This window comes from Lacerta agilis, chromosome 16, assembly GCF_009819535.1.
Source record: "Lacerta agilis isolate rLacAgi1 chromosome 16, rLacAgi1.pri, whole genome shotgun sequence".
Classification (NCBI taxonomy): domain Eukaryota; kingdom Metazoa; phylum Chordata; class Lepidosauria; order Squamata; family Lacertidae; genus Lacerta; species Lacerta agilis.
The window spans coordinates 23,611,674-23,683,252 of record NC_046327.1 but is presented as its reverse complement, the minus strand read 5'-3'; the positions used below and the strand labels follow the sequence as shown (position 1 = coordinate 23,683,252).

Sequence of the window (71,579 nt, the reverse complement as noted above, 5' to 3'; positions counted from 1 at the left end):
GTGAAACACAGCTGAACAGTTTGCATCTGAAACAGAGCATAAATCTGAAGTTTATCAAACTCCCTGGCATTTGCCGTTTTTGTGCAACTACCATTTCCTTTTCTTTACCTTCCCTCCCACCTGCAAGAGGCAAACACGCCTAATCCGTACTTGACTGGCTTCTCACAAAGCAAACACTGTGGTGCTTTGTTTAAGGAAAGTTATGATCCAGCACAAGGAAAAGATGGGTGGGGGGTCAAGGATGCAAATCCGGAATTATGGTTCCTCTGGACTTCTCTGCCCTACTGTAGTGATGTAATAAAACACACCCAAGCCTCAACAGGGAGGAAAATGTCAAGCTGCCTTAAACCTTAATGCAGCAAATATTGTAAGCCAGTGCTGTGCAGCACACCATTTAAAGCCCCCTAAAGACTATTGGGAACTGCAGTTTGTTAAAGGTGCTAGGAATTGTCCTGATGTGGGGGGCAAACTACAGTTCCCAGGATAATTTGGGGGGAGCTCTTCTTTTTCTGCCACTGTTTCCGCTTGGTAACAATTTGTTCCTCTCTCTTCAGCAGCTTCAACACCGTATTCTCTCCCCACCCCCACCCCCCACTCCAAGTAATTCCAGCCACTCGGGTATCAAATAATGAATGCAATGGTACCACTAGGTCAGGTCGTCTTCTGTCCTCATTCTGAAACCTGGCCATGTGGCCAGTCAGCATAGCTGTCAACCTTCCCTTTTTTGCAGTGGGAAACAGCGCTGGAATAAGGGAATTTCCCACAAAAAAAAGGGAAAGTTGACAGCTATGCCAGTCAGGTTTTGCTGCATGATGACATCACAAAGGCATTTCAGAGTGAGGGTTATGTTGCCTGCTCTTGGTCTGAATTTATGAATGACACTTTCAACCTTGCTCACCGCCCCACCCTATGAGAAGCTACCAAATTAGATATATTTTGAGGATAGGTTAGGTTGTAGAACTGAAATTAGTCGATGTAGTTTTAAGATAATAAAGGTTAGGATAAGAGATTGATATATGTAATTTGATAATGTTATAAGATAAGCTAAGGTATAGAAGATATTAATGGATTAGTTTTGTAAAAATTAGAATAGAATTTTAAGATTTAGGGAAGTTACAAAAAAGGTATTCACAAGGGACGCAGGAGGAGGAGACAGGAGGAAGTCCTAATAAGATGTGAGAAAGTATCATTATTTTTAAGAAGATTATAAAGTTGTTTTTTGTTGTTTTTTATGTTTGTTATTGTTGTTATGTAGTTTTTGTCTTTTGTTATGTGAAAATTTTTAATAAATATATTTAAAAAAGAGAGAGAGAGAGAAGTTACCAAATGGAGGAGGTGCCATTTTTGCAGGGAATTAAAGTGTTTCTGAAGAGCTCTCCCTGCATTTTGACTCATCCCTAACCAGTGCTATTTTTCTAGAAAAAGAGTTACCAGAACTCACCGAGAGCCAGTGTGGTGTAGTGGTTAAGAGCGGTAGACTCGTGATCAGGTGAACCGGGTTTGTGTCTCCGCTCCTCCACATGCAGCTGCTGGGTGACCTTGGGCTAGTCACACTTTTCTGAAGTCTCTCAGCCTCACTCACCTCACAGAGTGTTTGTTGTGGGGGAGGAAGGGAAAGGAGAATGTTAGCCGCTTTGAGACTCCCTAGGGTAGTCATAAAGCGGGATATCAAATCCAAACTCTTCTTCTTCTTCTTCTTCTTCTTCTACCGTGTACGCCCACCTGAGAGGTTCCAGAACTGAGTTCTTGTGAGTTCCAGCTGGGGGGGGGGGGAAGCCCTTGCCCAAACTACTGCTCTGTCTTTTTTGAGCTCCCGCTACATGGGAATTTGTGGAAGAAAAGAGAGGAGGATGCAGGAGTAGGGTCCCCCTCCCCATTTCTTAAACTACTTGTGAGGTCGTACTCTAACTTAATCTTGTCCACATGTTAAGTTCTCGTCTATTCAGCACAGAATCTTCAAAGTCCCAGAACTTTCATCAAGGCTTATTATATTTCGACATTTAAAAAGCTGGTAACAGGGTGGGACTTGGCAATTGGAGCCTATGACTCAAGGGCAAAGCTGAGTGGTTTTTGACATGTCCAGAGACAGACACCAGTCCCAAAGCAATCAATCCACCCAGAGCTTACATCCTTAAACAAATTGGCTGGGGGGAAATCAGAACACACTTGCTCCTTTGCTGTCCTGGTAACCAGATGAAAATATTATTTTCTAAAAAGATTGGGCTGGTTGGGTTGGGTAATTTCCATTTTTGTTGTTTTGTTTTCCTGGCCAATTAAGCACTTTCTTCTGCATTTTATTTGCTGAGTAGTACTGAGATTTCCTGAGGCTGCTGTTCTGTCCCATAAAAGAAAAACAGCCTGCACTTGTGTCCTGATTAGGGTTGTTATGGAAACAATAACTCTATATTTAATTAAACAATGGATGGGAGAGAAGAGAAGGCACAAAAGAGAAGCAAGGAAAGAACAAAGGAGCACACTTTCATTTGTCTGTCCCTTGGATCCTTTTGTCCTGCATTTATCTCCCATTCCGGAACTATTCAGAACAAAGATGGATACACAGTAAGGTTTCTAGCTGTCAGCTCTCTCTGCTAACATCCACTGCTCTAACTTTGCGAACACTCTTCATATTCCAAAAAGGTGGGGAAGGAGTCTGCGATATGGCCGCGCCAGAGGTTGCAGGGGCTCTTGAAGGGACCTAAAGGCTGGAACACAGCGCTATCATCTTGGCAACACTCTGGGCCACAAACCAGGAGGGAGCTCAGATAGCTCACCAACTGGCGTGCAAACTTGGAATTTTGAGAAAGTGCCCTGGGCGCCAGTCAAAAAATGGCTGTCATGGGGGTGTGGCATAAAACAAAATGGCTGCCATATCTAAGAGACCAGGGAAAGGGGTGCACTTAGTGGTGACCTTGCCCGGGTATCAAACATGTGCATAGCCATGTTTTGGGGGAAATTGCCCCCCAAATCAAGTAAATAAATAAAAATACTTAACTAACTGACCAATTGTGTCACAGATAAAGCCAACATAAAGCCTGCCACCCTGCCCCCCAGATAAATCCTAGCTTTGCCCATGTTATCAAATAAGGTATTGGGAGGTATATTGGTGACTATGATGCTAGCTGGATAGCACCTTAAGTGCAGTAGCGGGTATAAAAATAGTGCTAGGAGTTTGGGGTGTTAAGATGTATGCCAGACCCCTCCATTCCCGGGATCCAGCAAGTATTAAAAGCTAACCAAGCCTTCTAACTCCTGGAATAGCCAAGTTAGCTTTCTGGTGGTGTGATGGGGGATTAAGGAGCTCTGTGGGAGACGGAAAATGGCGTGTCCTTCAACAGACAAAGCCAGAGTTGAGGGCAGAGAGTTTGCTAGATGGAGCAAGACAGCTTGAACATATTACACCGATGCTGGTCTGACTGCACTGGCTACCAATTAGTTTCCGGGCGCAATTCAAAGTGCTGCTTTTGACCTATAAAGCCTTAAAATGGCTCAGGACCACAATACTCCAAGGACTGTCTCTTCCCATATGAACCTACCCGAACCCTGAGATCATCTTCTGAAGCCCTCCTTCATGTGCCTCCTCCTAGAGAGGTTCAGAGGGTGGCAACACGAGAAGGGGCACTAGGCAAAAATGTTCCTTTTTAACCAGGCATTTGGTTGATCTGATTTACATCCTATGCCATTTAAAAATGTGTTGGGGTTTTTTGTGTGTGTGTGGCGGGGGTATTGGGTTGTTGTTTTTATTTTTATTAGGTATTTTGTGGTTGTATAGCTTGATTTTATTCTGTGAACCGCTCTGAGACCCCCGGGTATAGGGTGGTATATAAATTAAACAAACAAACAAACAAACAAATAAATGTAAAGCAGCAAGCTGGGACAGTGAGACAGGGCAATGCTTGAGGGATTGGCATCAATTTGAACAAAACATTGGGGAGCTTATGGTTTGATGTCTGTTTGAATCCAGGGCTGCAGGTATGGGAGAAGCAAGACCTTTTGAGGGTGTTAATGCTGTGAACTCCTCCGTCATAGGCTCAGGTTGTATATATGTGTAAATAAACCATATACAGTTGTACCTTGGAAGTCAAACAGCTTAGTTCCCAAATGTTTTGTTTTCCGAACGTTGCAAACCCGGAAGTGACTGTTCCAGTTTGTGAGCTATTTTTGGAAGCCGAATGTCCGACGGGGCTTCCGCGGCTTCCGATTGGCTGCAGATCAGAAGCTGCGCTTTGGTTTCCAAACGTTTTGGAAGTCGAACGGACTTCCGGAACGGATTCTGTTCGACCTCCAGGGTACGACTGTATCCTAAAGGCACCACGGTCTCCAATGTGCTTCATTCCTACAGTTGCTTCTTTTATTGGAAAAGCAAAGAGGTTGTATTCAGGACTGGAAAAACTTAACCTTTTGCCATCCTGCCTTTGCCCACTGAAAAGCACCCTCCCCAGACTGCTTTTCACCTTTGTGCAGAAAACAAACACACAGGAGAAAAGCTGCTTAAGGGAATGGCTTTGATGAGCCACAGGAGAGGGTAGGGTTAAACACTTTCTCCCAACTTTCAAGGCTGTGTCTCTTTTAAAAAGAAAGAAAGGCAGGAAAATGAAACAGAGAATTCTGTCATGCCCGGTTTGGCCGTGATGGCAAGACCTTGTGATTCTTTTTGCAAGCTGATCACATGCTGCTTGGCCACAGGAGTTGCTTTCTTCTTTGGTCTCAGCTGCTAAGGACTCAGTCGAAACCTCCCTCACTCCTACTTCTTCTTATCAGAGCTTCACCTGTTTTCCCCAGAGAGGCTTGTCTGCTCAAAGACGTCCTTTTGAAAACACTTTTACAGAAACAAAATGAAGTATGATTCTCCATCAGCATAATCACGAGCCTTTGGAGTGAGTGATTGACTGATGCATTAAATTTAAATTAATGTGCATACCGTGCAGAATTGGTATGAATGTATTTGAAGGCTTTTGCTCACAGATCTGACTATCCTGCATGTCTTGGTCACTTTGGGACCGGATATATTGTCATATGCTCAGTGCAGGACTGTCCGCTGATGGAAGCTTTGAAAGTTTTGTCTGGTGCAGAACACTGGAATCCATCCTCCACGATGGGGAATAATAGTGCCTTATCTTACAGGGCTGTTGTGAGAATTGTGAGGATAATGTATATGAAGCACCTTAACCCCCCCCCCCCCCGCCAACATATAGAGAAATTATTATTATTATTCATTTATCGTATTTCCAAAAATCTTAAGAGAGGTACTTTTTGAGGGTTACTCAAGTGTGAAATTACCACTAACCAAAAACACATGCATGCAAACTACCGCTCATTATAAATAGGAAAGACTGCAGTGAACATTTTCTTTCTCGATTCCTATTGCAGTGACACACCAGAACCAAAATAGGCTTCGCAATAAAGTGTGCCCGTTGCTCTCAGTCTCACCGATCTAAATTTGCCCTCCCTGATTAATTGACTGACACCCCATCCATCAAAGTGGGCCTATGTGCCAAAGCAAGCTTCCTCACCTATAGCCTATGATGAGTACTGGAGTGACACTTTAAACATTGGATGGTTGATCTACCATTTGAAGTTGGAGTCAGAAGCCACAAGGTGACACAGAACTTATTTTTCCTCCCAGCCACTCCACAAGGCTCTTGCCTTTATCGTGACATCTGAGCATACCCGCATTTACTTTCTCCATTACTGCGCTCGCCTGCGAGCCAGGAATTCCAACCAAAGGTAACTATAGTCATCATAAAAATCATTAGGGTTGTGAACCTTTCCCGAACTCCATTGTGTTAGGCAATTCCAAGCATACAACACGTTCAGATGTTGCCTAAATGGGTTTCAAATGATTTTATCAGTCTTCTCCTTGGCTCTGGGTGGTTTGTGTGCAGGATTAGTGCCTCTCGCTTAAATAAACGATTGCACAAGGGGGAATACACGTATGCACGAATCGCCTGCTACAAAACAAGCCTTATGCAAAGTTCCCCCGAGATGAAAGAACATTTCTGTATCAATGAATTTGAAGTTTTGCTTGTCGCAAATGACTGCAGGTTATAATAATAATTTAAGCTTTTCCTCAGCCCACATAAGGGAACACATAGGGATTTTCAAACTTGTTCACACTGAGAGAGAGAAATGGAGCTGGCAGGGTGGAAAACTACAGCCTTTCCAGCCCACGTGAATGGAAGCTAAATGCCAGTCAATCCTAAAGAAAATTGTTGACTAGAAGGAGGCAGCAGTGAATCAGTAAATCACATAGGGGTGTAAAGGGCAGCCTCGACTATTTGTGGATGCTTGGGATGCACAGAAGCCTTTCATTATTTAATTTATTTCCCATAGTACATCAGCTGTTCTTTTTCAAAACATACAAATCAAATTAGGAGTTACCAGCCGACAGGGCCGGCCCTAGGATGAGGCAAACTGAGGCAGCTGCCTCAGATGGCAGGTGCAGAGGTGCAGGGAGGGGACAGATCTGTAAGTGCCATGTGGCCTGTTCTGTACCTACTGCCCTCAATTGCAAATAAGATTCAACTACCTGTCAAATTGGCTTCTGTATGTGCTGTGGGAGAGGGTGCCAACTTGTCCTTCGCACCAGGCAGCAAAATCTATTGAGCTTGCCCTGCCAGCTGAAATTCTACATAATTGGAGCTTGCTAGGTCAGGCCAACGGCCCATCTAGTCTCTAGCATCCTGCTCTTATACTGGCCAACCAGATGCTGATGGGGAGCCCCCAAGTGGGACTGAGCACAACAGAGCTCTCCCCTCCTGCAGTTTCTAGCAACCGGTATCCTGAAGTCCACTGACTCCATCTGCATCCCTCAAAAAGCACCCCCGCAGAGGGAATAACTTCTTGACAAATGAAGCCTTCCCAAGTTGAAATTGATTCTGAAGTGCTCCTTTGGGCTTGGCTGGGGGTCGGAGAGAGATGAGACAGGAAGGTGCTGTTGGCACCTGTCTATCTCGAGAGACAATGGTGAATTCAAACACTGAAGAGTCTTGAGGTCCTGAGCTGCCCAGATGACAAGACCCCACTCTCGGCCTCGCTGATGTGGTCCAAAGGACAGCAGAGCAATACGTTCGGCAGCAACTTGGCTGCAGAAGAAGGCGTACAAGGCAACTTCCAACCAGACAGCCAGTGTGGTGTAGTGGTTAAGAGTGGTAGATTCGTAATCTGGGGAACCGGGTTCGCGTCTCTGCTCCTCCACATGCAGCTGCTGGGTGACTTTGGGCTAGTCACACTTCTTTGAAGTCTCTCAGCCCCACTCACCTCACAGAGTGTTTGTTGTGAGGGAGGAAGGGAAAGGAGAATGTTAGCCGCTTTGAGACTCCTTTGGGTAGTGATAAAGCGGGATATCAAATCCAAACTCTTCTTCTTAGGGACTCCACTCTGGATTTTGGTAGCCTTTGCTCCTTAGCTTTTTCTTCTCCTGAAGATATCCTGCAAGGCAGTGGAGGTTTGGATCAGAGTTTTCCTTCTCCTAGGTGGGTGGGCTACCTTCCCAAGTTGATGAGCCCCATCTGCTCCTCACTTCCCTCTACAGCACATGCAGGAACCACCTTCTTGACTGTTGGTCCCACTTTTGACCTCATCCATTCAGTACTCCAGAGCCTGTCTTCCATGCAAGGGAAGCCCCTAACTCACCGAGGGTTTGAGACCCATTGGCTATCCTCACCTGGTTTAGCTGGCCAGTCGAAGCCGTTTCCTGTGAGTGTGGTTGCTGTGGGATGCTGACAGCTTCTATGAGTCACAGGTAAGAGCTGAGTACAGGGTGGGGACTTAAAGGGGACATACTACCACAGAAGGAGCACAGATGTCCCCCACCAGAGGTACTACCACTCATCTAACACCCCATATGCCCCAAGGAAGGTAGAAAACACAGATCAAGTGGCCTGGGTTCAGTTTGTGGACAGGTCTCCTTATTTATTCCATAAAGACAGAGGAGATGCACATAAGTCAAACAAAGCGGTACATCTCAAAATTCCACCATCTCACATTGCCTGATAATAATAATAATAATAATAATAATAATAATAATAATAATAATAATAATAATAATAATTTGTACCCCGCCCATCTGGCTGGATTTCCCCAGCTTCCAACAAAAATCAGATACAAAAATATCACACATTAAAAACTTCCCTGATGTGTCGAGCATCTCTCCAAGCAACAGAGAGCCAACCAGGCAGGATGAATGTCCCGCAGCGACACTCCCTTCCACGGAGTCCTGTATGCTCCCCTTAGCAGATTTCAGGCTTTGAGGAGTTAAAATGGGTGGACACAGTCAAGGGGAGAGGACTGGCAGCTGGCAACGCAGGCTAAACGAGGAGGAAGGAATGCAAGTAGAACTGCAAACAAGAAAAACGAGTGGTCCAAGTTCCGTTCAAGGAAATGCTCCCATATGACGTGCTTTCTGACCCTGTTGTAAAAACACTTGCTTTGTCCATCTTGCCCCTGAGCAAATAGATCTATATCACAGGAAGTTCACATTCCATTTTCTGCCTTACCCAGAGTCTTAACAGCCTTTCCCAGTCATAGGAGTGTCACGTTAGAGCAGAGTGTTACTACTATGAACAGGCAAGGATACATGGAAATTTAAAAGTTCAACTTTTTTGAAGCAGAGCCATTTTCTTTGACATCTCTTGTGTGGGTCTGATCTACCTTCACATATGAACTAAAGGCCTTAACTCATGCTGAAAGACTCCCCCCCCCCCTCTGTGTGTGTGAGAGAGAGATGGGGGGGGGAGAGAATGAATACACTTAGCCTTCTATTTTCTTCACGAGTGTTGTAGCATAACTGTGATTCAGTGACAGTACCATAAAACAATTTCTGGGGGGTACAGAAGGGGCAAAGTATATTTCCAGGTGGGTGATAAAGAAAAATAGCAGCATATGTTAATGATGGGAGTTCAGCAGGTGGGGGGGGGCAAGTGGCAGGGCTGTCACATAGAAGAGAGCAAAGACTTGTTCTGCACTGCCCCAAAATGCAGTGAGAAGAAAAAAACTGGCTTCTAGGACTCTGGCAAAATCAACTGTAAGGAATACTATGCCTGAGTATTATGTGCCAATTTATGATCAGCCAAAGTTAGCAAGATCCCCACAGTCAGCTGGATGAGCTGCAGTAATTTCCCTTAATGTGCTGGTTGTATGATCAAAGGATTTCCTCCCAATGAATTTTCTGTACAAGATGGAAGACTCTCAAAGCAGCTGATTTAAAACTTCGATGGAATGGACGAGCCATTATGAAAAGTAGAAGGTAATCACGTAAGTTCATTTCCATTTGACAAAATATCTCCTGAAAGAAGTGATTTTCCCAAAGAAGAGGAAAGTTGATACCAATTTATTGGGATTGTTGCTAAGCAGAACATATCAACAAAATACAAAATAAAGACTGGTGTGTGTAAGGGATAACACACCAGCACAGATGATAACCTGAAGCCAGTTTGGATTGAGCAATAACCTGTGTATCAAGACATATAGGAATGACATATCTTTTCCACTGCATCAGGCCTGTAGACTCTCTAGGAATGAACCAATAAATGCAAATTTAGAATGGTTCATTTGCCTCCAGACACATATACAAAATTTGTTCAGGTTGTTTAAAACCTATCAAAAGGGCATGTACTTATGAATGCATATTTCTGCACAAATACTACAAGACTGGTATATTTCCTAGCATGCTTCTCTTCTATGGGCACCACCATTGCCGTGAATACTCTGTATGCAAAGGTACCAAGATAAGTGGGGATCTGCTACTAAGAGACAGTCATTATTACAAGTGAAATTTGCATAATGTCACTCATGTTTCATTACCTGCGATTTAAAAAAAAAAATGAGCATGATGTATTGTGCTTTTACTAATAATGGGGGTGGAGTAAACTCTGCCCTCTCATTCACCAACTCACCTGGCTTCTGAAATTCCAGGAGGCTTTGCCCCTACATATAAGCATTGTCTTCACAGTCATAGGGTCTAGGAACTTGAATTTGCTTGTTCTTTAAATGAAATATTCTTGGGGAGCTGGATTCTGTGGCCAGCAAATTCTGCAGCTTTTCTGCCTTGTGACGAAACTACAGCTCTGATCATAGCACAGATTCATTGTTTTAGGTGGATAGCTCATGGCAGTTTTATGCCAGCCCGCCTTCCCAGCATAATGAGTAACCAAGGTAATAACTAGGTTGTGCTAAAACTGCCTTTGTAGCACCAAGCACACAGAAGTTCATAGAAATGTGAGCAAGGTCTCAGTTCACCAAAGTCTTCAGCTCTTTGTATGTTCTCAAAAGAAGGAGGCACCAACCACAGATGATGGCATCCAGAGCATGTACAGATGAAGGAGTGGAAAGTAAGCAATAATGGCAGATGAATGAATTTTCATCTAGGTCATTCTGGAATTATTGCCCGAAGCTATTAGAGGAGGCAACTCATTATAGCAGTGGAAGAGCAGCTCTCAGGTGAACTCCCTATGACCTCCAAATAATAAATGACTGCAAGACAGTTTGGGAAAATATTAGTCCCCCACCCCACCCTTCGCAACATTGCGCTAGAGACATGCAGCTTCAGAAACCCTTCATCATCACAATTATTGCAGCCTGGAGGAAGATCTAGAGGCAATTTGAACCAATGCGCTAATACATCTTTGGTGATAAGCCTGAATTTGCATAGCGCAACTAAATAATAATGACATAAAAACAGTGTGATTGAATGTATAGGAGAGAAGCCTTGTAAATCAGTCATCTGATCTTGGAGCACTGAGCTGGCATGACTCAATGCAAGCTCTGGTACATTGTCCAGATGGGAAACATAATCACAAACAAGCATGGCAAGGTGTGGGGGGGGGAGCTATTTTATCCAGGAGCCAGTCTCTTCTAGGATCCAACTCCATCACTTTCCAGGTTCCCCCAGGATTCCACCACCAAGAAGTGGCAAACAGGACCTCTTTGGCAACTGTGCACACACCTTCTGCAACTGCTTCATGAGAAATCCTGACAGATCAAGGCTACCTTGTCCCAGGTCAGAGGGTGTGTGTATGTTTAAGTGACACACTTTCAGGAGTGATTGTCTTTCCCCTTTGACTCAGTGTCTCTCTGTAGCATATCACAGTGACCGTGAGAACAGGATGAGATGAAATGACATGAGAAATTCCAGTCCTTGAGCCCCAAGGGAGAGGATGGGAGATAGGTCCCAAACTAGGAAACCAGTCCTGTGAGGTGGGGTACTTATCCTGGAGGGAGCGGAGTGTTAGAAATGGGCACTTCTCCATCCCTTCCTCTATGGCTCTTACCTAGCACAGGTTGGCAGTGGTACCCACACACTGCTCTCCCTGCCGCTTCCTGCCAGTGTTTTGCTGCACCTTCCACTGTGGCCAAATCCAACACATGGGGGTTGTGTTAACCGCAGTTTACCTTGCAAAAAGGCACCTTGCAGATGGCTGCATTTGCACATGAAGAGCACATATGCATCATTCTTCCCCAATATGTGCCGGCTGGGGCTAAGTTGAAGTCCAAAACACCTGAGGAGCATCAAAGTGGGAAATGTTGACCTAGAGTGAAACCTTTATCTAGAGATGAACTCTGGAGCAAGGGTCGCAAATGTGGTGTATGTGGGTAAAATGTCACTCCTCATGAGTGTGTGTGTGTGTAAAAGAGAGAGAAACTGGGCACACAAAAAAGAGAGACAATGCACACAAACATATGGGTTGGAGCCAGTAAGACAGATCCTCTTGAAACTAAGTATTTTTTCATGAGTTTCTCTCTCCTTGCCTGACCACCATCAAATCACAGATTACATCTATCTGCTTGTACTGTATTAACCAAACAGTAAAAACCACGCATCTTGGTGCTTTCCAGCACTGCTATGGTACAAAGACATTGATCCCAAGCACGGGTCTTTATTTGTTGTTGCTGTTCAGTCGTTCAGTCGTGTCCGACTCTTCATGACCCCATGGACCAGAGCACGCCAGGCACGCCTATCCTTCACTGCCTCTCGCAGTTTGGCCAAACTCATGTTAGTAGCTTCGAGAACACTGTCCAACCATCTCATCCTCTGTCGTCCCCTTCTCCTTGTGCCCTCCATCTTTCCCAACATCAGGGTCTTTTCTAGGGAGTCTTCTCTTCTCATGAGGTGGTCAAAGTACTGGAGCCTCAACTTCAGGATCTGTCCTTCTAGTGAGTACTCAGGGCTGATTTCTTTGAGAATGGATAGGTTTGATCTTCTTGCAGTCCATGGGACTCTCAAGAGTCTCCTCCAGCACCATAATTCAAAAGCATCAATTCTTCGGAATTGAAGAATTGATTAGGTCAGGTATCGTTATGTAAAGCTCCTTTGCGCTTAAAAGGGGACCTCTGTGCTTCAAGATGGAGACTGACAAAGGTAATAGAAAGACTCGGAAACAATTCCATTGGCTGCTTTTAGGGGAATAGAAAAACTCTTGTGTTTTCATCTGGAAAAGAGGCTCAGCTGACATCCTGGTTGCTACGAAGGAAGGAGCAAGCATATGAATGAGTCAGATCTCCCTCTCCCTCTCTCTCTCTCTCTCTCTCTGACTTTCGAAGGGGGCAGGGCTTCAAGTGGAGAATGGAATTCAGGTGCCCATCAGAGCATCTCCCGGGGAAAGCCAAGAGTTGCTTCGCCCGCTAGAGCAGGAGGAGAACGCCCAGAAGCTGAGATTCTCTACAGGATGGGGAGCAACGTGCGCCTTCGCCGGGAGCAGCAGATCCCCCTCGGTCCCCATGTAAGCGAGCTCTCGACAGAGAGCCTTTTGTTTCGGGAACTGCGGGCGGGAGGAGGGGGGGGGGAGACAGACAGACAGATACAGAGAGAGCGCCTTTGGAAGTCAACGGAGCGAGAGCGCTTGTTGCGACGGATGGGGGACGCGGGGGAGACGTTTTTCGTAGCGGGGGTCGCTTCCATCCTCGCCTTTTGTGCCTTAAGCCCCCTCCCCCACACCTTTGTAGGATAGGGACCACGCACAGCTCAGAACAGAATTGGACCGATGCATGCATGCAAAACACACACCACACACATAGTGTAGGGTCTCTCCCACCTATAATTGATGCACCGAGCCCGCTTCTGCTCTGCGTTTGCTCCGGGCAAGGGGGAAGATCCGTTCTCAGGCGACGGAGAAATGTTATGACTGGCCAGCGATTACCAGGGGAAGAGACTGTCTGGAAAAGTCTGAGGGACAAGCCCTACTCCTTTTCCACTCCCATTCTGGTCAGATAATCAATAGTAGTAAGTTGTTGTTTGGGGGGGGGAGGTTTCCCCAGAGTGTAATGGAAATGCACTCTTCACGTGCTCAGGCGTACTCTCATTCTCCTAATTTATACACCAGTCTTCGCTTAGGAAGTCCGAGGTCGCTTTTAAGAGGGGCTCTCTGAGGAGGGTCCCACATGCAGGGTTAGTTTCAGCAACAAGAGCCTTCCTGTTCCTGGGCCACCCCAGTCGCAACTTGTCGTCCTCCTCCTCTCTCACATCTTGTCAAAACTCCCCACCAAGAGCTGTAGATGCAAGTCTTGATACACTAAAACACTTTCTAATTTGAGTTGTGCCACGATTGCTACCCTTACTCTAAGGAAGCTATGCTGCTATTCCTGCAGTGTTCTAGTTTGTGGCTGTGTGTATTAAGGCTGCAACTCTGAGACTGAGCCCCACAGAACTTAACAGGACTTCCTTCTGAACAGATACATATAGGATTGCACAGCAAGAGTTTGAAATCCCTGCAGCAGTTATTTTAAAAAGCAATTATCTGAAACGTAAAGCTAGTAGTGCTTTGTGTCTTCAGAAATGGGCAGCAGGAAGTTTTGGGAGAGTGCCTGTTGTTTTATTGCAAGATGTTTCCTCTGGAAGTCTTTGAGTGGAAATGAGGTACATGTTTCATGTCATCAAGCCCAGTATTCCTTCATAGAAATACTCAGAAATAATAAGTCCCACTGAGTTTACTTGGAAGAAAGCCCTGATGAAAATTGCATAGAATTAGAGCACTTTGCAGACTTTTTTTAAATGTGTGCATTACAGGTTCACACACTCATTGAAAGGCTGGAATAGCATCTATATGTGTACCTGTGAGATTGCGTTCAAAGAATGACAAATGTTTGTGTACAATGAGCAAAATGCCTGCTGTGTGTTTGAGGAGAGGGCTTGTGTACTGCAAAGAGATGTGTGTACATCCTTCGCATTGCACCCCTCTGATCTTGGGGGTATAGCTCTTCCATCAGGTATTAAGCAACCATGTAATGCCCAGCATGAATAGTACAGGAGCTTGATTTAAATTGTACAAGTTAAACTGAAGTAACTGTTGCTGTGGACACAGGGTGGTATTCAGCCATGTGGCACCTCCACCCCTGTGATCTCTAAATCTGCTCTGGAGAGCTGGAGGAATCCCCAGAGCAGATTTAGGAGGCACACAGGGAAAGGAAAGCACAGAAAAGTCCCATTGCACAAGTGGAACTTGTCCCGTCTGGGCAAAGTGCTTAGGGCTGCATCAAATACGACCCATAAGACCCAGGTGTCTTGCTTTGGAAATCAAACTGTTAAGAAAAATCTTAGCCAACATAGCTGAGATTATGAATTTATAGAGGATTGATATGGGAAGTGATTAAACGTGCTCATGATGGGGCAAAGTGACCTATTGACCTCTTCCACCCACTATGCATATATAGTAATTGCTACATGGAATCTTGCATCTTAATAGTACACACAACATAAAAACAAGCCTCACTTATGTTTTGGATCAGGGTTGCTAAGCTGGACAGAAAGAAAGCTTCTTTTGTGATGGGAACCCACAATTCGCAACCAAGAAAACTGGATTTTTTAATGTATTTGCTGATAAACTTTACCAGGTTGCCATGAGATGTGTAAAGGGAACAAATGCAGCATTGATGCAAGTGGAAGATAAGTGATGTCTTAGGGTTTACTTTGCAAAAATGGGAAGTGACTCAGTTTTACAGGTTTTGCACTTCTTACAATGCAATCCTAAACTCAGCTGAACTCAGGGAGAAGTTTCTGAGTGAGATTGAACAGCATGATTCTTAGAGCCATAGGGAAGGTAGGGGGCAGGGAGGCAGCAGGTGCGTCTGCCAAAAAATAAATTAGTTCTGCTCATTCTTCTTCACTGCCCTCACAGCATTTATTTGTATTTTTTGCATACAAAACATAGTTCCTCCCCCTTTAGAATCAATTGCACCCTTTTGCTTAGCTCTACAAATATTACAAGTCTTGTGCACCCTCACTGGGCAGATTCAGGCTTTTCTGTACTTCCTCTTCTACAGGTTTGCCAAAGCCACTGATTCTGTTATAGGTGACATTTACTGAGAACACACCAAATAAAAAAATGTTTCTTCTTAAGTGGTTTGGGAGACCACTTGCTAGGGATGAGACTGTATGCCAGGGGTGTCCTTAAGACGAAAACCATACACACAAAAGTAAGTTCAGGCAGTGAGTTCAATGGAACACACTTCTGAACAAGCATGCTTCAGATCACACTGCATAATTTTTTCAAGAACATGACATGAAATACTTTGGAGATCAAGTCTACCTGGAAGTTATGCTGTCTAATCTAGAAGCCCTACACCCAAATCTTGGAAGCACAGCTTTCTGTGGCTCGGTTATTTGTGGAAGAAATGTACACTGCACAGATTTCTAGAAGCACTGTTACACAGCAGGTCCAGCACTCGTCTGTATTTAACTTTCAGCTCTGAAAGGGTTTGAACCTTTTGCACAGGATCAGTATGTGCGTTCATTAAAAAATGTGTGTATACCTTTAACTCTCATGCCCAATAAAGAACTTATCACACAAGGAAGTAGAAAAAATGTTGGTTTATTACACAGAAATATAAGCAGAGTATGTGGGTGCTGCTTCAAACAGGAAATTTATAATTATGCAGGCAGAAAATAACCATACAGTGCATACACAGCTTGATTCTAAAGGGTAAAGAAGAATCCTTAACTACCGGTAACTCGAAAGTCAGCAGAGAGAGCACAGCAATGTGCTACAGACAATGTGCACTAAAAAGAAAGAAAATAAGAGAAGGGGTGGTTATACTGTCCTTGAAGCCTAAAGGAACACAAAGTCTGGGATCAGAGATCTGTGCCTTCTATGAGATGTAAGCTCCCTGCTTGGGAGTGAGAGTTGCTCAGTGGGTAGCGCACGAGACGCTTAATCTCAGGGTTGTGGGTTTGAGTCCATGTTGGGCAAAAGATTCCTAAGTTGCAAGGAGTTGGGTTGATGCTTAAAATCACTGAGGAGCAAAGAGGGGGTCTTATTGGAGCTGTCAGTTGACTAAGCATTGAAAATCAAGGGTTTGAGTATACTTCAAAGCTAACTAAACTTTATGAAAAGGAGAGAGTGCTTCCTAAGCAAAGAGTGTTAACACCTAAGTCCCTTGAACCATTGTTTATTCCTGCTGCTTTACTGAGAATGAAGTAAAAAGGCCTAGTTGAAGAGGAACGTTTTTTGCCTGGCACTTAAAGATATGAAAGACACCAGGCAAGCATCCCTGGGGGAAGCATTCCACAAATGGGGAGCCACCACAGAAAAGGCCCGTTCTCATGTTGCTACCTTCCAAACCCCTCATGGTTAGGATTTATCTCTCAAGCAGCTTCATCAGGAAGAATCCAGGTTCCCCGGCAACATGTCTGGCCATCAGTAGCCAAAGTCAGAGGTAGTGAACATGGTACCCTGCAGAAATTGTTGACTAAAACTTTCATCAGCCCCAGTCAGCATGGCTAATGGTCAAGGATGATACTTGTTGTACTCCAAAACATCTAGAGGCACCACACTGGCTACCCCGGCCTAGGGTATCAAAATGTTGAAAGCTAACCCTGTGCTTGCTTAATCATATAAAGACCTAGGCAAATTTGATTTATTGGTGTGGTGGTTTGATTTTTAGAGATTTTATTATGTATTATATACGTTTATGCTGTGTTCTGCTCTGGGATTGATTTTAATGGATGGCAGCTTCTAAATTACCTAAGCAAATAAATAAGCAGACAATAAGTAGAAACATGAGCACAACCAAACCACAGCAAAGATGACTGCAGAATCACTTTAACAAGTACACTGAGGCCTAAAATAAGTGGATGAGCAGAAAATGAAACATAACCAAAACCACAGCAATCATACGCTGAACAGATTTGCATTAATCGATCAGTAAGACTGCATTAGCGGGACTAATACATAACTGAAAAGCAAAGCATGTAGAGTTGTCTTTGATCTAAAAGTTATATTCAATAACATAAAATCAATTCCAGTTACAAATATCTGCAGGAATATAGATAACGTGTAACAAAAGTACTTGGAATCCTCTCCTCGAGTCCCCTACATCCTAGATTAAAGATCACCACCTCACATACTGTTATATTCATTTTATTGACTTAGGGAAGAAATAAACTACCAGTACTTGCTGACTCGGTGTGAGGAATTGAGCAGATTTAATGGCTGATGTAATCAACTGCTGGGGTTTTGTAACATCACAATTTTAAAGTAATGCTCTAATTGCTGGGAAAATGTCTTTCTGACTCTATATAAAAATGTTCACCTGAACTGGCTCTGGTGGAATTACACTGGACAGTAGCAAAGCCTCATCTCCAAGCATTAACTACTGCCAAACCCATGCAGAGAGTATGTGTGGTAACTTCAAATTGGAAAATGATCAGAAGACATCCTGCCCCAGCTTCTGTTGCTCCCAGCTACATGATTACTATTGTATCTCATGGGCTACATAAGCCATTGTTTAGTGTTAGGGGGGAAAACAATAACATTCACAGGTCTGCAATACTCCCTCCGTCCCTCGTCCACACCCCCATGCCAATATTAAATACTTGTGATTCCAGTTTGTGGCACACCAGTGTTGCCATTTCACCCAAATCTTGCAAACTAGGGTTACAAATTATGTTGAAATTATATTTTGCAATTCTTGTTAGAATAAAGGGACAGAACTGTGGCTGGTTGCTAACCTGGAACAGAAATTACTACTCTTGGTGAGTGTGGCAGGAGGAGAGATTATGAGCCTGAGCTCATTCATGCTTGTTTGTTTCTACTTACCGGTAACTATAGTTTGGTAAAGTCATACCTTGGAAGTCAAACGGAATCCGTTCTGGAAGTCCGTTCGACTTCCAAAACGTTCAGAAACCAAAGTGCGGCTTCTGATTGGCTACAGGAAGCTCGTGCAGCCAATCGGCAGCTGTGGAAGACCCACTGGACGTTCGGCTTCCAAAAATAGTTCACAAACTGGAACAGTCACATCCAGGTTTGTGGCGTTCAGGAGCCAAAACATCCAAGTACCAAGGTGTTCGGGATCCAAGGTACAACTGCTTTAACATCTGAAAAGCATTGTAGTAACAATAACATTCTCTATGGTTAGCCTTAAGCCAGAGTTTGATGCTGGCTTTGTAATATACTTCAGGGACATATATTCTATCCTTCAACAAAGAAAAGGGAACAAAACGAAAAACATTTTAAAAGCTGTGTTTTTAAAAGAGCAGCATAAAAGTATTCAGCAGAAATTAGATTGAAAAGCCTGATTATTATTATTATTTTAAATAGATGCTGAAACTGCATCAGAGTATGAATTGGATGAGTCTCCCTGGTAAGAGCATGCATGCCACAGTCAGAGTGCCACCACAGAGAAGGCCCTTCCCATGGTAGCCACTCACTGGCTAGCAGGAGCACCCCAAAAAGGTATTCTGAGGAATATCTTGATGTACAGGCAAGCACACTGCAAGCTGACCTTCAAAGCTTGGTTAAAGGTAATTGTGGTTGTACAAGACCACTCCTGCCTTAAAGCAAAGCATGCTGTGTGCTAGGGAATAGTTTGCCATTCTGTCACTGAAGTCAGGCTGTTGTTATCTTAATCTGCAGTTCCTTTAGTGAAGTATATTCTAAGAAGCAAGTGTTTCAGTCTGGCAGGGATACTTCTTTCTATAGTTAGCTCTAGTTTGCAGAACTCTCAGGATGCAGGCCTATACATATTTATCGGAGAGATAAGGCTCTTTGAGCTTCTGTAATCATGCATAGGATTGGCGCAATAAGCACATATGATGATTCATTCATTTTGTAAAAGCGCCGTGGTGTATTCAATGCTTCTAGAGCATCCCCAAATCTTGCATATGAATAATGCTGAAAGGGGAACATTAACCATATCTGCCTTAAAAAAAATACATTTGCAAATTCCCTATATTACAGAATGTTTACCCACCTAATCTGAGTCTGAAGCAACATGGACAATGTATCAGAACTTTTACTGGCTGGTGTTGAGCCTGAGGGAAAATATATTTGTCAGGAAAGTTCTGCATTTATACATACAATCAGTATTTTGGACTTTAGTCATAATTTGAAAGGAAGTAAAATTCACACAGTGCATATTACATAATACCTCCTCCCTGTGGATCACAAATACCCCCCCCCCCGGTGGATTTAAAGCAGGGACAATAGCATGGAGGAAAGGGTTAATAACACCCCACCACCACCACCCACCTCAGCTTCCCCACTCAAATTATCAAACAACCTCCTCTTTCTCTTGGCTGCATCTACAGCATAAAAAGCAAACGGGCCAGATCAATAGCAGATCTTCTGGCACAATGCATAGCTTAACTGTCATTTGTGCAAATTACTCAAGTACTGTATGGTCCTTGTAGGCAAACGTGCACCTCTGGGCACCACACTGCTAATGCCTTGCATAAATGCATAACACTTTTGTGAATACAAAATAAAAAAATAAAAAAATCCTTCCAGTAGCACCTCAGAGACCAACTAAGTTTGTTCTTGGTATGAGCTTTCGTGTGCATGCACACTTCTATGGCAACTCCCTGTTTTATAGAGAAATTAGCAAGAAAAATATACATATCTCAACAGTTGTCATGTCCTGCACTCACAGAAAGGATTCATATGAGTCTCTTGCTCAAAATGTAGCATGCAAGGAGAGTATAACATTATTCACATGGGAAATGCTCCTCTGCAAGCTACAACAGTGTGTTTAGCTGCAGTTTAGGTACCTGGAATTTAAATTCACTGGCTGACCTTTTGACCATGTATAAACTGCACCATTTATCCATTTGCCCTTGTGCACTGAGTTAATATTTAACAAGAACTGTTCCTTTCTAAAACCTAAAGAGATAACCAAGGTATATTAAGCAACTTATCGTAGGATCTCTCTTTCTCTTGAAATTTACCTATTACATAAACACAATAAGGAAATAAACACCCTAATTTTATTATCAATATCTACAGGGCAGGGCAGCTCCAAAGTGTATTCTGAAATAAGGCTATCACCACAAAGCATTATGCTTCCTGTCCCATATGGCACCAGTCCTTTTCTCTGTCCCATCTTGTCAGTTCATACTTTCTCTTATTGACCTTTAAGTAAACCCCGGGAGGAATTTTATTTATTTGCTCTGGAAAATGAATTCCCTACATACAGGTAGACAAATTATGATCACTAGGAACATCTATAGTCACTGACTGCCCAACCTTATGCAACTCAGCCAGATGGGCTGGGTACAAATAAATTAATAATAATAATAATAATAATAATAATAATAATAATATTTCTACAGTAACTCTAACCAAGGAGCAACCCTTTGCATCCTTATTAGCAGAGCTGCCTGAAGACTTTTTTATTTATTTCGAGCCTCTCTGACTTTCCAGCTAATTGCCTCATTTCTCTGTCACATTACTCTCCCTCATATCTATTCGCTAAACAGTGTTAGAAACTGAGATATGAAAGCTAGGAGCTAAATGGCACCTTAAACCTAGGTTGTGGGAGCAACAATGGAATGTCTAGGCACGCTTTTTTATAACAAGAATACAAAGCTGACAATGAATGAACATCAGCTAAAATATTATGTTCATTTCTCACATGGTCTATATCCCCTGCCTACCCACCCCTAATATTCTTAAGAGGGTCTCTTCTCCAGTCTTCAGAGAGTAGCTGGAAGTGGGGAGGCAGAAAAAGGTCCCTTCCTTCCACTCTGTAGTTTTAATCTGAAATCTTAGGCCCAGAGCTCAGAAATTGCTCACACTAATTAAATTACCTGTCACAAAATGCACAAAGAACAATGGGAGTTTCAAGCACTGACACTAAACTCTGGCTTTATATGTTTGATGAGGGAGGCACCCCCCCCCCCCATTTCTCATCTTGCACCAAACCCCTTGATCCTTTGTTCTCTTAATGGCCTGTCACCCAGGCAATCACTGGAAGCTAGCCTGGCTTAATTAGCTTTTAACACTTGCTGGATCCAGGGATTATGGGGGTCTGGCACCCAGAAACTCATAACAATATGTGGAGTTTTTCTAAGTGGTATTGAGTTGCCCTGGCAAGGAAAAGTGACTAATAAATAATAATAATCAGGGGGTTTTTTTGAGCAGGAACTTGGAGGAATGGAGTTCCCTCAGCCTTTTTTTTTTTTTAAATGGTTGTCTGGTGGGGTGGGGGGCTGGAAGGAATATATACCCAATGCCCGAGACAAAAATCCACCTATAACTGTAATCAATAAAGTTGTGGCCATTTCTAATCCAGACCATTGTCTGCTTGAGTTTATTAACCACAGCTTACATTTCAGGGGTGCCAACTTGTCCCCAAAAGGGGGGGGGCGAGCAGAAGGTAAGCCCCACCCTGCATAATCGATCACATGATGCATACACACTACAGTATTTGAATGGCAAATGCCCATTAACTTTGTGGGGGCCAGGGCCCTCAACTATTTTATGAGGGGCGCAAAGACCCCATGGCCCCTAGGAGTTTGCTCCTAGCCACTGCCGGGGTGTGTGTGAGAGAGAGAGACTGGGCCCATAATAAACAGACAAACAAGCAAACTTCCTGGTGAATTCCCGCCACATTTCTTTCCAGAAAAGCAACACCACTGATAATAATTAACATCAACAATACTAATAATACCCCTTCGTTCCCCACCCCCACCCCGTGCCTCAGGCAAGTCTTTCCTGGGGGCGACCCAGAACCAAGGCAGGGGAAGAGGAGAAGCGACCGAGGAACCTCTTCCTGCCAATTCCACCCTCTCTCTGTGCAAGAAGGCGGCTGCCATGGGTGAGCAGAAGCCGCCTCCAAGGTTGAGGGGGAAAGCGCCTCCTTCCTGGACTGCGGAGGCGGCGGCCCGCCGTCGTGCAAGGTGCTACGCCGGAGCCCGTGCGCTTAACGGTGAGCCGGGCCGCAGCGACGCAGGCGCCTGGCTCCGAGCGACGCGGCAGCCCATCCATCCCCACAGCAACAACGCGCCCATTTTCTTTCGAAAATCACCTCGCCGGCCCCAGGCGTCTCCGCGGCAGAAGCTGCCCCGTTAGGCCGCGTGAGGCGGAGCCGAGCCCTCCCAGGCCCGGGGCCGGGGGCGGTGGCGCGAAGCGGAAAAACTGAGGTAAATATTTCCTTCACAGATTTTCTTTTCAAGCGGGGAGGCGGCGGCGGCGACGAAAGGGTTGGGAGGCCACAGAGGCGCGAAGAGCCGGGGCCATTGCCCTCCTTCGCCGTCAAGGAACAGAGAGACACGTCCTCGGCAAAACGGCATTTGCTTTTGGGTGGCGGAGGGACGCTGCGTTTGTGGAGGACTGCTCTTCTATTTGGGGAGAAGGTACCATGCCTGCCTTTCAAAAAAGAAAAAAAGACTTTGCTGCAGCCCCCTCCTCATGATGCGCTCGTAACAAGCACCCAGATGAGGGGGTAGGGGGGGGAAACCCCATTTGTTTTCGTTTTCCTATTTCCGACTAATACTGTAATTTGGTTTCCATTCTGAAGGGGAGCGTGGAGAGTAGCAGGTAAATGGTGGCAGCAGGGGTCGCTGCCCTTACATGCTACATGGCAGGGGAGGAGGCTCTCCATCTCCTCCCCTTCTTCCTACTGCTTGGTGGTTATAAAATTGAGTCTGCAAAAGCCTGGCGGAAGCAGGATGTTAGTTAACAAATGGCAGCCTTTAAAAAAAAGAGAGAGATGATGGTGATGATAATAATCATCTCGCAATGGGTGCAGTGGTGTCTGCTAGAAAGCAGATGCTCTGTGGTTTAGATTAGCAGTTGGGAGGAAATGGAGGGAAGTGGGTGCGTTGGCATTCGGGGCCCATCGTGTGCCAGAGGCAAGATGTTATCGCTCAGAGAGGCAGCTTCGAAGACCCAGGAAAGAAGGCTGAGGAGTCCCTATGTTGCTTAAACTGTTTCAAATCTTAGTAAATGCTCTGAAAGGTGTTCCCCCAAATGGCAAGACAGGGACAGTAGGTTTTAAAAAAATAAAATATCAGGGATATATACCAGAAAAGTGGATCTGTTCCTGTGTAAAATAGGGACAATTCAAGCATAAGTACATGTGTGTGTGTGTGTGTGTAGGTCTCAGGGTGGTTCACAAGATAAATATATTTTGATAATGGCTATCAATCACTAGAGACAGATCGGTCCCATTTTGAGGGCATTTGCCTTGAAAGCCACAGGATAAATATTTTAATAGCGCCAGTTCAGCTTCAGAATATTGCCATGGTCCCAACATTGTTTAATATTAAATTACTGCATTATTTTTAAGTGTTACAGCAGAGGTATGGAACCTTTGGCCTGTGGGCCAGTCTTGATCTGCCAAAGCCATTGTTCAAAATCATGCCGAACTGTCAGTCAGCTGACATCACTCCAATAGGTGGGTGACATCAACTGATGGGCAGGGTTTGAGGTTCAATTTTGAATTGGCTGCATATGCCAGTTCCCAAAGATTTAACACCTATGGATTTAACTAGCAGGATTTAATGCCTGCTCATCAGCTGATGGTTTAAAGTGGAATGTGTAGCCTGATTGGGCATGCTGCTGAAATCATGGGCACTTTGCTTCTTCCCTACAGTGACCTAAGCTATGGGCTAGCTAGCGGAACATTACATTCAAGCCCAAATTCATGGTTTGTTTTTCCAAAATGAACTACCTTTAAACCATAGTTTAGTTTAATTATGGTTTAAAGAGATGTGTGAACCAGGCCGTTATCTTACTCCCTGCAAATGTTCTGTTTGTGTGTTTATTGGTTACTAGTGATATTGTTGTATTCTATTGAATTAGGCTAACATTATAATGTATATCACATAGAGGCTGCAGCATAAGGTTAGGTTAACATGCAAAAAATCTCCAGTGGGTAGAATAGCCGTATATAAATATAAATGAGGTTTGCATTCTGCAAGCATAGGCCTATTTTTCTGGCTGCTATTGCAAGTGTTCCTTTCTCCAAATCCAATTCCCCCCTAGTCCTAATTAATGAACCTACCTGCATTGAACTACTTTCTTCAGCTGCAAGGGTGCTATAACCTTGAAATGTTATAGCATCTTAGATTGTGTGTGTTGAAATAAAAGTTGAGGGATGTGCATTTTGCCAGGTGTATTTCCTAACTCCATCCCCTTAGGATGTTGTAGCTATTAGGTCCTTTATCAAACCAGTCCCCCACACTTTAAAAAGTAATGATTAACTTGGAGAAGAATGGATTTGTTTGTTTGCTTTAATCACAACTAATTTGTTTATGCATATCTGGGTTTGTAATCTTCTTTGTATGTGGGTGACCATATTTTGCTACATGGTATCACCCACTATTGGAATGGAATATATTCTGCAGAAAACAAATAAACTACCACGTTAAACAAGGCTGTGGATCCTTACTAGAAAGCATTCACAAAAACCCTCCATAAATATGTGAATGAGAGATCCAAGATGAGCATAACATTGGTTGGATAAATGTTTCAGCTTCTGCCTTCATTGGTAACACAATACTGTTTAATTTCAAAAGGAACACTTGGAGTCAAGGTTCATCAAATGCTCTGGACAGAGGGAATTCTCATGAAAGCTTACATAAAAGGAGATATACTTGTGCTAGAAATAGGATTAAAAACACAGAGAACCCTTTATGTATTGTCCTTCAGGTTGAAGCCTTCAGGCATTTCAGTTTTCAGTCTGTGTATCTGGGTGTTTGTTGTCTCTTGCTTCAGGTCTGTTAGAAATTACTCTCTTTGGTTGGAAGGGAAGGGAGTGGATGCTCTGACAGCCATAAGGGCAGCACATTTCTCCCCTTGTGCCCTCAACAAACTCTGAGGAGGACTTTGACACAGTAGAGAGGGCTTAGGGGCAAGGTGACCTTGCCACCCAGTTGCCCCTTTGCTTTTAGAAGCATCTCGGACAAAAAGGGGGGCAGGGAAGGAGGGCAGAGGTGCTGCCTTCTCACTCAGGGCAACAGTAAATAGTTGCTGCAGGGGTGCCCACCAAGTTTGCTGAGTGCCAAGGAAAAGGAGACGCATGCTAAAGTGGAGAGCTGTTCTCAAGGAGCAAGCAGCGCTAAGAAGACCAAGGCTGGCCGCAGCTCTTGGTGGCAGCTCAGGGGTGTCAAGCAGTGGCACAAATTTTGCGCCCCCTCAAGCCTATGCCCTTGGCAGGGACCAACGTAGCCAACCCCTAGGTATGCCCCTATGTGAAGAATAACTGACTGGAATGGGAGGTGGTAATAAATAAAAGTAGATTTCTGCTGCTGATCCTGAAAACAGTTCATGAACTGGATAACTTATTATCATGGTTTAAAAGCATGTAATTTGTTTCTAGTTCCCACATTGCCACAATAATGACAATGATTTCAGCTCAGAAAAGTATACCTATTTAATTTTCACATTCTGCTTGGTTAATAGGTAACTGTTCAGTTTTGTAGATCCTTTGCTACTGCAGTTCACATTCATTTGCTGTTTTGGCATTTAAATTGGCCAAACCCTTTGACTGAACAGGTTCCCTTGCTCCTCCTATACCGTATGTTGCATGCTGTTTGTTTCAGCTGAAAAAGTATCAAGCTTCAAAAGAGGAGTAATTTATGAGTTAATCATGACTCACTGGCCAGTGTTGAGGAAGGAGAGGCGGAGTAATTCTGATGCAAATATTAGTAAAAGCTAATATTTACCGGTAATCCTTCACTGGGTGATGTGCAAAGAGATAGAAGGTAACATTTCCTTGTTCTAAAGCTAAAAATGTAAATAAAAAATTATTAAGAGAGCTGTCCAAACTAATACTTTCTACAGTAGCCTTTTGTGTTTATAGAGGGTAATTTACTAGGTATTAAACAAAGAGGAACTTTTTTTTCTCTTTTATGACTCTGAGAGAAAGCAGTACTTTGGCCACCAATATAAAGTTGTATTGTAGCCCATGACTAATGATAAATTTGTTTGAACAAACCTGCCAGCAGCTAATTTCCTGAGTTTAAACATATTTTATATGAGAAAAATCATGAATACTTAGATGTGTAACTAGACTGAGCATCTTTGACTTGTTTAAACTTTAAGGAAATGTCTGTTCTAGATTTTTGTAGCATGTCATGTAGTTCTTCTCAGCTTTTGAGAGGAAAAAATAACTGAATGACATGATGTCTAGCATGGCCACTTAATGCTATAAAAGTTGGTCAGTTAATGGCTCTCTGCCTACTAAAGCATGCAAATGTGGAGGGGGATAATTGTTTTCTATTTATGCTTGCAATTGGGCAGTAAGAAATCAGAGTTCAGTCCTGTTCTGTTCTTCTGCTTAGGTCTAGGAAGTCCTTGTGGGAGAGTAAGCTAGAGAGGTTATCCAATTTAGCCTGCAGCCTTATATACACATTTACTTTGGAGTAAGTCTCAATAGCGCTTACTTCCAAGGCAAGCTAGATAAAGTTCCTGGGTAAGTCACAATAGCCTCAAAAAATTGCTTCATTTTGCAATATGTACAAGCAAGGCATGTTATGAGGTGTGTAATAAAAAAAAGTACAAAACAGAGTTTTGTACTGTACTATTATCAAGCAAGGAAGGGCAGAGCACAATTCATTTTCTGCTTCTTGGAGTACTTTGTATTTATGGGTGTGTTCAGTGAGACTACAGAAGGAAGTTGGTTGTGTACTGTATGGTTAGCTTTCTACATAACAAAACAAATGCTAAACACGTATTTTGAAATACTGTTAAGTTGGAACAGAAACTGTCAACTCTACTTATAGCAGGAGGCCCCAGATTTAAATAACCCTTTACAAAACAGATTATATTGAAAATGCTTAATGAGACTTTCCTACTTAGGTCATCTCTCTTCCAACTTTGGATTTCTCTCTATATAAGACATGAAAATGAAAACTTTTGTTCTGTTTTGCAAAAATTTCCATCCTTAGAATCCTGTTGGCAGCATATAGACATGTGTAAAGCAGAGCAGGGCAGTTCAGAACCTACTGGTTGGTCTCTGGGTGGTTTGCAGTAGACCAGCAAAGGTTTCCTGCTACTTATGGTTTAACAAATATGACCCCTCCCCTCCACTCCTCAAATTAGGCTGTTGAATCACTGGAACTCCCTACTCCTAGAGGTGTGTCTAGTACCTTCATTATATAGCTTTCATATAATGCTAAAGGTGTACAGTACCTCTTTACCCTGGCTTTTGACACTTGGGGTGTATGTTTTCAGGACCCACCTTATTTCTATAATTTTAAGTTGTTATAAACTGATTTTAATATTTTAATTGTTGTGACCTGCCATGGGACCTTTGGATGGGGTGTGTGTGATTAGTGACAACAACAATAGAGGAAGAAGAAGATGTTTATATGAAAGGATCTATGTAAGTTCCCATTCTGGTACTGAAAACAAATTTCTGGGCTGAGCATATTCTCAGAGACAACATTTTCCTCAGTTCTGTGTCCTTTCTAAGACATTATTTTGTATGTGGCTCCAGATGGTGGACCTCAGGATTCTCATGACAAAGTAAACCCACATGCTTAAGTTTTCCCACTTCTGCTATAAAGGAATGGTACAGAGTCTATTATGTAACAATGACCAATTGCTAAAAAATCTGCCTCACATATGGAACAGCTGCTTCGTTTACAGAATGAAGACATTTGTGCACCCAGGAATATGTTGTGGATAAATAGACACTTCCACATAGTTATTTTTTCCTGTATATGCACTATGCTATTGCTATGCCATTGCTTATGCATGCATGCATGATTAGTTATTACAGCAGTGTTTTTCAACCTTTTTTGGGCAAAAGCACACTTGTTTCATGAAAAAAATCACGAGGCACACCACCATTAGAAAATGTTAAAAAAATTAACTCTGTGCCTATATTGACTATATATAAAGTAATTTTTCAATTTTTCCCACGGCACACCAGGCAACATCTCGCGGCACACTAGTGTGCCGCGGAACAGTGGTTGAAAAACACTGTATTACAGTATCTTGGGCGTGTGGCCTTGTAGCTTACAACCTTTGCATAGTGCCTGTCTGGCAATCACAATTGTTTCCGACCCTTGCTCCAAAGAGCTCTTAGCATGCATCACCACTCTATCCCGCCCCCACTGTCACCCTAACAACTATTTGACATAGGTTAGGTTGAGAATGGGTGACTATCCCAAAATCATCTAGTGGGTTTCATGACCGAATAGTATCTGTCACCTTGTCCAGTACTCTGTTTAATACTCGACTCTTGACTCCCAGTGTAATAATGCTTGTGCAATTGTATCTTGCTTCCTACATTTCAGGAACTATATTTCACGAACCTTTCTAAACAGAAACAAAAGCGAGTAATGGAGAAGAATGGGAACAACCGGAAACTTCGGGTTTGTGTTGCTACCTGCAACAGGGCTGATTATTCCAAATTGGCCCCAATCATGTTTGGCATTAAAGCAGAGCCACAGTTCTTTGAGCTGGATGTTGTGGTTTTGGGCTCCCACCTGATTGATGACTATGGGTAAGGTGTATAATTTTGTTTGTTCTGCTATCTTGGCAGCCCTGAATATACTTGCTATCATTACTGCATGCAGTGCTGATAAATACATCAAATAGGACAATCTCTATGAACTGATTATGTAGCAATTGATTTATTGCAAACAATACCAGACACATAGTAGTAAAGCTGAGGAAAACTAATACCAACTTTCATTCTTCTATGTCACCCATAACTGCAGTGCCTTTGTTCTGTAATAAAACGTTACCTTCTTGGAATATGGCACACAATATTTAATCAAGTTTAAAAAGAATGGTAGGCTAGGTCTTAGGGTTGAGAATGCATTGAAAGCCTTTAGGTGTGTTTTAGGGAATAAAAGCATAGCAGTGACATGGCTGGGAAGCAGTTTCTGCCTTTTCCTGGGGTACTTTTTGGCACTGAAAAATCTCAGAAATAGTCATTTATTTTGGTTTTTAGAAATCACTGCCCTGAACACCATTTGCAGGAGGTCTAGGCCAGTTTGATTATCATAGTCCTGAGGCTTTGGATTGCGTTTGAATGTAGTGTTCACAAAACACAACACAGTAATAGGTGTCTTCAAATGATGTTGCAGATATGACCCTGAAAGGAGAGGTTTTGTTTTGCTGTACAGCAGAAGATTGGGGGGGGGGGGTTTGGCAATCTTAATAAAATGATTTTTTTTTATTGCAAAAGAGTTATTCCAGTTTTCCTGATCCCTATCCTGAACAACTTACTTTGCTAATATTGTAATTAACACCATGCTAAATCAGAGTTGCAGCTCCATCCATTTTTTAAAGCATCGTTTTTCAATAGAAGGCTAATTAAAGTGAGTAGCTTGCAATATTTTTTTTACATAGGTGTTCAGTCCAGACCATGAGCAATATATAAACTGAGAAATGTTTGAGGGCTATGTAGGAAATGCACCATAATTCTAAGGAATAATGCCAGCTATTAAGAAATCACAAGGTCTAACCTTCAAGTCCTTTCTCAGTGATAGCTTTCCATTTTGGCAGGATGCCAACGGCCACGAAGAAGGTAGTAGTTTTGCTAACCATCCAATTCAAATTGATGTGTTTGCTTTTTTTAAGATAAAAAATAAAGAGTGCTTTGCTGGCTTTCAAACTTTTTGGCTGGAATTAGGGATTAAATTATGGACTGAAACAATTAAGAATTCCAACATAATTGAGGCAGGAAAGTAAATCACTTTTGCAGATGGAAGGAAAATATTTTTCCTCATTCTTATGACTCCTGACTTTTGGCCGGTTCTCATTTTGCAGATAGGTTTGTGATTAACACTGATAACGATGCTGGAACATCACAAGTGTTTTGTCTTTCCCCTTTCATTATGTCTTAGCAGTGTTCATTTCCTCTTACTCACAGCAAAATATTGTTTTATTTTGGCACAGTGCAGTTTCATTTTTATATTACTATTTTTAAATCCTATGATTATATCAGAAGTTATGTTAAACACTAGAATGCTGTTCATAAAGTGGGATTGGAGCAACATTCACTTTCACAAGTGTCTAAAGTTGATCATTTGACTCCATTATCACTTGGGATATACTTTTGGAACCTAGAGTATTCAAACCTCTCAGCCATAGATAAACATAGAAATTTTAATAGTTTGTAACTAGTTGCATGGGTTAAAAAATGTTATTTTTTCCTAATGTTAGTCATACATTGTCAAAGAAACACAATTTTTATGAAGGTATGTAGCATTGCAGTTTTAACACTTTCCCCTCTTCCTCTTCCCAGTAACACTTACCGTATGATTGAACAGGACGACTTTGACATCCACACTAGGTTACACACAATAGTGAGAGGAGAAGATGAGGCAGCCATGGTGGAATCTGTAGGCCTTGCCTTGGTCAAGCTGCCAGATGTCCTCAATCGTCTGAAGCCTGACATAATGATAGTCCATGGAGACAGGTTTGATGCTTTAGCATTAGCAACATCTGCAGCCTTAATGAACATTCGAATTCTTCATATTGAAGGCGGAGAAGTCAGCGGTACTATAGATGACTCCATCAGACATGCCATAACCAAGCTGGCTCATTACCATGTGTGTTGCACAAGAAGTGCAGAGCAGCATTTGATATCTATGTGTGAAGACCACGACCGTATCCTCTTGGCAGGCTGCCCTTCATATGATAAGTTGCTATCTGCCAAAAACAAGGACTACATGAGCATTATCCTCATGTGGTTAGGTAGGTGTGCTGTAAATATAGGCTATCCGATCTCTGACCGTCCAAGTTGAATGCAGGCAACCAGCTTTATATGGCAGCCTAATAATAGTGGTTGCAGGTAGAGCAAAGAGGGGATGTTTTGTACCCCCTAATGGGGCTGCCTTCGTGATTAATGGGCTACATTTGGCTTGGTGTGTCACACATTGTGCAGTCTTTCTTTAGGTTATGTGTTGGGAGATTGGTGCTGTTCTCTTACCTCTGATTAGATCAAGTACGAAAGGCTTATTCAGGAACACACAAGTATCATGTGAGGCTGGTTTGTGTACAGTTGGTCTGTGAACATCTGCCCTTTGTGCACCTTTGTTCCAGCCTTTCCCCAGTGTTATCCATTAGCTTGGGGTTACAGCTCACAAGGACATCCTTCATACATTTGGTAGGCTGTCCTGCTGCTGACAAACTGACAATGTGGGGTAGTGTTAGGTAGGCAGAGGTAGGGTTATGAGCTCAGTTGCACTCTCCTGTCTCACAGGATTATCCTTGCATGTTCCTAAATGCCCAGAGTCAGAGTCCTGTTCATATCTTCATAAGTAGACATTTTGGAGTGAAAATTGGGGTCTGTTAATCTTGGGGTGTATGGAGAATATTGTAGAACACTGAGAGAATTTTGCATTAGGAACAATGAATGTAAGGCATGTACAATAAACAGTGTAGCAGCATATATTTCATAGACTTCTGATTTGTTGTAACCATCCAGATAAGCCAGTTCAATTCTTTGGAGTTTGACAAGAGAAGTTTTAAAATGTAAATCTTCTCCTGTATTGGGGGTACAAACCGCTTATTAAGTTTTGGGTGGAGTTCAAAATAAATTGAACCAAGTATTGTATAATATACAGAGACTAGAATCCAATATCTCTGTCTGTCTTTAAAATAAATGAAGACACCTTCCTTTTAAGGCCAAGGATTGTCACAAAGCTGAACAGATAAATGATAATCTGGCACCATACACAATTCAGTCTTGATCAGATCTTCCTAAACCACTGGTAGATAATGCATGAAATACTCCAGGTAACTAATGACTTCAGAACAATTTATTTTTAATTTACAGTGGAATAAATCTTGAATAATTTCCCAGAATGAAGTATGGGTTTTTTTGGTCCTTGTCCAACCCAATTAATTATATTACTTTTTTAAAGCTGGGTTTTTGTTTTGTTTTTTGCTTTGCTTTTACAGGTGAAGATGTAAAACCAAAGGATTATATAATTGCTTTACAGCACCCAGTGACCACAGACATTAAACATTCCATAAAGATGTTTGAATTGACTTTGGATGCCTTAATCTCTTTTAACAAGAGAACGTTGGTTTTATTTCCAAATATTGATGCAGGTGAGGGAAGAGTTCTTATTCAAGGAATCTAAAGTTAATATTAAAGCCTGTAAAGAGAATGAAAAATACTTGCTTTTGAATGCTACCAAATGCAGCCCCTCGGGCCCATCAGCTCCCAAATGGTTGCCCAGAAGGGAATATGGCTCTCAGAATGAAAAGGTGTCCCCATTCCTGGTGTACATAGTGATGCTTCCAAAATTCAGTTACTTACCATTAAGTGATCTACTGTTCTTTTCATTACAGGGAGCAAAGAAATGGTTCGGGTAATGAGGAAGAAGGGTGTTGAACACCACCCTAATTTTCGAGCAGTAAAGCATGTTCCATTTGACCAGTTCATTCAGCTGGTGGCTCACGCTGGCTGTATGATTGGAAACAGTAGCTGTGGTGTGCGAGAGGTTGGGGCATTTGGTACTCCTGTCATCAATCTTGGGACACGCCAGATAGGAAGAGAAACAGGTATTGTATTCAAATAAGGCTAGCAGTGTTCTTGTAGCATAAGTTTTCATGGACAGGAACCCAGTTCATTGGAAATGAGAAGTGTTATCCTTGGTTAGTAGGCGTATATGTCTGTACTGGATACATGCAGAGCTACCTTCCTGCATTTCTTTTCTTAGGTGTGCCCAGCTTTGTTATTACTTAGAAATGATAACTGGCAAATGGGTTTTGTGCCTGTTTTTAAATAAGAAAGTATCTTTTGCCATAGTTCAAACTCATCAGTAAGACTAAGGGAAAATATATTTTCTGCAACCCGTGTATCAGAAATGTATATATAAAGCAGTGCTTTTATTTTGTCTGTTGACCAACTGAGGAAGCCACCTGATAAAACAGGAAACCAGACATTAATGTTGCTAATGGAGCAAAAATTGCTTAGCATTCTCCTGGCATAAAGAAAAGAGCCTCATACTTAGGGCAGGGGATAACTTTGATAAAGGAAATAAATCCAATTCTCCCTTCCCCCCATGGAATAACTAAAGCTGCAAGGGAGGAAAGAAGGTAAAGAAGCTTGCTGTCAACCCACTTTTGGCCCAGATGCTATGTGAGCACTTTGAACTTGAAAAGAACCTATATTGCCAAAGACAAGCCTTGTTGTGATAGCTTTGTGGCTTCAGATACAAAGGGTCAGAACAAGCTCTCTCACACAAGCTCTCTGGAGCCATCATGGTGGAAGGGAGAGGGCTTGGGTGTTTTTTGAACCTAGCTTAAGCAGAGACACTGCTTGCCTGAATGTGGGGGCTGAAATGTCCATAGAGGACGTAAGGTAAAATAAGGGGGAGACAATCCTCTTCTTCCATGCTCATCTTTTTCTTCTCTGAATTGTTTGGTCATGTGGCCCATTTGTACTATTGCATTATCAAAGCCGATTTCATTATGCAGCAGTGATCAAGGCACACCACATTCTATGGAATTAATGGGCACAAGCAACCAAATCTGTATTTGAGTTCCTGTTTTAGAGTTGGTTGGCCTACAGAGGATCAAACAGCTTGGGGCCAGGCAGCTTGGGGTCTGAGTTCTGTATAATGTAGCCAAGTGCCTTATGTACTTGCTTGGCGATCACACTGCTTTTTGCCATGCTTTCAGAGAACACCATGTACACTTTTACACATTCAGCACCGTAGTTGAACTTTAATTCATATACACAGACTGTCATTGCCAAAAGTGTGAAAACAATAGTATAATTATCTTAAAATTGAATAGATATAGTCCATAGCTGATGGTGGAGTTGGGTAGAGAGGCTCACTTGACTTCCCAACAGTTGAACCACTGTTTATTATTAAAGGGGCAAGGCAGTAGGAAGGTCAGTGCTGTTTGCACTTCACCAACCTCCTCACCCCTTCCCACGTAAGCATGACCACTGCATCATCTAATCTGCTACTGATTATACTAGCATATCTGCCTGAAATGCAGGTGTAACATCTCTCCAACTGCAATCTCATCACTTGTAACTATGCCTGGTGTGGATATGTTGATAGTGTTCAAAAGCAAGTATTTTTCATTTTAAATTCATTTTCTTCCTAAATATCACTGCTATCACTTTTCCAAAAACAAAATCAAGGTGAAAATGTCCTTCACGTTCGTGATGCTGACACCCAGGACAAAATACTGCAAGCTCTGCACCTCCAGTTTGGGAAACAATATCCTTGGTAAGTACAGTCATTAAAATAGTGAAAATACTTTCATTATGTTGCAACTTTGCCCTGCCGGTTAAGCAGCAGCAGCGCTACTAGTCAGGAAGGTGGCAGTGTGGCATCACACTGGGCTCTGCCAATATGCCAAGTGCAGTTGCACCATAGATTTGTTTAAAGCTATTACAATACTGGTAGTTACATTTTTGTTAATCCCCAATACGTATTTTTTGAACTATGCCTAGTACATATTAAAGTTTGCGTCATTAGCAGATAAATGTTAAGCTTTAATACAGGAAGGGCCTGTGGCTGCACGAGCATATAGCTAACAAGTGCTGGTGCCCTGCTGGTTTTGTACAGTTGTTGCATTTATATTGCAGAAATATGTGTTGATATAATTATTTAGGATCAAATTCTCATCTACAACTGGCACTGGTGAAGTTTTTCCCAACGAGGTTGGTGAAATACTGTTCAGCCATGTTTTCTAGAGGATTTCATTATGTAAAATAGAATTGTTTTGTTTGATCTGATGCTGACAACTCTGATTGTGCCCCTTACACCAGAGTCTTAATGGCAACAAAATGTCTTAAAGTTGGGTGTCCTACATTACAGTAGAACCTCAACTTACCACCACCCCTACTCGCGATTGGCGCATGCACGAAAGCGGCTTCTGCTGTCTGCACATGTGCAGAACGGCACTGCTGCCAAAATGCGCACGCGCAGAATGGCACTTCTACCCGTGACCCAGATCGATTCACGAACGGACCTCTGGAATGGATTCCGTACATGAGTAGAGGTTCCACTGTATTCCCCTTTCCTTTTTGTAATAAGTTTGTAGTGTGATTTTATATTAAAATAAATTGCAGTGTTGAAAGTGTGTAGCAGCTAAAAGGCTGAACTCCAAATGAGGAATTCCCTGTTTTCAATCTTTTGTCTGCCACAGACAGCTTTAGGGCAGCCACATTCTCTCAGCCATAGCTCTCACTTGTAATATAGGAATAATAATACTAACTCACTTTACAGGATTCTCAGGATTACTGAGATAATGTATATAAAGCATTTTGAACACTCAAAAGCTCTATATACATACGTTCCTATTCAGACTCACAGTTCACTTAGGTTACTAATCTATCACATGGAACTCTTCAACATAACTGGAGGAATCTTTAACGCTTTTATTCTTCTGTGGGTGTATTTCAGTGCTTGATAAAAATGTGTCTGTACTGCACTCTTTCTCTAGCTGATCTTTATATTTTTACCATTTCCCATCACTTTCCTATGCGTCGTTACAATCTGTCTCATATAGTTTGATTTAATGCAGAGCTACTCAGAAGTACACCCCACAGAGTTAAGTTTGGTTTACTTCCAGTTAAGGATGAATAGAATTATAGCTTCTGGTTTTTATGTACAGTGCCAAGGTCATAAGCACAGTAGAAATAGTAAGAATAATATAAGCGCATAATTTTGCCAACTAGGCAAAAACCCAGCTAGATTTCTTGAATAAGCAGTTATGCAAGTTGATATATAGGTGTATGAAAAATGTCATTTTAGATATCCTTAAATGTAGTTTTCCAGTTGAAACAGATGAGATTTAAATGTACTTTTGACTAAATATATTTAATTTCTCAAATTTATGTTTCCTATAAATTTGCAAATCAGTTATCACTAGTGCAAATTCTTCCTGAGAAAATAGTATTTTTGTCTTCTTCCACCCTACTTGCAATCTAGAAATTGTTGTTTAAGGCATTAAGGTATGTAGTTTTGTAACACGTCACCTACATTAATTGCTGTTATTTGATGTTATAGCTCAAAGATATATGGAGATGGGAATGCTGTTCCAAGAATCCTAAAGTTTCTTAAGTCTATTGATCTTCAAGAACCCCTTCAGAAGAAATTCTGCTTCCCTTCTGTAAAGGAAAACATCTCTCAAGATATTGACCATATCCTTGAGACCCAGAGTGCTTTGGCAGTGGATCTGGGTGGAACAAACCTCCGAGTAGCAATTGTCAGCATGAAGGTAAATATAAACAATAAGGCCAGGTGGGAACTTCCATTGGGGAGGTTGGGGTGGGATGCAGAGTGCAAATTTTAAATAGATTAATGGGGTGCAGAGTGCAAATTTTAAATAGATTAATGGATCACCAGCAGTTAAGCATAGACTGAGCTTGGGCATATTGTTTGTAGGAGTAGGATATGCCAATTGAGTATATCCCATCCCTGAATGAAAGCCCAGGGAGGTTGCATGTTCACACACAAACACTTCTGTCTCCTCACCTTACATTTGTATACCAAGCATATTCTCTTGCTCTTTGACCCCTGTCACATATTTGACAGCCTGTGGAGAAGCCACTTTAAATATAGTTGTGGTCAATTAGAAAAATATGAGAAGCTTAATGGTGTTTTCCTCTCACTTAGGGTGAAATAGTTAAGAAATATACCCAGCTGAATCCAAAAACTTATGAAGACAGAATAGAATTGATCCTTAAGATGTGTGTAGAAGCCGCCTCAGAAGCAGTAAATCTAAACTGCAGAATTCTGGGTGTGGGTAAGTTTTTAACAAACATTTTATCTTTTTTACTTCACTAAAGGTGAACATTAAATCAAAGCGCTATACATTTCAAAAATAATTACTATATTTATTGACAGAACATTTTGTTGAACAGAGTCCCCTGGGTGTGTCACACAATGCTGGATCTGCCGTACAATTTAAACTGACTTACTACAAAAAAACAGTTAAAGGCAGATCTGTTCGTAATTATAAACTGCAAAATGCATTATATGTTATATTAATGCTTATATATATAGTTTTGTAATTCTGCACCTTGTGCTTTTCATAACAAGTTGCTAAATTCTGCAAAAGTAATTTGCATTTGCACATACAGATTTGATCATATTCTTTTCCTTTGAGACAAAAGTAAAAAAAAGGCACTGATTGCAGTACTAATGGTTGGGGTGACATGGAAGACGCGGCCCTAATCAGCCTTTAAGTCATTTGCAGCCTCTCGGATCCCTTTTACAAGTCAAAATCTGAAGCCAGCTAGTGCTGTTGATGCATCTCCTTTAAAGTTTGAAGAAAATGAGTAGCTTGCTTAGGGGGGATTACTGATAACTGCCTATTTTTATTTGAAAATCTGAAAAAAACCTGACTGATTGGAGAGAAGGTGTTTCTGAATGGCAATATTTTTTCTTTTGTATATTAAAAACACCATATTTATATGCTCTCCTTTCTGGTTCTTTGTGGCTCAGGTATTTCTACAGGTGGACGAGTAAATCCCCGAGAAGGCGTTGTTCTTCATTCCACAAAACTTATTCAGGAGTGGAATACTGTTGATCTGCGTACTCCGATATCGGATGTGCTTCACTTGCCAGTGTGGGTAGACAATGACGGTAACTGTGCAGCTCTGGCAGAGAGAAAATTTGGGCAAGGAAAAGGAGTGGAAAACTTCGTAACCCTCATCACTGGTACAGGTATCTATCTATGTGCTTTGGCCAAAATCCAACAAAGAGCTAAACCACTGAAATTCTGCATTTTAAACACACTTAAATATTGTGTTGGATCATAATCACTGACTCAAAGCAGCAGTTATTTTTTTATGAATTATGTGCCAGTTTGAACCTGACTGTTCGCTATGACATTTAATTTCCCATAGGAAACATATGTGGCCATTGTGGGTAGTAGCAGCTCAAATAGTAAGCTTCTCCTTGTTGATTATGGCATTCATAGAAGAGCGTGTATGGTACAAGTCAAACTTGCTAATTCTCAGATACAAATTCAAGAAGGAATTGCTACAAAATGGAGTGGGGGGGCCCTTACACAAGCATCCCCTATGCACCATTTAGTGCTGTTGATTGAGGTCCTCTGCCCCTTTGAATAGACTTTCCTGGAGTACAAGGAGAAGGAGATGGAAATGGAAATGCCCCTTCCATACTTCCTTCTGCTCACAGTTATATCCAAGCCGTAATGTTGTTTAACCACTCTGGGATGTGTTAACCAAGATTGATATACAGTATATAATTGAAAAAATAAATAAACATGTGTGGAAAATATATCAAAATGGAATGGAGATTTACAAATTCTAGTAGCAGAAGATGCCTGGCGTTCATTTTTTAGAATTTTGTTGTTTGCTATGTCATGAATTAGAAAGGAAAAAAAGTTTTAAAGTGTCAACACAAATGTTTTTTCATGTCTTATAGGTATTGGTGGTGGAATCATTCATCAGAATGAATTGATCCATGGAAGTTCTTTTTGTGCTGCTGAGCTTGGACACATTGTAGTCTCTTTAGATGGACCCGAGTGCCTGTGTGGGAGCCATGGATGTATCGAAGCGTATGCTTCTGGAATAGCCTTGCAGAGAGAAGCTAAGAAGTTGCACGATGGTAGGTGGAACCTATTCCTCTTTTTTTTGTTAACCACATTATGTGCATATTGCAAGCAATCTAAAAGAAAAAATGTTCATATACAGAACATTCATTTAAATAATTACAGTGTCAGAATACTAAATATAGTTTTGGTGGCAGCATTTTCAAGGGCAGTTTTACTTTGCTGTCAGTAGCCAAGCCAGTATAACTGGCTTGCAAAGCAAGTCCACATCTGAACTCACATTCACACGTCTCAGGCATTCTTACCAGAGAGCCAAGAGTTTTACAAGACTGCTCAAAGTAGCCCAGTATGACTGAATATAAGGCAATTTCCTCCGGCCATATACATTTGAATACCTTTATTGGGTGAAATGCTGCTTTTTATGTCTTCTCAGCTGCCTCATTCTCATGATGAAACTTTGGCGGTTGCTACTTTAAGACCTCACAGCAACTTTGTTTTATTTTAATGTTGATAAATTACTTAAATCACAACACTTTACATTGATAGAGAATTGTCAGCTCCACTGTTTCTAGTCACCAGAAAGTAGTTCTTCTGTTTATAGGGAGCAGAAAAAGAGAGGGGCTAGAATTAAAAAAACACCCCACTGATAATGAGTAGCGTAGTATTTGAATACTGAGTGGCATAATATCTGTGTGACTCAGGAGCAGCTCTCCTGGTGGGGCAGCCACAGGAGTAGCCTCCAGGCAATGGCAAAACTGCTGCTTGGGAAAAGAGGGTTGAGGCAGAGGTAAGGTTGGGAGTGCACCTGCAAATTCAATCTGGTGTTCCTACTGTTGCACTTGCACATGCCTGACCTCACCGTTTTGCCTCTCCTGGTAAGTGCTACTAATGCCCCTTTATAGCTCCGCTCCACCAAACCCCACCCCACCCCTGGTCTGACTGTAGTTTAAGCAATAATACTATGTTGAATCATGCATGCACTAGCAACCCAATGGGGTATCTCTACAGAGTAGTTTCATATCATCAAAGAGCAACAACAAGGGCCTTGTACTTACTTGCTCACAGCAGAATCTGTATTTTGTTGGCTTCTTATGGCTGGTGAAATGTAACAAACCACAAGCCTGTTTATGGTAGTGCTTGAATTGTAATGCCTTGTTCTCTACCCTTTTCTCCCCCCCCCCTTTTTTTTTGTTCAAGCAGAGGATTTATTGTTAATTGGGGGGATGTCTGTAATGAAGGAAGAGGCAGTAACTGCTGCACATCTCATCCAGGCAGCCAAACTAGGAAATACAAAAGCTGAGCATATTGTCAAAACAGGTAAGAATGCAAACATGGAGCAGAAATCTTTGTTAGAATCATGGCTAGGGATAAAGATGTGATGTGGTGAAACGGGGGAATATTTGCTGTCTGAAAAACTGGTTCTGTTTTCAGGCAACGCATGGACGTTTTGTAGATAGCGGTCTGACCTAACCTGAATTGAATGAAGGCCCTTGTCACTTCAGCTGTGTCCTGTTCTTCTCTTTGCTGGATGTTCTAAGCATCAGTCCAACCCACAATTTAAGAAACTATATATGGTCCTAAACAGAATAATACTTGTCGGGGATTGTTGCTTTCTGGGACACACTGGCATTTCTATTCCTGTGCTAGATTGGAGTGCAATATTATTTTGTGAATCTTGTGTTAGCTGTCTTGAGATCTTCTCTGGGATGTAAGCCTTCAAAATAAACAAGTACACATTAAATAAATGAAATTTGTCACATGATACCAGAACCTTTTTAAAAGTAGTTTTAATGGTTCTTGATATTGAGCAGCCCTAAAATAAAAGCAGGCAGTAGCTTTATTTTTGACATTTGAAAGTGGTGTAAGAGACACATGGTGTTGCACACTCACCCCCACTATTACCTCTAATAAACATGTTACATGGTGTGTTAAGAACCCTGCAAAATTTGTTTGTATATGACAATGAAGCAAAAGAACTGTCGATATAGACCAAGAGCAAGACTACTTCTGTGGAAACATTTTTCAACTTTAAAAAGTTGCCTCTTGACCATTGCCATATTCATACTTCTGTTTCCTCTTTTTACAGCAGGGAGAGCTCTGGGCCTTGGAGTTGTGAACATCCTGCATACTATTAACCCCTCCCTTGTGATACTTTCTGGCATCCTTGCAAGCCATTATATCAACACTGTCAAAGATGTGATTCATCAGCAGGCGTTGTTCTCTGTGCAGAATGTCAAGGTGGTTGTCTCAGAGCTGTCAGATCCTGCCTTGCTTGGAGCTGCTAGTATGGTTCTGGACTATACAACACGCAGGATATACTAGGCAAAACATTGGAAGGAAACACATTACTGCAGTTTATAGCAGTTCTCTGAAAAGAGAGGTTTCTTACTGAAGTCAACTTTCTTTTTTTTAAGTAGGCTAGTAGGGTCTTCAGATCTATATCTTACTTTTTTAATGTGCTGTTTCATTGGGTGCTGGAAGAACACAGGATCCTGGGAAGATTGCTCACAGGGAGACTTTCTCACAGATCTTTATGAAACTAAAAAATTCCTGGGGATGACTGAATGCCAGACATCTAAAAATAAAAATGAGAGACCTGAATTCCCTTACTACTTCCTACTCATAGATTTTCCAGCTACATGAGCCAAGACGTAGTCATCTCAGTAACCAGAAACTGGAATAGTCATTAAACAAAGAAAGAAACCTTCCATATGTGCAACAGTGTGCAACTGTTCCTGCCTCTGCAGAGGCTAAATGAGCAGCTATAATCTTTATGAGATACTACAACAATCGTAATGCTAGGCTATCCAGCAGTATGCAGTGATCATCCATGTATTTATTTGTTAAATTAATATTGAAAAACCTAGTTTGGAAGAAGAGCCCAATGATATATGATGCACTTACAAGTACAGCTTCCAAGAGCCTTGACGACTTGCTAGGATGAAGAAGAAAGTGATATCTTTGTCACATCCACCTGTAGTGGAATTTTATCCTCTAATGCGGAGGTTAAAGACACTTCCTGGTCTTTTGTTGCAGCTTCACGTTTAGAGGACTGTGCAGTTAACCTCAGTAGTCTTTTGTGTTACATGCTTTCTTTACTTATCCATGCTGGTGGCTAGACAACTGGTTGGAGAAAGGAATCTTGTCTGATGTGTGTGTGTTTATCATTCAACACTTGTTTTGTCTTCATTGTCTGGATAAATTCCACACTTAAACTGACCTTCAAAGATGTCACAGCAGCCCAAGCACTAATCTATTTAGGTGCCTATTTTCTATTGGTAGATTTTTGTTAGGCTACTGTATGATGCTCCCAACAATAGCCTCAGCTATATGTTGCCCCTTGAGGCTGCAAGTCTAAGCAGGCTTACTCAGAAGCAAGAACTGGTTCTTTATACAGCACTACAGGCATTCCAATGTTTGACTGATGTTTGTAGTAACCATGCTTGAAGACATTAATTGGAGACTGGCTGCAGACTCATCAATGGTTATGTTCCTTAAGGTGTTTGAAGATACAGTTCTGTCCGTCACATAGTAAATTACTAATGCGTCCCCAACAAAGTATGAACCAGCTGTGTGTGCTGACTTGGTTTGGTCTAAAATGTATTGCAGGGTCAGGATACCGGTCTTTTTCTTAACTGTTTGACAGTCCTTATTTTGAAAATGGTGATCTGTTGCTAAATACAGCCAACTGTGCTGCTTTGCCTGGCCCTTGCAACTCTCCTTGGGCCACACCCGTCACTAGCCCTGCTTTTCATGCCAAGTAGTTTTTACTGGCTGGGATGTACCTTTAAACTCGTATGCCTCTTCCCTGCCTGGAGGGAGAATAGAGAGGGGTGGGTATAGAAATTTGCCTACTGCGCAAAGGTCAATTTTACTTTCACTGCTCTGCCCACTTTGGGTTCTGCCCTCAGCCCGTCCCACCATCCAGGCAACCAGGAGGCATCACTGTTCAAGCCAAGGTCTGGAGTAATGCTGGTGAAGTGTGTGGTGTGGGGCCCAGAAAGCAGTCCTTAGATGTTCCCCTGCATTGGGCTGTGTCCATTTTGTAACTCAAAGAGTATTTAATTAGGATCAAGTGAAGGGCTCTCCTCCTTTTCCTAATTAATCCCCCCCCCCAAAACTGCAGGAACATCAGGTATCTGAAGAAGTGTGCATGCACACAAAAGCTCATACCAAGAACAAACTTAGTTGGTCTCTAAGGTGCTACTGGAAGGAATTTTTTATTTTATTTTGAGGAACATTTTTAGCTTTAAAATGGTCACAATCATTAAAACTGTATAGCTTCCTGGATGGGGGTGGGGAGAGAATTGGGTTGTGGGGCAAGTGCATATGCCTCAGCTCTCAATTCTTTGAGCCTCAAACAGTTTATCCTAAAAGGTAGTGTGTGTATACTTTTATTTATTTAAAGAGTAATAGTTTCCAGGTTCATGTAAGCTGCTAGTAGAGACATGATCACACCCATTTTGTTGTCCTTCAAATGATGCTGTTGCCCTACATTCCATGCCTTCTGGAGGGCAGTAAGCATGCTCATTCCTCTGGCTTTTTTAAATTTCCAAACTGATCATTTTTTCTGCATATCTCGAAACTTGCCAAATATACAAAACTGCTACCTTGTATGTGGTTAGCCACTGTGGGCTACCTCATGTTTTGCTGCATGGGACCACAAAGTCCAGTATTAGATGGAACAAGTAGGAGCTCAAAATGTAGTGTAGCCCTGACTTGCTTCCAAATTATTAAGTACAGGAACACTTAAGTTTGATACTGGGAGGAGTGGTAGTGATGACCATGTAATATGTAAATGGATTGCTGTGTTGTCAGTTTACCTCTGATTTGTCTTCTGTACACATTGGTGTGACTTGCAGAATTTTCTTGACTTGACTGGTAAGCAGATTTGAGAGCCTTTGGTATTCACCAGCAGAAGCAGAGTTGGCTCATGCTGCAATTTTCAGTGCATGGCGGTATGCTTCACTGTCACACTTTAGCCACGGAAGGAAGGAAGGAAGGAAGATACTATGTACCCATCTTCATTGAGGTGTGAATCCTGTAACACTGGCTGCATCAAAGGTATTTAGCTCAGTTTTCTGATTATTATATTTTTAAAGAAAAACCATTGTCACCCCAGTTAATAGAACTGTGGTTGTTGAATGTGGGCTATGTATATGATCACTATTGGGCCTGAAGAAGCACACACATCTCAGATGAAATGTCAGATCATCATCAGGTCACTTTGTGTGTAGGAAGGGAATGCCTATATTGAAAGACCCCAGAGCCAGTAACTGCTTATGCTCTGCTCTTGCTGGATAGGGATAAATTGGAGTCCTCCCTTAGACAATTTTAGAAAAATATCAAATATGTGACACATATAAGGCCTGAATTACAGTGCAGTAGCAATGACAAATGCACTCTCCAACAGAGGGCAATACTGCACTTTTGTATTGTTTTCATTGCTGCTCCTATATAAATGGTACTCCTATTTATATTCAAATACCTTCAGTGGCTTCCTATTTAAGACTGCTCTGAATTGTTATCACCCCCATACCACAATGAAACTTGAGAATCAGTTTCCCTAAATGCTGTCCAGTTTGATGGGGGTTAATATGAACTGGGGGGGTGTCCTTTCTCAAATCAAAATTAGTGTGAGCATGTTAGCAATGGCTTGCTGTCCACTTTTAACTATTTCAGTGTCAGAAATTAGCCAGGCACGTTTTGCAACTGGAACAGGTTCAATTGTGACCACATGGGAGATCTCTGGATGACAGGCTGGTGACTGACATATTTACCTGCCTTGGCCCCTCCAGCTTTCTTAAGCACGCAAGCAGAAGAGCTTATTTACTGCCTTTCTATCCCATCTTTTTCTCTAGTAGTACATGGTTCACCCCATCCTCAGTTAATCCCTACAATGACCCTGTGAGGTAAGTGAAGAGGCTGTTACTTGCCCAAGATCACTTAGTGAGCTTCACGGTTCAAATCCCCACTCAGTTATTATCTCTCAGGTCCAAGTCTGATTCGCTAACCACACTGGCTTCCTAGAATACTTCTGCTATGGGGCAGCTACTTAAGTACGTAAATATGGAGAAAGGAAAATGTCATAGAAGGATCTGAAATCTTGTCCTTGAAGCTTTAATTTGTTTTATAGTGGATTGTTTTATTTGGTGCTTTAATGTTTTTTTCTTTAAAATATAAAGTGTTATAGAAATGAAATTTGGAATAATAATCCCCACTGTTGGGGGTGGGGATGACACCTAGACATACCGTTGTGATGACTGTAACAGCCACATAATTATTTTCTTTCCAGGAAACTAGTGAAGGCATACCCCATTGAGTAGGCTTTTTGATGGGGGGGAACTGATGGAATGAATTTATGAATTGCTTGAAACTGCTGCTTTATATTGAGATAATTATTGTTGAATTTGTGTTTGCGGGCTGTAAATGTCTTTTAGTATGTTATAAACTACCCTAAGGCCTTCTGGCAAAGGGGCAGTAGATCTCTTAATAAGCTGAATACCAACCATGTTGCTTTTAGAGGTGAAATCATGCCCCTTCCTGTTAAAAAAATGCATTTGTTGTTTGACTCCTTATGAAGTAATCACCTTTGTCTGATGCAATGACAAGCATCTTTCTCTGGTATAACAATTTATCCACAAGTGATGAGTGTAGAACATTAAATCAGTAGAGAATTACTGTATCAGATTTCATTGCCATTTTGTATTGCATTTTTTTTTGTAACCACAAAGACAGGATGTGAACATTGTCCTCATTATAAAAGCCTAGTTTGCCTCTTAAAATTAATTTTGTACTCTTTTACTCTTTGGCCTACCAATTACATTGAAAGACAAGGTTTGCATAGGTTATGTGTTACATTGAACACTGAAGGTTTAAATAAAAATGAAAGCTATTAAGTATGTCCCAAGTTTCTGGAGTTATTGCATTTTCAATGAACACATCACTCATGGAGTCTAAAGAATCCATACACATCGACCTATTACCAGATTCTTAAAATTAAAGGAGTGAAGTTGTATAGAACACTGGTATTCAACTTGTGAGTCGGGAGTTACCAACAAGAATGGGCACTGCTGGCAAATCTGGTAAAATGAACTCCTAGCCAGAGAATACTTGGGCTCCTAGTGTTAGCTGAGCAAGATGCCTAACATGGCTGCAGCGCAGGTACTTGTGGTGCCTATTCATTCATAGGCCTAGCTCAGATGCAGGGAACCTCTGGCCTTCCACATTTTGCTGATCTGCAACTCCCATAATCCCTGGTCAGAAGAGACATAAGGGTCATCTAGTCCAACCCCCTGCGATGCAGGAAAATCTCTCATGCTCTACTGACAGTTATGCAACATCTGCTATTCATGCTGGGGATGGTGCAAGTTGGAAGTTCAGCATCTTCTGGGGAGCAATGTTTCCCCACACCTGGCCTACTTCTTAGCCATGTGCAGAACACAACTACTAAACCACACTCAGGAGGTTCTCCCTCTGGTCAGCCGCTAAGGAGATTGGGGACTCCGTAAGTGAGAAATGTGGAGGCTGCCAACACAGCACACTCCTATGCCACTGGGTAGGGCAAGCTAGGAAACATTCCTGAAATTGGAAACACTTCCAGCTCCCATGTGGAGACTGCCTCTCACCCCTCCACCCCCACCAAGCTAGCAGTACAATGAAGAAAGCCTGTTAGTGTTAGTATTAATGTGGAAGTCTGTTCAATGAGAGTTGGGACACACACACACACACACACCCCAGCTTTTCTGGTTAAGGTGGGGCAAGGGGGTGGGTTACATTTTCCCTAGGAGACTGGCTGTTTAATAGGATGCTTGAGTTGGTCCTGCCTCTGGAATCCAACAAAGGAATTAAAACAATCCACGTTGCCCTCAAAACAGCAGATACACCTTTTGAAGGTGGTTTTTAGGCAGAAAGCTAAACTACTGCCACATGCTAAGAACAGCATTGCCAAGTTCCAGCCATTTGTTTCTTTGACAGCCGATATAATTTCACCAGCTACAGGTTTTTCCTGTTGTATCACTTAAGAATGACTTCTGCCACTGAAGGAATTGTCCCTACTGCCATCTGGAAAATTTTTAGGTGCCCTCAGGTTCTGGATTTGGACCTCCTTTTCACACCAGACATCCCCCATCCCCAAACCTACCTACCGGTTCTATTTGTTGGACCCAGTTTCTGTTAACCACTTCCAGTTTTTCTACCATTCCTCTAAACACACACCAGCCAAGAGCAGCAGCAGTTCAGAAAGAAACCACAGCTCTACATTAAGCTAGCAGTTAGAGGAGGGGAAAATGTATGAAACAACCCCCAAACCATCTGCCTTAATACCTGGTGCTAAAGCTTATTCCACTGAAGGCACAGCTGTAGGGGACAAAGCCTCTTGTAAAAAAACAACACAGTGGAAGGGGTTGTGCATTGGATGATACTGTAAAAATAGGACCATTAAGAACGTGATTGCTTCAAAACACATTCTTTAAAATTAGCACCCATACAGGCCCAAGCCTAGCTACTGTGCAAGCTTTAACAAGGAAGTTGCCTTGACTTATTAAATCCCAGACAAGAGTGCCGCTTAAACAGATCTTTAATTTTCAGTACAGCTGAAAGTGAAGTCTCTGCGCCAGAGCCCAAAGACTACAGTTCTTGACGTCTCTTCCCAGTATGTACAACCAGGAGGACACGGATAAGGGGGAGGAGGAGAAAAAAAAACATGCAATCACAAAACAATGATCAAACTCTAAGTACGTCATGAGGTTTGGTCCAAAACAAAACAAAAAACAAAAAACCATTGAAACATAATTAATCCAATTACTGCAAACACAGCTTCTCTGAGTAAAGTTAAAGATATTGCATTTGTAGTGTGGCGTGCGCTTTCCCCTTCAGCGAACCAGCGGAGCCTGCTTGAGTGAAATCAGCACCGAGCGCATGCGGGACACATCCTTTGCCTGCTTACTTGACTTGGGGTTAAAGTCACAGAGCCGAGCCACACGTTCCCACTCAGTGCCTGGGGAAGATTCGTCAACATCGTTCACAAAGGCTTCTTCAGCTGCCCTAGAAGCAATGCAGTGCAATGTTTGATTTCATCCGTGGACATTTCCTGCCCCCAGGAGCCCCTTGCTTCCTGGAATCCATCCCTCGCCCCTACACACAATGGACTTCAAGTCAACCTTGAGGACTTCCCCCACATCCTCCTCCCCAAAAAGTCCTGACAAGGGAGATGGGGCAGTGAGTCAGGCCCACAGGACAGGAGAAGCCAAGTAAAATGTTGGAATACAGGTGTTTAATTTAAGAGAACAGTATAAACCCAGCCTTGAACTACAAGGTACCTTCGTGATGCTGTTAAAGGGTACTGTTGTCCTATGCAGAAACCGGCTATGTATAGCGAGGGGGAGGGGGGCTACCACAAAATCAAGGTGTGCAGTTTATGTAATTGGGGCCCCAAAGGGTGGACTTTACATGCAGAGGTCCCTATGCAAACATAACATCCAATGCACAAAATTCAGATTAACTGGTAGGGTCAGGCAAGATTCCAATCTCCTTATCATACTCAAGTTTTGGATAGGGCACAGATTCTTCTTTGCGGGGAGGGCTAACCATCCCGGTTGAGTGTGCTAGGAATTCATGCTAAAAACTGCCCTTAAAATTTTTCGAATGCCACCATTTCCAAGGCTCACAAAACCATAGTGCAAGAGAGTATATGACAGCATTTCCAATGCTATGGTGAAGCAGCGAAAGAGTCACAGGCCTCATGCTTGTAAGTGCTATGGACTTGATGGTATCGGTTGGAGCAGGAGAGATCAACAAAAGGTCAGCTCAGAGGATAACTTTGCCTATTCCTCCATACACACAGTTGTGCTCAGTGGACATCTCTATAAGAATCTATGTTATCCTTCCAGCAATGGTGCACTGCTACCGTATTGCATGAACAAAATGATTCCCACCCCCAACGGCTAGTTAAAGCAAACAGTGATGCCCTGGATTTCACACATGGGCGGGTGCAGTGAGCACTCTAATTATGGGAGAGGGAAGAGGATGACTTCATCTACTCCAACAAGCAGTATAGAAAAGAAGCAATGATGATGGATCCCATGAGGTTAAGCACAGTTCACAAGGATGATTGTATTTTACAAACACCACTGATGACAAGGGGGGTCACTACAACACTGCTATTTCATGTGACAAAGACACTTAAGGGGCAGTGAAGAATTTACTTAACTGTTCTAGGCTGTAGCAAGGATGGTTTATGTTTGTGCTTAAAGGTGAAGAGAAACAAAAAGGAGAGTTTAAGTCAGATATAGAAAATGAAAATGAGCATAATGCAGATGACAAGTAAAGCTGGCCAGACATGCACTTCTTGCAGCACCGTCTACGGTCAGGAAAACATGCCCCCCATGTTATCCTGCAGCAACGGCACTGCAGAATTTTCTCCCCCACTGGCTACGGGAAACAAGTCCTTCTGCATGAACAGAAAAGGGCAAACACCACCTGTAAGTCCAGCATTTCACAAGTCTGACACTATTCTAGGTAACTGTCAAACCAGATTACCAACAAGGGGGGGGGTGTTAAAATACAAGACACGAAACAAAAACTTGCATGCGAGAACCACCTGCCTCTACAGGTGCTGTCATGAATCTCTCCTGGTGGCCCAGACAGGCTGTGAAACAGGAAGGATCTGATGTATAAGGGGTCCCCAGTCTGATCTGTTTTCCCCGATGGGTCATTTGAGTGGGACCATGTCAATCAAATAAAGCTTGCCCCACGAAGATGGAGGCAGGGCAACTTCTTCTGCCTTCTGATCTCGTCACTCAGGTGACAAGGGCACTGTGTTGCTCTTGCTCTTTTTCATTGCTTAGAGCAGCCTTCCCTAATTTTGGGTCCCGGATGTTGCAGGACAGCAACTCCTGTTATCCCCAGCCATTGGCCATGCTGACTGGGGATGACAGGTTTTGTAATTCATCAACATATCAGGACCCAAGGCTGGGGAAGGCTGGCTTAGAAGCATTGCCTCTATTTGCTCTGCCCCCAATGACGATCCTGCTCCTCAGTCTTGACTAGCACTAACCAGCATAGGGATCATCACCTTCTTAGTATGTGCACTGCAGGGTGGAAGACGTCTTAATTCAGAGTACCAACTAATCAAGAAACATCACATGTGCAAGCACTCCTAGTATGGAAATGGTCATCCTGTAGATTTGAGGTTGAAGTAGATTATCAGCCAAATGAATCTAATATTAGAGTAAAAAAAAAAGGCTAACTTCCAGAAATAGAAAGATACTGGTTATTTCTTCTCTATATGCGGTGCAACAAATTTGACCTATTCATGTAGTATATAGCACTCCTACCATACTTCATGCCAACATAATTGACATTTTAATCAATCAATTAATTTGATAAAACACATCCAAGCCTTCTGCACTCCCTACTGACTCCTATCCTGTGTTTTATATACTACTTACTGCTCATCAAGCACAGCTTTTTAACATTATTACAGTGGTACCTTGGTTTACAACCGTAATCTGTTCCAGAGGTCCGGTTGTAAACTAAAACGGGTTGTAACCCAAGGCGCACTTTCGCCAACGGGGCCTCCAGAAAAAAGGGTTGTAATCCAAAAAAATGGACACGCACTTCCGGGTCTGACGTGGTTGTAATCCAAAACGGTTGCAAACCAAGGTACCACTGTATAGCACACATGCAGCTATGAAGTTGGACATGCTCCTGGCACCCAACTTTATATGGCCAGATTTCTAAACTGCGCAATATGTTGCAGTTTAGCACCTAGCTGGTGGCACACAGAAATAACCGAGCACTGGTTCTTCCAATCTTCCGATTTCCAAATACCTGTCAGCTTAATTTGGTTGGGAAAAATCAATTGCACTTTGTTAGAGGCATTTCCTTTCCAGCATACCTATGACAGGTCCCTTTCAGGCAGACCCGCTTCCTGCAAGACTTACAGAACTCAGCAGTGTGACTTAGAAGCAAGCAATGTTCAAATCCTACCATTTTATTTCAGCCACAGCATGGATGGCCAACTCCCATATAGTATCAGAAACCATGCTGTTCTCTCATTAGCTGTCAGACTAGGCAGGGGGCGACAAGGTTTACCTTGCCTGGGCTGGTTCACTCCCGCAGAGATCGCTCCGTGGGCCAGATCGCGTCTGCACAGACGCGATTTCCGGCGCCGCAGAAGCGAGTCCCCGCTCCGCCGGTTTAGCACAGCGCATGGGGACTCGCTGAGCAGGCGGCTCGGTTCAGGGGTGGCTCGTGGGCTGTTTAAACGACCCCTGTGGGCCGCTTGTGGCTCATGGGCCGCAGGCTGCCGACCCCTGGACTAGGGAGTAAGTCTGTTTTGTGGTAAAATCTACATCCTTTCATGGATCGTCAGGCTCTAATCAAATCTGTGCCACCCAGAAATGAAGGTCTTCAGTATTTTATTCAAAAGCCAAATGAGAAAAAGATTAGCTGTGGAACCCCTCTCCCTCCAGCTTAGGAAGCCTCTCTTCCTTCTTTCAGTTTTACTTGTAAACTTTCATTATACTCTCGATTAAAAGTTGGTAGGACAGCCAAGAGTCACATGAATTGCTTCATGGACCAGATGTGGCTGCAAAGATGCCAGATGGCCATCTCTGAGCTTCAGTATTCCTTCCTACTTTATCACCACCACTAAAGATGCCTTTCCATCTTATGAATGAAAGCTGTACTCGCCCTGCCCCACATCCTTCCCACATCCTGGATCCTTGCTATTTGCTCTATTGCAGAACATGCCTCTCTGCCCCAAGTTGTTTGTTCTCGGGACGGTTTGAGAACAGTAAGCCTCACAGATCAGAAGTGCTAACAGAAACTGATGGAGAATGGTTCAAACAAACGAACAAAACAGTAGTTAGGCAACATACACATAACCAATCATGTCAGCGAACGGTTGTTTGAAGAAAGCTTCGTCTGCCACCCTAGGTGGCAAGGTGGTCCACAGAAGAGGCAAGCAGGCAGGAGAGAAAAAGAGAAGAATAAGCAGAAGGAAAAAAACAGCTGTAGTCGTATTAGGCTTAATATATTAAAACATGCAACAAGACCTTAGAAATATTAAGAAATTCACAGGCAGGAAAAATATTAAGAAAATGGTTTAAGCATCGTAAAGGATGCTCTGGCCCAGAGCAGGCACAAGGCTGGTTCCCGACACACCATAATTTTCATACTGAGAGTCGGAGTCAACCACACCACCACCCCAGCCCAGGCCTTCCCTATGGTTCTGCATTACCAATGCAAACCAGGACACTCTGGTTGCAACTACCGGAATAGATTTGTAAACTATGACTCACTAGGGCCCTGGGCTTGCATTAGGCATTTGTGTTAGTGCTTTGGTTAAGGCCAAGAAAGGAAGAGAACTGCGCCAGAAAGCAAACGAGTGCAGGTTCACGAGGCTGGCTCCCAATCTGTACAACATGGTTGATACAGGCAAGCATTATGTCTGCGCCAGCAAACTACCCTGTGTCATCTGTGCTCTGTCATGTCGGGCCCCTTTTTAAACAGTTTGCATATTTGTAAAAGTTTCAAAACTGCAGCACTGTGAAACTTAGCTAAGTAAGAGGCAAGTGCAGTTTTCTATTTTAAGAGCCTAGCAATGAAAGGAAGAATTAATCCTTCATTTCATGACCAATCCAAGAGGTAACTGAATGCTATAGGACTTTGGGGGGGGGGGTGATAATATTTTATTGATCTGTTAAGAAACAAACAATAAGTGGGGGAGAAGGAAGAAAAAATGCGGCTATAGGAATTCTGAGCTATCCTACGCAGGAATATATTAGTATTAATTTGAATTATTGGTCACCTGAAACAAAAATAGCCTACTGTGGATTTGGTAGATTTTTAACTTGTTGGTTTTATAGACCCAGCTGCCTTACTAGGTTATGAAAAAGGAGCAAAAGCAGGGTTCAAAAACCTGTGCTACCACTGACTCATCTGCCACTAGTAAATAGCACTAGGATGTCCTGGGTTCAAATCCACATTTTGGCCACAAAGCTCCATCCACAGCCTTGGATAAATAGCCGCATTTTAGCCTAAAACACATCAGAGGTTGTAGGCAAAACAGAAAAGGTGACTTCAGGCACCCCACCCTGAACATTTTTGAGGAATGACAGAATTCTGCTTTCCCCCTTTGGCTGCTTGTAGTTTTCAACAAGAAGGAAGCAGGTCTCTTCTAGATTTGAGAGTTGGATCTTAAGATAAAAGACAGCCGTTTATAGAAAATCGGGGGGGGGGGGGGGCGAGAGGGAGGGAAAGGACAGAACAAATTATCAGCTAAGTGTAATAAGCAGACAAAGACCAGGCTACCTCCCTGCTAATTTAAACCACCGCCATCAGATTTTGTACTACAAAATCTTCTCCTCTAAGACACCCCCCCCCCCCACAATATCTTGAGTCAACACAGCGTAACCAGAGAGCAAAGTACACTTAAGCTCAATTAAATGAGTGGCCTCCTTACTACTTCTCAGGGAGTCCTACAATAGAGTATTTATTTGTTAGTTGATTTATAAAGGAGGTCTTCAGCAACGAACATACAAAAAAGGCTCTCAGGGCAAGATACACTGAATACAATTAGGCATTCGTGTTCTACTGAAGTCTCACTGGTTCCACCAATTTCCATCGGCTGAGGACACCGTTGATTTTGTCTGAGTCCTAGTGAATCATTGCTGCCATTATTATGTGTCCAAGCATACGGCTTGAGAAGAAAGCCCAGACAATGCCAAGTATTTTAAATACTGGCATAAAACTGGCAATGCAATCTGGCTCTACACTGGCTTCCCCAGGACTAATAACCATTTCAGAGTTCTAATTCCTTGAATCCTGGCCATTGGCTCGTTTGAGAAATGCTCAAAGATTTGGCTCCACCCTGCCATTTTTTCTTTTACTCATTCTCTTTGAAAAAGACTTTTGCCCTGAAGAGTCACAACTACTACAGAAATAAGCCCCTTTAATAAAAGGAGGATTATTACACAGCATGGGAGACTGTTGAGCAGCTTGTGTGGCCTAGTTTCATGATCGTGTTGAATTGCACGATAAAGCTTGTTCACCTTGCTGGCATGAGAAACCACAAGTATTCTGAATTCAGCGTGTCACCTTTTCCTTTTCCAGACTTCTCATGAGTAGAGTTAGGTTTTTGGTTTTTTAAAGGACACATGGGAAAGAACCATGTAGCCCTTAGAAGAGCTGCTTAGCATCGTAATACAGTGGCATCTTGGTTCTCAAACACCAAAAACCCGGAAGTAAGTATTCCGGTTTTCGAACATTTTTCGGAAGCCAAACATCCGATGCGGCTGTCGGCTATTGTTTCCGGGGTGCCTGCACCCATCAGAAACTGCGCCTTGTTTTTTGAACATTTTGGAAGTCAAACGGACTTCCAGAACGGATTACGTTTGGCACTTATTGTTTTTGCTATTTATTTTGCATGTTTTTGTTTTTGAGGCTTTTTCTGTTAATTTGTTTTTGTGACTGTGTGGATCCCAGTTCAGCTACTGATTGATTGATTGATTGATTGATTGTGTGATTGCAGAAATGGATAAAAGCCCCCCATCCAAACAATGACTATCATCAGTGCAGGTAAGGGGAAAAAATAATTTTAATTTTTATCATCGACGATACTGGCTTATTTTATAGTACAGTACATTGATTACTGCTTTCATTTTATGGATCTATGGTCTCGTTAAGATAATAAAATTCATGTTAAATTGCTGTTTTAGGGGTTGTTTTTCCCAGTACGTTTCCAAGCACAATTCAAAGTGTTGGTGATGACCTTTAAAGCCCTAAATGGCCTCGGACCAGTATATCTGAAGGAGCGTCTCCATCCCCATCGTTCTGCCCGGACACTGAGGTCCAGTGCTGAGGGCCTTCTGGCAGTTCCCTTGCTGCAAGAAGCCAAGTTACAGGGAACCAGGCAGAGGGCCTTCTCGGTAGTGGCACCCGCCCTGTGGAATGCCCTCCCACCAGCTGTCAAAGAGAAAAACAACTACCAGACTTTTAGAAGACATCTGAAGGCAGCCCTGTTTAGGGAAGCTTTTAATGTTTAATAGACTATTGTATTTTAATATTCTGTTGGAAGCCGCCCAGAGTGGCTGGGGAAACCCAGCGAGATGGGCAGGGTATAAATAATAAGTTGTTGTTGTTGTTGTTGTTGTGAGATGGGCGTGCCTTGTTTTTGGAACGTTTTGGTTTTGGAACGGACTTCCGGAAAGGATTAAGTTTGAGAACCCAGGTTCTTCTTTTGCCTTCCCCATTATTGTACAAGGAATATGCCATTCTTAATTTGCTTATTACAGGGTTCTGCCTATACAAATAGCAGCATGCCGTAACCAAGGTCTGATCTTCGGGAGCGGTACTCACAGGATTCTGGCAACAGTCGGGCTTATCATAATGATCTGGTGCAGGCACAATGGCAGCTCCCTCCAAATCACAACCCAACTTAACCTTGGGAATAAGGGCTTCCTTGCCATTTCTGTCCAAGGGAAGGATATTCCCTCCACAGGCCTCATCCATCGTTTAGTGTAATAACTGCACCAAAACTAAACATGGCAAGCAATGGAAGGGAGTGGCAAAGGAATTCAGACAAGAGAGGGGAGGACATAGGGTGGGTATTCTGGAGGCTGGCTTCCCACTTACTATTTACAGTTTGCAGGGGGGCAACACCATGCTGGCTCTGGGCCATACACCAGAGAATGCCAACTGAGCCGCAGCTGATCCACAGCCACCTCTCAGTCCCCTCCAGGATACACAAGAGAGCTGGCAAACCCTCCTTACCTATTGTTCACTTTCGTTTTCTGTAGCTGCTCGTCTTGTCTCGCATACCATTCCTCCAACTCCTTTATCGCCTTCTCTTTCCACTCCGCTTCTTGTTTTCGAGAGTTTGCATCTTTTAAAACAGAGACAGACGAGAATGAATGGACATTTGCTCTCTGAGCTAAATATAGCTAAGATTCTGAACTATAAGTAGGCAAAGGCTTTGGGAGCTGCTGGAGGGCGAAGAGTCACCACACTAGCAGAAACCAGTCAGCTTGATATCCGAAATGCTCCGGGTGTTGACAGTAACAGTGCTGGATTAAAGGTTTGTTGGAGCAGGGACAGAGGGGTTCAATGGTTTGAATCCACAGATAAGCATTAGCTTCAGGTACACAAGCTCAACTAGTAGAACAAGTTTGACTGTTCTGTCTCCATTTCCCAAACTCTCCATGAAATTTTGCAAATGTTCACCAGGCTGACCAACACCCATAGCAGTTCTTAACCATTTAACTCTGCTCTCGTTTGTTCTTTCTTTTTTTTAAATGAGAAGTTCCTAGCCCCTTCGGTTGCAAGAGTTGCTTGAATGTATGGGCAGACAGGATCAGTTGACTAAGATTGCCAGGGGTCATGTAAGGAAGGGGGGAACTGATGCTCCCCCTAGAGCAGGCTTCCTCAACCTCGGCCCTCCAGGTGTTTTTGGCCTACAACTCCCCTGATCCCTAGCTAGCAGGACCAGTGGTCAGGGATGCTGGGAATTGTAGTCTCAAAACAACTGGAGGGCCATGGTTGAGGAAGCCTGCCCTAGAGGTTGGTGGACTCCCAACTTCCATGGTCAACTGTTATGGATGGTGTTAGAGTCTAGCATCATCTAGAGCAGGGATCGACAAGGTTTACCATTTACATTAATTTCCAGGAGTTTGAGTTACTACAGGCAAGAAATTTGATTGTGCTTACCTAATGCTGCCCATAGGAAGATATACATAAGGCAAAAAGGAAGTAGGTCTCTCTCCTGTGTTGATCCAAGGAACCAGGGCATTGGAAGATGGCATTCCCCCATATTGGTGGCAGGTCCTCTCCTGTTGCTGAAGAGGACCTGCTACCAATCTGAGGGAAAGCCATCTTCCAATACCAGCACCATGGCTCCTTGGCCCAACACAACAAACTGAAGAAGCAGGGCACTAATTCTTAAAATGGGCCATTACGGCAAAAGGTGCTACAGAAGGGAAAGGCAACAGAGAGTCTGACGATGACTAACAGTCTCCAAGATCTTTCTCATCTAGTCCCTAGTGCAGGCCCCAGTGCTGAGGCTGTTCAGACAAGATCTCTTATGCAAATCGCAAGCAGAGGGCAACAGAACTGCAAAAGAAGTGCTAATAGATTTCTCCTCTTATGTGCAAAAGCGAGGGAAGTGCATTCAAAGGGATCCCAACCAATTCTGCTATTCACACTGGAATGGGGGTCACTCCGGCCCTTGACTGCATCTCAGAACAAGGGATGGAGGCACCGTCACTTCTCTTTAGGTCTTGTCAGATGCTAGGGGTAAAACTGTGCATGTTCCTTGGCCCTTACCAAGTACTTCTAGACGTTCCAGCTGCTCTTCTCTCCATTTGCGGATACTCTCTGGTTCTGTCTGCAAACGATCGGCTTGTGAAATAGCTGCATAGCAGTCCGTCGGACCATTGCTCTCCTTGAACCACACAAAAAGACCAGTCATTTTATGATAGCCATTGGATAAAAATGCAGTTCTTAAAGTAGTGCTACTTTTGTAGTAAAAAAAACTTCTAAAAATTAGCAGGATCCAAGGGTTAAGAGATTTAGAGGACAGGTCAAGCTTGAGCAAAATGACTAGTGCAGGGAGGCTGCCATAAGATAGCAGCTTCAAATGAAGGGGGGACATTTTAAACAAGGGCAGAAAACAGGGTTTCTGGCTGGCCTTTAAGAAAAAGAGCTACCTGCCTCAATTGCTAGTCGACTACCTACCTACCTATATGAAATAGTAAACCTAAATTGTCTCCACTCCTCATCAACAGGTCAGAAGCAACTCTTGTGTCAGCAACCATCACAATACTAGCCTGTAGGAGGTACCTGGACTGCACCCCTGCAACAATTAATGTGTAGGGAGCAGGAAGAGAAAGAAGTACCCAAGGAACATGTCAAATTGAATGGACATATTGATGAGTCTTTTTTCTCCCACCCATCCCACAACACTGGTTACCTATCACCTGTTTTACAGCAAGCCAGCAGTATTCAGAAGACCGTTGTTTTATAGTAGGGTTTCCCAAACGTGGGTCTTCAGCTGTTTTTTGGACTAAAGTTCCCATCATCCCTGATCACTGATCCTGCTACCTGGGGATGATAGCTGTAGTCCAAAAATAGCTGGAGACCCAAATTTTAGAAATTGTGTTTTATAGAATGCACCAAGACAAAACAAATTATCTAACAATTCCCTCCAAAATACAAATTGATGGAAAAAAATAAGCAGCTGATACAATAAACCCCTAGTTCATGTTGGATTTTCCCTACTATCATTAAGTCTGATGTCACTGATCTTTAACAACCACCCATACTAATTAGGCTGCACAGCTTTCCAAAACCCAAACTTTTAGAGGGTTAACACCTGCTGCTTTAAAAAGACAAATTCAGACAGATAGGTGACACCCTTGCTGCCGAAACACCAAAATACTTTTAATAGTTGGTGTGGCAGACTGGCGGGTGGCAAACTCAGGTTCAAATCTCCATTCAGTCATGGAGCTCACTGGGGCGAGCTTGGGCCTCTCGCAGCCTATCTCAAAGGGTTGGTGTGAGGATATAATAGGGAGGGAGAGAACCATGTATGGCACTCAGTTTCTTGGTGGAAAGGTGGGGTACAAATGTAGCAAAAAATAAAATAAAGTAGAAAGAGAAAAACATACACTTGTAAACACACCAATCATGTGCAAGGCACAGCTTCCCAAAATGGGACAGGCACATTTTAAAATCAATTCTTTTGTGGCAGAAGCAGGCAGCTGGTACCCAATCTAAGGGCTTCCAGATTAATTCCCTGCTCTACCCGTGCTTTAAGGCATCTCTGCTTCTTTTCCTTCAGTGTAGACAGAGGCAAGAGATTACTCTTCCCACGAGGACAGTAATGGAAGCCTTTAGAGCTCTTCCTTTCATCCACCTCAGTTGCTCATTCTTGGATGTGTGGGCTGTGGAGAGGCAGATGAGTCGGACTGACAGTGCTTTTAACCCACAAAACCCTTTGCCTGGCACTTCCACCCCTGTTCAGTTAAAGACCGGACTTGTTGACCTTTGCCAACTCTGGCATGCAGGAGGCAAACACCATTACAGCAATCGAGCGCAAATCTGCTGACAGTCTGGATGGGAGCAACAGCCAGAGGAATAATAAAACTGTTTATCAGGAGAGTCATCCAACAACTAGAGTTGCTTTAGAGCTCATTTCACTTCCATTTACCTGGTAGACATCACCGTTTGTCACCCCGTCAATTGAATCTGTAGAAGAAGAAGAATTTATCTGTGTTAGCTTTTTTCTTTTCTTTTTACAAGAAAGTGTTTTTACAGGCAATAACTGCAGTTCAAAGAGTATGTAAGGAGGAAAAAGAATGGAGGGTTTTACACAGCTGCAAGGACACAGGCTTCAGGCACTCTCTCAATGGGGAATTGGAAGAGGATGATGTAGACTAGAGGAAAACACGAGGCAGAAACACCCTGTTCCGAGGCTCATCACAGTCCAGAACACACTTGGCGATCTTGGGGAATGCTGCAATATGATAATCTCGGACTGTACAAGGTTATTGTAAAAAGCATCCGACAATTGTGGTTAATGAGCACCTGGAATGCTTTAGCACTAGCATTCAGTATGTAGGCAGAAAAGATTCTCTTCCCAGTTCTTATAAAGCTATGCAACAGAGGTAGCCATCCAGGTGCCCTCCAGATCAGGCACAGGTGGGCAATAGATTTTGGGCATAATATTGATTATGATGCATGGACAAAACTATGGAATGAGACTTTGAAATTTACCGCGTGTGTAACATTGAAAGAGAATGTTTACAAGATGATGTATAGATGGTATTTGACTCCAGTAAAATTGTCAAAAGTGTATAGAATGCATGATAAGATGTGTTGGAAATGTAGACAAGAAGAAGGGAACTTCTATCACATGTGGTGGACTTGCAATAAGGTCAAGGTGTTTTGGGAATCTATTTACAATGAACTTAAGAAGATGTTTAAATATACTTTTCCAAAAAAAAACCTGAAGCCTTTTTGTTGGGGTTGATGGGAGATGAAATAGCTAAGAAAGACAAAAGATTGTTCATGTATGCGACAACAGCAGCGAGAATATTGCTTGCCCAAAAGTGGAAATTACAGGAGTTACCAACGACTGATGAGTGGCAGACGAAGATGGTGGAATATGCTGAACTTGCAAAACTGACCGGTAGGGTCAGAAACCAGGAGGACTCGAGGTTTCAAAGAGATTGGAGTAAACTTGTGGAGTACTTAAGATTGAACAGAGGAAGTTTAAAAACACTAGTAGGATTGGAATAAACCTTTGACATAGTTTAACATGGACGCAATATAAACTGCGCGACAAGAACTGGACTAGAAAACCTGCTGACGAGGGGGAGGGGAGTCATAGCTCGGCAGAGCAACGGACAATGTAATGTGTATTTGATGTTGAATTAGTAGTAATTTGGTATATTTGGAAAAATAATAAAAAATTTATTTAAAAAAAAAAACAGATCAGGCACAGGTGCATTTTGCACCTGGCTTTCAACCACTTGCGACGAAGTGAATATGCCCGGGTACCAGGATGGCACCTGATATTTCCACCATCTGGGGATCACTGGATCTGGACTATTTTCACACACCAATACCCCATCCTGTAGAATTCTATCAGTTATATTTTATATGCACAATCAAAATGAATTTCTGGAACCAAAATGCTTTTTTCTGTGCTGCCTGAGCAGCAGCAGCCACAATTAAAAAAAAGTGGTTCGAATAGGCCAATATATATGTGGACTGTGCCTGGATCAAGTGACTTTTCTTCTTTTAAGTTCTCAAAGCTCTCAAGCTGGCTCAAGGTTGTCATCTGAACTAGCCAGATGTTTAACAGAATCAATCGCAGGCAGTCCATTCCCCCAAAATGGCAAGTAGACTTTCCATTTTGACGACTAACTTTGGTTTAAGGGGCCATTTGGCGCCTAGCTTATATATACACGAGTTTCTAACACTGCTCCAGGTGTTGTGTACTTCTGTTCCCATCACCTCGGACCAAAGCAGAATAGGGCCAATGGGAGTTGTAGTCCACAACATCTGGACAGCACCACATTTGCTACCCCTTCTCTACAACGATCTCAATGATTAAGAGCTGGTTATGCAGGCGTTGGAATACAGCATTAATGGGGGGGTGTATTAGATTTGGACTGGATTCAACTAAATACCTGTGCCAGCAGAAGCCAGTGGAATAGTCCCACTAGTGCAACAGGGCTTTCCCCCTCTTCCCGTGTACCCCACACTGGTTCTCCCAGAACAGAGCAGGGGAGAATGAGGGGAGACTGTGCCGTCAGACAAGCAGAAATGCCTGGACTGACAGCGATCTCAGTGTCGCTCTGAATTTCACCTCACAGAACTAGTGAACATCAGAAGAAGTGCACTCCTTTATGAACTCTCAAAAACATATGGTTCAGAAACACAGGAACGGATAAATACTTTGCAACATTATCTTAGCATTTATATAAAGTGGTGAAATGCTACATAAACGGTGTGGCATACATTTAAGGTATTTTGTAATTCTCCCTTCACTCCCAAGATCCCAAGGCAGCACTTAATCAGCATTAAAACCATAATTAGCAAGAAGTTAAACTAAAACAAAGGTAACTCAATATCATCATAAAATTCAGTACCATTTATTTTAGGTATTTGTAAATACAGACAACCCACCATATATGCATGTTCAATATGTGCATGACCACACATACATGCATCACACTGAACCCAGAAGTGACCCAAAACTGTCACAAAAGGGGCAGAGAAGAACGGGGTGTCTGCTGTCTTTTTCAATGGTGTTTCAAATATACATTTTTTCAGTGATGCACATGCTGCCTTGGAACTTAACCCCCGCATAAATGGGGGATTGCCTGAAAATATGTATTTTCACATGCTGTGGCAGCAACCTCATGATGAATTGCCTCCCCAAAGACTTGAAGGCAGTAAGCACATTTCTTTCATCGGGCTTAACAGTATTTAGCAATACTGAAGCTTTAATTTCTTCACTCTTTGCTTTTAAATCTATGGTCTTAGTTGCTTAAATGTTGGTTTATATTTTACACTGAGAAAATGATTTAATTACTTTGTTTTAGTACATCTAAACACTACTGTGCCTCCAGACACATGCAGCTGGAGTCTCAACTCCCCCCAGTTACAAACAACATGACAAACTATAAAGGATGATGAGAGTTGGAGCCAGGCAAATTCTTAGAAGGCCACAGGTTTCCCATTCCCATTTTAAAAATGTATTCTTCGCGACTCCTGTCTCATAAGGCGGTGCAAGTTGTTTAGGAGGCCTGAAAAGCAATCTAGACATATCCTTCTAAGTAAAATTCACCAAGCTCAAGTCACTGCCATTTCTTCATACTGCAAAATACCAGTGCAAAACGGTGCACGGCACTAGGAGCCGGTTCTTGAATTGAATCCATTCTGGGAGTCTGTTTGACTCCCGAAATGTTTCGAGAAGCAAGGTGAGGCTTCCGATTGGGAGCAGGAGCTTCCAGCACCCAATCAGAAGCTGCAGAAGCTATGCCGGACGTTCGGCTTCCAAAAAATGTTCAAAAACTGGATCAATCACTTCTGGTTTTCGATTCTTCAGGAGCCAAAACGTTTGAGTTTAAAGGCATTTGGCTTCAGAGGTATGAATGTACCGTCATACCTCGGGTTACAGACGCTTCGGGTTGCGTATTTTCGGGTTGCGCACTGCGCGAAACCTGGAAGTACCGGAACGGGTTACTTCTGGGTTTCAGCGCTCGCGCACACGCTGAAACATCAAATTGCGACCCATGTTTGCGCAGACGCAGCACTGCAGGTTGTGAAGGTGCCTCCCGCACGGACCACGTTCGCAACCCAAGCGTCCACTGTATACTGCTTTCAATATCTTCCAAGGAAGGGATCAGTAGATTCATTTGCAAGACCTATTTCCACAAACTAAGAACAAAGAGGAGACACAAGCTATCAAGAGCTGCCAGAAAGAACAAACAGTTGCTTCCTATGGTCAGTTTTTGTTTTAACATATCCAAAACCATCTTATCTTTGGGGAAACATTATCTGAACAGGAAGGTTGAAGTCAAGCCTAGGCACCCTGTGACTCAACAAGCCAAATACAGCCCACAAAGCATCCTGAGACAGCAAAGATAGCACACATATTTCTCCTAACCCTGCTCCCTTTTCTCTTTCCTTTTTGTCATTTGGAGCATATGCAGTGCTTGCCTAAACCATCACAGCAAAATTTGTTTTTCTGAGGTGGGTTCAAACTGAGTGATGCTAACAAGACCACAGGTCCATCCTTTGAAGATATAGACTTTGAAGATATTTGCTAATAACAGATTCTGTCCTCAACTGCTAAATATGGTGTTCTTTCAAAGGCACATAAAAGGCAAAAGCAGTCTATGTTGGTCTGGCGTCAATAGACTCTAGTACACCATGCAAAATTTATTTCCAGCTTTGTTAATATAAAGACTCTTTACATATGCTTCTTGCCTAACCATGAACGTGCATAAGGCATAAGACAGATCCGGGTAAAAGTCAGGCTTTATATTTTCAAAAATGGGGGCCAAACATGACTTCTTCACCCCACAGTCCACTCTGGGCTGTCTCCTTTCTTGATAAAAAATACTTTGATAAATAAGTGAAGTACTAGTGTGCCAATAAGTGTATTCTTAGAATAAAAATAAAGTTCCGAAGTGGGAACAAAATGGGGGCCCACACTGGGAAGATGCAGAGCAGAGCTCTGACACTGCATTGCAATCAATTCATGTGAGCATGAACCTCTTCTCCACAATGCAACTAAAGTCCTATAATGTATTATGCAGCGGCTTCATAGAGACTCAATTTCCATTATCCTTTATTGCCCCTTTATTTCAGAGGAATAACTGTACATGTGGATTTCCATGTAAAAGACTACATAATACATTACTTTAGGTCAGGGGTCAGCAAACTTTTTCAGCAGGGGGCCGGTCCACTGTCCCTCAGACCTTGTGGGGGGCTGGACTATTTTGGGGGGGGGGGAGGAATGAACAAATTATTATGCCCCACAAATAACCCAGAGATGCATTTTAAATAGAAGCACACATTCTACTCATGTAAAAACACTGGGCAGGCCCCACAAATAACCCAGAGGTGCATTTTAAAATAAAAGAACACATTCTACTCATGTAAAAATATGCTGATTCCTGGACCGTCGGCAGGCCAGATTTAGAAGGCGATTGGGCCGGATCTGGCCCCCGGGCCTTAGTTTCCCTACCCATGCTTTAGGCATACAGAGGGGAAGGGTACATGTCCACCTTTCCATCTCCCAAGAACTACTGCCCAGGTAAGTATTTCAACCAGGCCTATGTGGTGATGCAGTCATATTGACAGCTACAGTAATCTGTCAATGGATGTTCATAAAACATTTGAATATTTGCTTTTAGAAGTGCTTATCTATATTGAATATCCAGTAGTAATACAAACTGTATTAAGATCGCTGGGAAATTCAGTTTTAGAAAACCTGAAGAAATGTTATTTTCTCTCCATCACCTATCCCCGCAGGATATCCACATTGTTCTTTTTAGATGAGGAATGCTTTTTTTAGATGAGTCATCAGCTCTCTTACAAGATACTCCAGGGCATCTTTTCATAGACGCCCACTCATAAAACAGTCATTCTTACTATGTAATTTTACTCACACTGTAGTTTCAATAAAGCACCTAAGATGCCACAACTACCGCTGGGATACCGTATTTCATTCCAAATCAGAGTAGAGCTTGGCACAAGCCACACATTTCAATAACAACAAATTGAATAAGATGGGTCTGGAAGGTTACGAGTTATAAAAAGTAAATCCACAAAATCCCCAGCTGCTCTCCCTGCTTAACTGCTTAAAATTAACAAGGGTGCAAATAAGCAGTTCGTCCGCATGTAGCTAGTTAATTTCGCTCTGCATTAAGAAAGAAATTGGACAGCCTTTGCCAACACATTTCTATTTACCAGTGTATCACAAATGAAAGTAAAAATTCACTGGTAGGGGTGCACAATTTTAAGGCATCTTGGTAGCCAATCAGGTTACTACTTACCTCTCACCTCAACAGAAATGGGGATGGATCCTGGCAAATGCCATGTATGCAATGGGAGAGGCTACCCACTAGTTTCATTGCTTCTCTCTCCCTATTTATATCAACCTGCAGAAAGGCAATTTCTACACACAAAAATAAGCAAATAAGCAAAGCCTTTCAGAATTCTAAGATAAAAAGCACCTCTTAAGCAAGTCTTTCCACATAACCCTATAAAACTTGAAATTTCTTCAGAAGCATGTTCCAGCAAGCTTAGTGGAATGCAAGTCCCACTGTGCATGCAAAAAATGGCAACTTCATTATTAAAGCATGTCCTATTTCTATCCATCAACTATAGTAAGTTCATGAAAGAGCCTATCCAGATTTAAAGTGAATCCTATTTCTGAAGGTTTGGCCCAGAACACCTGAAACAAGAATTAAGTCCAAGTCAAACTTCCTATCAGCGTATTTGTCATGTACTTGGTCACAAAAAGCAGACATTCCATGAAAATATTTTCCCATTGTAGTGCAAAAGATTGTTTTCTATACTACCATTTCCTGTTTTTTAAAGAGTGTGTGGGTCATTTGGCCAAAGACAATAGTGCTAGTAAGCATCTTTCTCTGAAGTGCTAACAGTAAATAAACTATTGAGATCAGGGCACTTAATTTAGATTCCACTTTTCCAGTTTCAAAAGCAGAAACTAAGTGACCAGCAGTTTAAGAGCAAGTCAAGCCGCTTTTAAACACCACATCCAAATGCCTGAAGAAACCAGAATGTCTTCAGGAGACGTCAGAGAAAACAGTCCTGGTAAATATCCTAGAGCAGGTTTCACAACCCTAGTGAAACAATGGAAAATGCCCTTTTTCATATGCCTGCCAAACCTATCAGGTCATACAAAAGGGCCTCCCTTTCTGATCTTAAGAGACAGGAAGGACCATATAAAAGGTAAGGGGAACTCTGACCATTAGGTCCAGTCGTGTCCGACTCTGGGGTTGCGGCCCTCATCTCGCTTCATTGGCCGAGGGAGCCGGCGTACAGCTTCCGGGTCATGTGGCCAGCATGACTAAGCCGCTTCTGGCGAACCAGAGCAGCGCATGGAAACGCCGTTTACCTTCCCGCTAGAGCGGTACCTATTTATCTACTTGCACTTTGACGTGCTTTCAAACTGCTAGGTTGGCAGGAGCAGGGACCGAGCAATCGCGGATGCAGCAATTGCTTCAATATCCCAGTCATGACCCATTTAGGGCTTTAAAAAACAACGGCCAGCGCTATAACCTCCAATAAAGTAGACCAGTAGCTAGTCAAACATTTACCTTCAGGAAACCATTTCTGGGTTGATGAAACTTGTGTGCATCTGCCAAACTACACCAGCATGCTACAGATGCTTCTGGGGCATGTTCTAGAAATACCCTTGGCTCACATGTGGCACTAACTAGGTCTGTTAAGTGTAAATTGCTGCCCTGCAAAAGACAAGAGCTGGGTCAGACTAAATGCCTATCTAGTCCAGTGGCCATGTTGAGTGGCAAACCACATACCCATGGACAGGGGCGTCGATAGGGGGGGGTGGTAGGGGCGGTACGCCCCGGGTGACAGGGGAGGGTGGGGGTGACAAGCGGCAGCCCCTCCCGCCACATGTCACGACGCCCTGCCCCCCGGTGCGTGTTTTTTCACCGCCCCGGGTAGCGTGGAGCCTTACTCCGCCACTGCCCATGGAAGAGTGATTTAGAACATGGCCAATGCTCTCTCATAGCTGTACCCATTCATCATCTTCTCCAGTGGCACATAGGCAAGTGATCTGCTAAATACTGATCTCACTGATGAGTCTGTCTTTTCCTGATTACAATTTGAAAACCACAGGGGCTGGAGAAGAATCCATCTCTCAAACGTCTTTTCACATTTCCTTCTTACAAGGCAGCTGGCAGCAGATATGAAATTCTCCTATCAACTGTCTCAACCTTAGGATGCAGAGCTTTTTGTTTTTAGAAAAAGTGAAGCAGCAGAGAACTGCCAATTCTTAAAAACCAGATGTTTCGTTTGGCTCCATTTCACCTTACCATTTGCTTTCCCAATTCCTATCACCAAATGTGCTTCAGTCCCAGAGGAAGCCGACACCTTTCTGCACTAATGGAAGATAAATCAACCAATTGATTTAATACTGTAACTCCAAGCATCCAGATTCTAGAAAATGCATGGCATGGCATGCAACATATCCATGTGCTTAAAACTGGAATGCCCTCAATTATATATAAAGGAGAGTAGGAGAAACATTTTAAGACAAGACAAAGGCTGGGGAAGCCTAATTGCCTCCAAACCAATGTCTTACTTCCCCCAAATCTACCTGCAACATCATGTTCCTTCAGCTGCACTAGATATACCAGAGATGAGCTCACTAGGGAGAAATATACGGTAGCTGGGTAAGGCTGCAGAGTCAACGTCACTTATGCCCAATACTTATGTTTGGTACTGGGCTATTGCTGTCAGTTTAATCACACTCCAAGGAACTAGTACTGGGCAGCTTATCTTTATCTTAAGACATTTTAATACTTTCATTTATTGCTGTAATGAACCTGCATCTAGGTATTCTTTTTTTTTTAAAGAGCTGAGAGATGCCTAGTATACAAGAGACCTGTTCCAAGAATATGGATCTAACCAGTTGGCAATGTCAGTAGTGAGCATCAGCTGTTTGCTTCATGTCTCTGAAAGATTTTCTGACAAACTAGTTCATATCCAGCAGTCTCTCTCTCTTTTTTTAAGTTTCAAAGGAAACCCAGTACTTTTAGTTTTAGAAATACAGTACTACACAGTTCACTGGGCTCCACCACGTTACCCAAATTATTCTAGCACTCGACAAGTTCATTTATTGTTGATGATATAAGGACGCTGGGGCCCCTGAAGAACTAGCTCAATCCATACAGTTAAGCCTGCCTCTCAGTGAGAATTATCAGCCAAAACTCTTCTTTAAAAAAACTAAAAAGCAAGCTGCAGCTAGATAGCAGAAGACACACAATGTTGTGGACTTGACAGCTCTCACAGGAAAGGAGAAATTGCTACTGGGCAGATTTAGGCTGAGTTATGCTTCAGAGGGAAGTGATCACGTGTTTTCGTTGCTGCGAGTACAGCGCATCCAATGTTCTGTGCTATTCTAAATTACATTTGACAGCTTTGCAGTTGTGTGTTGTTTGCTGTAATCTTTTGTGTTGCTGCAAATTATTTCACCTCCAGTTTTTTTTTATAAAATCAATTTATACCACCTTTCAGAACTCAGAAGAGCCTCCAAGTCCACAAAACATACAATGATTAAAAAAGAATTTCTCCCTCAAGCACTACTTAACCCACATTTGCTATTCCCTTTTGTTTTTGCTGCTATGATTACTGTTGTTCCTTTTTTTAAATCACTGCTTTGTTATTTAATTGCTTTCTGGAGTTTTAACTATAATTTCTCATTATTACCATCTTATATGCTGCTGATTTGTATGTTTTATAATTATGTCTATAATTTATATTTTAATTCTTTATTATTTGCTTCCCCAGAAGAGTCCACTGTGATGTATATAAAACAGATGAACAAGATTCCATAAAATGGGTGTATTCTCTCTCTCTTTCTCCAGTCTGGCCATTTTAATGCTGTAAAAAAACACCTTGAGGATTTATTGAAAATATGCAGGGTCTAAGTTTTAAAATAAATAAATAAAATATTGGAGCTGTGTTAACACTTATGTCATGTGATCAAAAAAACTCAACAGGAAACCACAGAACAGATCACGTTATTGCTTTAGTATGACTAAGAAAATATCTATCAACAGAGGACAAGACAGGATTGAAGAGATTTACTATAATGAAACCTGCAGAAACTGAGCGACAGAAATAAAAAGTCATGTTTTTAAGAACCTGGGTGGGTGGGGTTAAGCTTTGGGAGGTTACAACTGCAACCCTGAGCAACACTAGCACAGCAGGTGATTGGTAGAGTATGAGACTCTCCATCTCAAGGTTGTGGTTTGAGCCCCACAGTGGGTTGGACTAGATGATATTCAGGGTACCATACAACTCTACAAGTCTATAATTCTACGTGACTAAGAGCTTGAGCTTTTCCAGCTAATGGCCTCATCTCCTCCATTAACTTGCTATACAGCCCTAAGGGAGCCCCTTAACATTGCAATTCACAATCTCCAGAATGTGTCTCAGCAAAAGTAGCCTCTGTTGTAAAAGGTTTACTGAGAGTATTTTGCGTATTTAAGATGCAGTATATAAACCAGCATTTTTGGTGAAATTATTTAAAAAGAGCCACCATGTTCTGAGAGTGTGTGTCTTTTGAGAAGATAAAATGAAAGAAAAACAGGGATGTGCATTTCCATCAAGCCCTACCTATAAGCAACCCTAAGCCTCCTGTTGGGTGTGGATCCAAAAGAAAGGATTTTTTTTACCGGAGGGCTTCATTTCCTAAATAAATGTTGGAAGGGGAAGGTAGCTGCCCACTAATGAAAATGATGGGGGAGGAGAGTGAAAAAGATAAAAGCACAATTCTAACGTCTACTCAGAAGTAAGTCCTACTGGATTCCATGGGGCCTGCTCCCAGCTAAGTGGGATCAGGATGTAAAGAGCAGCGATTAGAGAAGTGAGAACAAGAGGAGACCAGTAGCCCTGCCCCTTTGCATCACCCTCTCACCAACTCCTGGACTCTTGAACAACCACCACTGCCCTCCCCCATTTAACTGCCTCAAGCACCAAATTTGGGGGCTGGGGGTTATTGTTTAAAAGGCTACTCTTCCTCGGTTACTTTTACTAACACCAGAGGCGCAAGTAGAGTGAAGCAGCTTGCATTTTCTGCCTGAAGCACGCGGAAAGCCTTAGGCCCTCTCTGTGTCGGTTCACACGTGCAATCGCCCAAGTGTAATAAGTAGCAGCTTGTATGTACTGTGATTCTCGTGTTCCAGAAGTGGGGCCGAAAGCGGGCTATGCAAACGGATGAGATCTAATCACTTGACTGGTCGCATTTCCCTCCCAAGGACCTCAAGGCGGCGCATATGGTTTCTGCCCGTCCTCCTCTCATCCTCACCGCAACCCTGCGATGTAGGCTAGGCTGAGAGAGGCATTGCCTGGCCTCCCTCACAAGGTCACGCGGTAAGCTTCAAGGCCGAGTGGGGGATCTGCACACTGGTCTCGCCCAGGTCAGACTCTCTAACCACTACACCTCACTACTTCGCTCGCTTAATCTCCACTCCGCACCGTCTTCGAACAAGCGCCACATGAACGCGCTACTCCACAGTTGCCACCCCCCTCCAATACTGCAAGAGTTCTAAGCCGTGGCGGAGGAACTATACTCGCGTCAGCCCGTTCACACGTGCCAGCCATCACGTGACGGCGAGGAAGCGAACGCAGCTTTTCGGGGGGGCCCCCCGGGCTTACCCGCGGACAGACCCTCCTGCATCCCCGCCGGCACCTCGCCGTTCTCCAGGATGCTGTAGCCCTCGTCGTTCTCGATGCCCGCGATCTCGTTCTCCTGCTGGGCCAGGAAGGCGGCGGCCGGGTCCTCATCGCCGCCGCCACCGCCGCCGCCCAGCGCTCCGTTTCCCGCCGCCGGCTGAGGGGAGCCGAAGAGATCGAACTCGGCCATGGTGGGCGCAAGAGGAGGGGAGGCGGGGCAGGCAGCAGGAAGGAAGGAAGGCAAGCAGGAGCCAACGGAAGCAAACGGGCCGCGCGGGAGCGAGAAGCCGAAGAGCGCCCAAGACAAGACCCCCGCCTCGTCGCCGTTTAACGGACTCGGCTACTACTTCCGGCCTCCGCGAACCAGCCAACTCAAGCACTAAGCGCCGCCCGCCCGCCTGCCTCCCCGCTCCTTTTAGACGGAAAGCTCCTGAGAGCGACGGCGCCCCGCCACCAACCAGCTGAGAGGGGGACGGAAACGTGAAGCCAACCAGCGCGCCGAGGAGGCGGGCTTGGCGGAGTGCGCTGCACGTGATCTACCCTTACCCCCTCCCTTCCCTCTTTCTCCGCTGAGGGAGTAGTGTGGCCTAATTGTGCGCACGCGCGGCCCCCTCGGCGCTTCGCTTAGGCTTGAAACGGCTTCCTCCTCCCCCTCCCCACCCCGCCTGCTTCTCGGTTGCTCTGTAAGGAAGACGGTGCCCGAATGGTTTCGTGAGGGGAAACTGCACATCTCTCAGTCATAAGAATCTCTAAACGGTTGGCATAAAAACACAGCAACGGTCAATGGTGTTTCCCGCCCGCCCTGAAAACTAGATAAAAATGAAACGCAATTGTAGCGGGCAGAGCAGTAAATAAGTCACTGTTCAGAAAGCTTGAGGGCAAAATGTATATGTTACCGCTCCCCAAGTGACAATCTGGTGATGGGACGGCGAGCAAATCTTAAAATCGTGGCCTGGTCCTGCCGAATTTACATATAAGCTAAACAAGCTATAGCTTAGGCCTCCAAAAAAATTTAAAGGGGAAAAAAAAGCTTGGCTGTACATTTCCAAAATATAAGATAAAAAACAAATAAAATAAAACCTACATACAACAACAGTGTTTTGTGTTGTGTAGACTCCTATGATGTAAGTAATGGGCCCCGCCTGCTAGCCTGCTCCCTAAAATTTGAAAAATCTTTTTAAAGTTAGAGCTTAATAATTATTTCACTATTAATATACTTCTTAATTGTATTTCACTATTAATCATGAGAAGAGAAGACTCCCTGGAAAAGACCCTGATGTTGGGAAAGATGGAGGGCACAAGGAGAAGGGGACAACAAAGGATGAGATGGTTGGACAGTATTCTCGAAGCTACTAACATGAGTTTGGCCAAACTGCGGGAGGCAGTGAAGGATAGGCGTGCCTGGCGTGCGCTGGTCCATGGGGT

The 71,579-nt window shown here is 42.9% G+C and overlaps 2 protein-coding genes across 6 annotated transcripts; one reads left to right on the top strand and one right to left on the bottom strand.

The window, feature by feature from the left end:
- Positions 1–12,552: 12,552 nt before the first annotated feature.
- Positions 12,553–42,141, top strand: GNE (glucosamine (UDP-N-acetyl)-2-epimerase/N-acetylmannosamine kinase). 2 transcript variants are annotated; one of them, XM_033174049.1, is made up of 12 exons: positions 12,553–12,716; positions 28,457–28,665; positions 30,418–30,869; positions 32,079–32,231; positions 32,475–32,687; positions 34,285–34,372; positions 36,161–36,371; positions 36,770–36,899; positions 37,601–37,822; positions 38,549–38,731; positions 39,876–39,992; positions 40,762–42,141. In XM_033174049.1, exons 1-12 carry the CDS (start codon positions 12,663–12,665, stop codon positions 40,995–40,997), a joined length of 2,268 nt encoding a protein of 755 aa, XP_033029940.1. In that variant the 5' UTR covers positions 12,553–12,662; the 3' UTR covers positions 40,998–42,141. The 2 variants fall into 2 exon arrangements, with proteins under 2 accessions (XP_033029940.1, XP_033029941.1); XM_033174050.1 differs by lacking the exon at positions 12,553–12,716 and adding an exon at positions 22,248–22,348.
- Positions 42,142–47,235: 5,094 nt separating this feature from the next.
- On the bottom strand, positions 47,236–70,522 carry CLTA (clathrin light chain A). 4 transcript variants are annotated; one of them, XM_033172951.1, is made up of 7 exons: positions 70,137–70,522; positions 58,888–58,925; positions 57,003–57,120; positions 55,455–55,566; positions 51,560–51,613; positions 48,886–48,921; positions 47,236–47,720 (listed from the first exon to the last, which is right to left on the bottom strand). In XM_033172951.1, exons 1-7 carry the CDS (start codon positions 70,342–70,344, stop codon positions 47,549–47,551), a joined length of 738 nt encoding a protein of 245 aa, XP_033028842.1. In that variant the 5' UTR covers positions 70,345–70,522; the 3' UTR covers positions 47,236–47,548. The 4 variants fall into 4 exon arrangements, with proteins under 4 accessions (XP_033028842.1, XP_033028843.1, XP_033028844.1 ...); XM_033172952.1 differs by lacking the exon at positions 48,886–48,921 and having other exon boundaries at positions 70,137–70,521; XM_033172953.1 differs by lacking the exon at positions 51,560–51,613 and having other exon boundaries at positions 70,137–70,520.
- Between the last annotated feature and the right edge of the window lie 1,057 nt (positions 70,523–71,579).

What these genes read in the sequence shown, in the direction of transcription:
- CLTA (XM_033172951.1), bottom strand. Translation starts at nt 70,344, where the DNA reads ATGGCCGAGTTCGATCTCTTCGGCTCCCCTCAGCCGGCGGCGGGAAAC. An exon ending in AAAACGAAAGTGAACAATAG is followed by an intron (nt 51,614 to 55,454) that starts GTAAGGAGGGTT and finishes CTTGCCACCTAG; the next exon opens with GGTGGCAGACGAAGCTTTCT. An exon ending in GCTGACATGATTGGTTATGT is followed by an intron (nt 48,922 to 51,559) that starts GTATGTTGCCTA and finishes TTCACCTTTAAG; the next exon opens with CACAAACATAAACCATCCTT.
- GNE (XM_033174049.1), top strand. Translation starts at nt 12,663, where the DNA reads ATGGGGAGCAACGTGCGCCTTCGCCGGGAGCAGCAGATCCCCCTCGGT. An exon ending in CACCTGATTGATGACTATGG is followed by an intron (nt 28,666 to 30,417) that starts GTAAGGTGTATA and finishes TCCTCTTCCCAG; the next exon opens with TAACACTTACCGTATGATTG. An exon ending in CCAGATAGGAAGAGAAACAG is followed by an intron (nt 32,688 to 34,284) that starts GTATTGTATTCA and finishes AACAAAATCAAG; the next exon opens with GTGAAAATGTCCTTCACGTT.